The 72,089-nt window shown below is 40.7% G+C and overlaps 1 protein-coding gene across 1 annotated transcript; it reads right to left on the bottom strand.

Moving 5' to 3' along the window:
* Positions 1-2,147: 2,147 nt before the first annotated feature.
* On the bottom strand, positions 2,148-57,800 carry CCDC60 (coiled-coil domain containing 60). The gene is made up of 14 exons (XM_065646773.1): positions 57,351-57,800; positions 33,117-33,200; positions 31,962-32,053; positions 18,325-18,501; positions 16,419-16,541; positions 15,370-15,474; positions 13,719-13,809; positions 11,709-11,937; positions 7,884-7,974; positions 7,205-7,300; positions 6,662-6,784; positions 5,148-5,279; positions 3,687-3,876; positions 2,148-2,246 (listed from the first exon to the last, which is right to left on the bottom strand). Exons 1-14 carry the CDS (start codon positions 57,798-57,800, stop codon positions 2,148-2,150), a joined length of 2,082 nt encoding a protein of 693 aa, XP_065502845.1.
* Between the last annotated feature and the right edge of the window lie 14,289 nt (positions 57,801-72,089).

Consider the following 72,089-nt stretch of genomic DNA (forward strand, 5'->3'; position numbering starts at 1 on the left):
CACTGACTTGAAGATTGAGAGATGTTCAGGGAGAATATTTGGGAGAATTCAAGATACCTGCATAGGAAAAAAACCCCAAACAACGAAACCCAAAATAAACAAAAACCCCACAAACAAAACGAAAACAAAATTTAAAAGAGCCTATGTATTTTTTTTTTACCTGGGTATGGACCTGTAACCTCTGTATTGTTTCAGTCCTTTAAATTGGCAAAGACTTGAGTAGAGTTGAAGATCTTGTCTGAGGAAATTAAGTTTGTCATGAAGCAGGAAAACGGAAGCTGCTACTTCACTCCAGAGGAGCTCTTCTCCACATTAGAGTAAAAGAAACAAATTTTTTCATTAGGCTGGTGCTGGAGGAGGAGAAAAGATTATCTGCTTTCTAGAGGAGGAGTCCCTTTTGTAACTTAGTGGCAATAGGAGAAGAGCCATTGTCAAACAAAATCATACATAAGATAGTTCATAATCCCACAAAAACATTAGAGACTCCTAACATTCAGCACTGGAATCCTGGTTTGGAAGCTCAAAGAGCTGCTCAGACATTAGCTAATTACATTTGGCACAATCATCTCATCTCACGTGCAGGCAAACGCGTTAGGTCACAGGCTCAGCTGGTATGAAGTTCTGGTTTCAGCAGCACAGCTCCCGTACTCCAGCTGAGGACAAACCCCTTTGTTTCCATTTCTTATATGTAAGGAAAACTCACAACCTTGTATGTGCAGTTCCATATAGTGAGGAAGGACTAAGATGACAGTTTCACGTTTTGTAACTACAGTTCAGCCAGGAGCTCCCAAACTATTAAATTAAAATTTCTTTTTGTTTGCATGTAATTTCAGCTGTTACCACAGGGTAACACAACAGCACTGACAATGAAACTTGACTCAGATCATGGTGAAATAATCTCAAAAGAAAGGCAGAATTGGAGTTTCTCAAAACCCATGGAGGGCTGTAAGGAAGTTAAATAGGAGACAGTGGAGTTGAGGTCTCACAGGTCAGAATGAGACCTCATCCTGCTCATCTGGCAGAAGCACTACTACCAATTTCACTGGCCACTACATCAATCCTACAGAGTTTTGGAAGGAAGTTTGCCACTGGATTTTGAGATAGAAGGGGAAAAAAAAGCACAAACGGAAAAATATGGCTACACTACCTGTACAAATGCTAGCTTATCACCGCCACATACATAATGAGAAAAGCGGGAGCACAACAGAACTTTAAGAGCTTACCTTTTTCTGATGGCTGTAAAACGAAAAGAAAGCTGTGTTATTGGTTCTTTTCTTCAAAAAAGATTTCTCTCTTGATAATGAGGAAGGGTACAAAATAAGGCCATTAATCAATAACATATTACTGGTCACTGTACTCCTCTGGACCCTAAACTGGCTTTATTGTGACTGAAGGATCAACAGCATTTCTCTGCAATGGGTCCTCTGGAAGCCTTGACAGGCAGGTAAGCAGCTCATTAAGATCATCAGCTTTGAAGGTCAGTGGGTCACTGATTCCATCACCCAGCAATTGTGACCCACCATGAAATATTAATACATGGTTAAGCCCAAACAGGTTCACTAAGGTCATGTATTTATCACTGAGTTCAGGGGTGTCATTCTACCATCTTACCCAGCAGAGTAATGGCAAACACAAGCTAAGATAATGAAGGGAAAACAACATATCTTCAGGTGAAAACCTGGGAAATGCATCTAAGAGTATGTTTGATTTTTCACTACTGATTTTAATAGGGCAAGAATTAATCCGTAATCACAGCATATCTACAGAATAAACTCAATGCAAAAAAAAAAAAGTGTCTTAAAGCTTACGACTACCCTGTGCTTGGGATTTTTTTAAGGGAAAGCTAAAGTGAAGAGCAGAGACAATGCTATTTAGATGAGGAAAACAGTATATCCATACTGAGTAAATGCTTGTTTTGCAAGACATCATACAGGAAGGAACAACAGTATTTAGCTTTTATTTTCTATGGTCAACTACAGCCAGTGGAGCACTGTAGAGGGACAAATTTCAGTTGTGCAAAAGTGGTCAGTGGGACTTCCTGAAGTTCATTCCCCTTCCCCAGTATCCCTTGAGGTAAATCTCAACAGGCAGTAGTTTTCTGTTTGAGGACCATCGTAGCTGGAAAACCATTTCATCTGACCATTTGATTAAATGGTGGAAGACTGTGCACTGAGGCGGACTACTCTTGTCTGAAACCACACATTGAAATCCTCTTCTGGCATCTGCACAATACTTTCACGTACAAACTGAAACAGAAAAAAGTTCTTTCCTGAGCTTTTGATGTATGTGAGAGAGAGGGATAACACCTAGGAAAATATGACCATTGTGACAACAGAACAAATGTAATGGCTTCTGTAAACAGTTAGTATAGTGCTTTATATCACCAAAACATTTTTAATGCAACTTTCAGAACATCTGGATATGCTCTAACAGGAATGAAAGGCAAAACTCTACAATCTTCATTGCAATTTGTATCCTGAATCCTTCCAAGTCAAGTCTTTGTGTTTTAAACTTGCAGCTGTCTTCTACCTACCATTGCAGTACATGTATTAAAGCAACTTGAAGTTAAATAAGAACTTCATCTGGAATGTCTACCAGTATTAGCCAGTATTCAGTGATGATCTTCTTACTCCTAAAATGCAACAGTTTCCTTTATCTGTTCCAGTCAGAAGGAGCACCAAGATCCTCCTTCCTCTGAGGCTATTTTTGAAAGATGTATAAATAAGTAGATAGTAGATTTGGCTATACTCATGCTTTTCTCTATTACTATTGCACTACTATGAGGGATCAAAATGCAAAGGGAACATAACAGAAGCAGCAAAGAAATAAGTCTAAAAAGAACAGCAAGCCACAGAGACATACACTGAACGTTAAGGCAAGGCTGTCTCTCTGGTTAGTAGCTATGCAAATTAGAGCACAAGAAAAAAGTCTCTTTTTAAAAGATGTCAAGAAAATACAGGTAGTCTGATCTTGACATGTTGGGTGCTAAAATTTAGCCTTTGTAAGGCATGACAACACTTGATACATGCGAGATGCACAGTAACCTGCTACCTCTCAGAAATTTCTGTTAGTCTTGTGCATTAGGGGAAACAATTGCGATGAGACCAAAAAAACACAAGGTGGCATCATTGCCATTTTTTTTAAAGTTAGCTACCTGGTTAGACTATACATCAGTACTCATTCTAAATGTATTCTCTTTCATGTATCCTTCCTCTTCTGCCAATTGCTTCTAGAACTACAAGAGTTGAGCCCAACTTAAGATCTGGACAAGCAAATTTTTTTTTTTTTTTTTTAGTGTTGCTGAAGCAAACAAAGATATCTGCAGAGTGCCTGGATCAGTGATGTAATACATTACTTGAATTGCTCATGGATGTAACTAACTGGGAATGACAGGCCTTTTCTCTGCAAGTATCCTAACAGCTTATGACAGATGCCACTTTCACTGTGGCAGTAAATAAATCAATGACATAATAATAAAATGATATTGATTAATAATGCAATTCATGTCACAACATCTTCCTTCTGATGAGTTCAAAGTGCCTTGTAAAAGGTGAATAGTAACATCTTCATTTAGTGAGATCCTAAATGATTTAATCTTGCAACTTTCCACAGCATGAATTTCACCCATAGACAACAGCTCTCCCCACCCTCATCACATAGAGAATCAAGGACTGGGTTCATCTCACCTCCACAGCTGCAGCGATTTCTGGAGAACACAGCTCCCACATCTGTAGATCAGCCAGAGCCCTAAGAAAGGCATCTGGTTCGATTTTCAAGTCAGGATTCTTGCCATATTTTTCTATTTTTTTTAAGATTTTGTGTACATAGTGGTCACTCTTCACAGACTCTGGGAGTCTGGCAAGCAATTCAGGAAACCTTTAGCAGAAAGAAGAACAGCAATAAAAGAGAAGCCATGGAAACAAATGCATGTCTGATTAATAACTCTGGGTTTCCTGGCATTTCTGCTACTTCACCACCTCCATAGCTTCCACAGAAAACATTTCTCTTCAGAGAATGCAATACTCAGTGTAATTCTGAGTGAATAATGTGAAAGAGCTTTACTTTATTGGCCTTGTGCACCAATTCCCATTGCAGGGCATTGAAAGAGATGCTTCTTGATTGTTCATTTAAATTTGGATGACAAACTTGGGTATGAAAACAAATAAAACAACCCTAACAAATGTTCCCATTTTACTACAGATCTGTCCTCTTCATCTTTTCTCTATTTATTTTGTTTAGCGTCTATGGATTTTCCAGTGCAATCAGTGCCTGATCTGACACACTTTCTGATTCTCTTTACTATCCGTTTTCCTTCTGCTATCATCATTCTCCTTTATGTGTTGACATAAATCTCGCTGATTTAAGTGCAGTGTAACGCGCAGTCTTTACCATTTCACTCTGAATATAGAGATTTGGGAGCATTACACATTCCAGTAAAAATAAAACTCTTGTGAAAAGACTGCCTTTGTTTTTAATGGTCTGTGTAAATTCTGCAGTGCTGCTTTGACAGTCCCAGAGACTGATGTTCCAAACCTTTCCAGACAGTGCATGACTGGGGTGTGCTGTGGCTTCCATTGCAAAGGGCTGATGATTTGGCAGCACATCAGCAGGATGCGCTGCCTCCCTCCAGTTTGGAACACACATTACTGGGACGGCAAGAGAGTGGTAAGGAATTTTCTTCTTAAACCAGAGCAAAAATGAAACAGTCTTCACTAGGGCCAGTTCTACACTCAGGAGTACACTGCTAGTATTCTGTGATCTCTCATCTTCAAGTTACAGTGCATTTTTTCATACTTCCTGGCAGAAGAAATCTCCTCTAAAGCTGCACATAGCGAGGGCATGTGAATACAAGGACTGAGTGCTTTTTGCCTGATATCACTGGAAAGGAACTCTTCCTCATCCCCTTTCTTACCATTTTCAATTAATCTATTTGCTGAGCAGGCTGAGATCCACTCCTGTAGATCCTATCTGTATTTTTGTTGCCACCAGTTTGAAAAGCCTGCATTGCCATCAACTGATTCAATGGTTTCTAGTGATACTTTGCTTTAGGGAGAAAAAGAAAAAAAAAAAATCTTTTCGTACTAAAGACAGAACTCTAGGACCCTGACCATCTCTCATTCGAACTGAGGGTTTCTGTGCCTCCTTACCAGTTTATTCCACCTTCATCATGTTCTCTTTCGGCTCTTGGGCCCAGCTGTCTTATTCTTTCCATGTCTTTTCTAAAATCTGTCAATTGTTCCAGAGCTTGGAATTTTTCACGACATCGCTCTTCCTGACTCCTATGAAAAATGCAATAAAACAAAACACCTTAAAAGTTAAAGCTGTGTATTAAACATTTCCATGGCTCTGCATAGTTAACTGGGAAGATACCAAGGAAGGCAGAAAACAATGAATGTGAAGAACACATTGTATGTTCAGTCTGTGGACACTAATAACAATTTTTGCTTTTGCAGTGTTCTGTACACATCCATGTTTCTACAACATTAAAAAGTGTTTATGTTTTATATCAACTCTAGGCTGTGGGTAAGAAATAAACTTCAGGATCATAATGTTTAAACTGAAATTCAACCACCACTTTCTATCAGGTATCCACTGCTTAAAAGCAAACAGAATACTGCACAGTGATTTAGGGCTAAATATTATTTTAAAATACAACAGAAGAGAGGTGGAATAGAGTGACCTGAGCTAGAATTTCGACCCAGAGATTGGGCTTGTGTATGCATTCTTACAAAAAGTACTACTGTGTTATAACAAACACAAACATCTGCTTTTCTCACCAATAAGTTACTTATACTATATCCTGCCAAACTGAGGTTTCATCTCCAAATGCTTATCAAACAGAATGTGCTTGTGTGGCTGTATGGAGAATGGTAAAATAGCTGCAAGGAGGAAGTTTCCACCTGACTTGTCTTTCTATACTGCAGGATGCTGGAATGATTAGTTCCTTATGCAGTCATAGCAGTTGCTAAGGGAAGAAAACAAGGACCCAGCTCTAGATAAGGAAAGCTCTGCGGACAAAAAAAATCCAAGTACGAAATGGAACAGAAGAATAGAAAGAACAAGCAAGTGAGAAGGTGAAAGAAAACTGTGCCCTTCAGAACAGCAATGTAGAGAAGGTCTGATGCTTACTGAAACAAAAGAATTTGCACAGATGTCACAGATGAACATTTCTGGGTGAAAGAAGGACAACAGGCTTCGGCTGGTCAACAAGGGAGAAATGTCACTGATCTGGGAAAAGGCCTTGAGAGAGGACATTGCAACTGCTACTTCTAAGAAGGGTCAAAGTAACATTGTAGTGATCTCTGTGATACAGTGATCGCTGAACTGAAAACACAAGACAGCCATACAGATTACATGTAACTGAATTTCTTATTCTGTCTTTGTGGGAAAAAGACTATAATGTCCAAAGTAAATTTATCCAGTGTTTTTAGCAAAACTACTTCCAGAAAAATCATTTAGAAATATCCCAAAACACTGCTGTAAATATTTAACCTGTAATATATATTTTTGTACACAGTCATAAAACTTTGTCATCATCTCTATATTCTTATTTTAACATTGTCCATATAAATGCATCTTTAAAAGGCCTGAAGACAAGTCCTAAATCTGGTCAGAAGGTGTGTAGTGTTTTAAGAGCATACAGAAAACAGTCTTTTCCTACCTCTCAAGGTGCTCTAGAGTATCATGTAAACAAGCAGCTGCTTCTTCACGTACCGCTGCGAACTCTTGCCTCATATCGACACACAAGTTAGATTTGCTTTTAATGGAAGAGCTGATATTGCGCCTGCAAATCAAACAACACAGAAAAGTCAACATCCAGAGGTAAGCATTTTGTGGTAAGCATCTGTGTTACTCAGAATATACAGTCACGTGAGCCCATGTAGGTTTTGAGATCTCCTTAGCCTCAGTAAAAATCCAAATTTAACATTTTTTAATTCATCAGATTTATGAAAGAACTTTATGAATCAAAAAATTTAAGTGATAGCAAATTGGGATTTGTACTGTCTTTCATTCCAGTCATATCCTTCCAGGAAAGTGTCTTCACATTTTATTTAAATGTACCGCATGCTTCAAGGCTTCACTGGCCTGCCCTGGTCTCACATAATAAAATGTTCTGTGACATTTGCATGCCAAATGCTTTCCACACATAAAGCAGAGTTTATACAGTATACAACATGCTTCAAAAACAGATTTGTACCCTTACCTCTGTGTTTTGGGACTCTGCTTCCTTGATATTACACTCTCTTTGTCCTGAATGAATGGCACGTTTGCTCTGTAATTCTTCTGAGCCACTGATGAACTGTAAGACACAACGAGGTTTAAAATAGCATACAGTATGCTTTCCCCAGAATGTGAAAAATTCTACAGGTGCTGATAAAACATTCTTAATATTACAAGACTTGCTGGAGCTACCCAGGTAAAAAAATTATTTTTACTCAAAGGAAAAAAAATGCTTCAGCAAAGTCTAATTGTAAGAATGGTTTGTCAGCTTGATCAGCTGTGGAAACCACCACAGAACTGAGTAATGAGGGAACACACCTAATAGCTTAACTGGAAATGTTATAGGGAGACTACTGAAAAACGCAATGGTAGAAAAGGAAACAACTCTACAGGAATACGATAGAACATCGCTTTTTCTACAAAGCTGCTGGAGCATAAGGTCTCTTCTGTTTGCAAAGGCAAGGTTCATGGTGTATTTTCCAGAAAACACAGGCTGCTTGCACAGCAGTAAAATGGGCTATTCTGCCACCCATGCCAAAACCTCTAAATGTCAACTGAATTCACTGATTCAAGTCGTTTGGGGGTCGGGGCGGGGGAAGCATAAGCTCTGTCCTGATAAGTTGCTTCTCCTAATCATTCAGAAACTCTTATAGGTAACGTACCGCTGCAGTCCCAGCTTCTCAGCCATATTGTCTTGTTTACGGAAATCTTTTTGCGAATGTTCACGTATTACATGCATGACTCTCTGTAGGGCTGATAAAAAACAGAATCTGTAAAAGCATACCAACTCAATAGTGCATTCCTCTCTTCTTTGCAGAAAGGATACCATCTATGCTGGCCTGAATGAGACATCCTAAATAAACCTGCTATTTAGTATTTCTAAAAACTAAAGTTTCTTCCAAAACCCCAGCTTTTTCAAGATGTTTCAAGTACCCAAATATGAACATACCCAATTAATTAATCACTTTTGAAAACATAAGCTAAAACTTAAGATATGTCCTCAGGTAGACCTTCAGTGGCTACAGTTGCCAGGTTATCCACTTTAGAGCAGATCTCTCTACTAATAACACTACTCTCTTCCGGCCTTCCACTCTAATGTCAATGCTTACGTGCTCCTCTCCCTTGAATATCTGGAAAGGCAATTTAGCTCACTGTTTTCCTTCAAACTGACATCTGTTTTCCTTCCCACTGCCATTTCATTCCTGCTTTGACGCCAAACCCCTGGAGAGACACTGAGACAGCCACCTTCTCTGTGTTATTCCCTCCAATCACTCATGCAGTAAAACAACTGTCACGCTTGTTATTAAAAATCCCAGTGTTAGCTGTCAAATTCTAAGTCATCCTCTGAGGTGCTCAATATGTCCTACATGGTAATAAGTGATATTTTTACTGAGAACTCAACACCCTGAAATTGTAATCCCCAAATTCAAAATGTCATTTTCCTACATTTTTGTGAAGCACCACATAAAATAGAAAATGACCGCTGATCGTTGACTGCGTTAAATAGCAGCACAAACTATTTCTACTTGTTAAAAGTACAGATCTAAGTATTACACTGTGAATTTATAAATGTGAGACATGGCTGGAACAAATTGCTGGCACCAGCTAATAGCCTAAAACGTTAAGAACCATGCTTATAATGAAGATCCCCTATTAGGTGTGGCCAGGTGAGTTTTAAGAGTGCCAAGGTCCCAGCCAGAAACTCCTGCATTCTAGCACTGTTTTGAATGATGGCTCCACTGTGACCCTCGCTAGTCTCCAAGTGTAAGCCTGTGAGAGAATGTAGTAATTTCGCCTGACTTTGATTTCTATGCCTTAATCATCTGTGAAATGGGGTACTAATATTTACCTGTTTTGCAGGGAGCTAACAATGATAAATCGATTGAAAAGATATTGATCAGTCCCAAAGAAAAGGCCAAAATTCAGATATAAGTTCTATAATGATGATCCTTTGCACAAATATAAATATCTCCTTTTTTAAAAGTATGTTTTTGACTGAGAATTCAAAGCTAAACTGCTGGCCAGAAAGCTTTGGGTATAAAATCCAGTTAATGCTTAATCGCTCAGATACAGGTCTCATTTTTACCTATCAGTGTGAAGAAAATTTATGTCATTTAAACTGATCTGCATACACATATACTGCATTACACAGTAACCATGAAAAATTAAGTTTACATTTAGATCACATAGTCTCCATCTGCACAAAAGGATATATTTTGTGTTAAATGTGGTGATGGAAGCAAGCTTAGAACACTAATCTGCTTTGTAAAGCCTTTTGAACTGATCAGATGTGGTCTGAGTGATAAATGAGGCTACCTCAGCAGTGCCCTGTTGTTATACCACCGCTGCAAGGACCACATTTACCTTTGTCAACATGATGTAACATTCACACTTTTGGACCAGTACAGGTCCTCACTCAGCCAACAGCACTGAAAAATCAAATTTGTATAAACAGACATTCTACAACAACAGTCTCCAAACAACAGCGTCTAAATTACAGTTGGACAAAAGGCTTTATATTAAGTTATGAATTATTTCCTTGAAAGAAGTCTTTCTGTAAGAGTCACACTCTACTGCATCTACTGATTAGCTGCCTACTGCAGAATCTCTTTCCCACTATTGATATATAGATATATATGTATATACATATGCATATGTGCGAATTAAGAGCTGTGTGTGCTCTCAAAATTATGTCTGTGTGAGTTACATGAGGCTTTGTGAATTTGGGTTATGAGGCTACAGGGCAGCTGTACTTGTTGTCCATTTCTAGTTTGTCCATGAAGCATCCTATAATCAGAATCCTGGATTAAATATGACTCTAGCAGCTTTAGAAATTATTACATAATCCAACCTTTGCTACAGAGCTGCCCTGCAGAAACTAACTGCCCAGATTTCTACAGCTAGGAACATAATTCTTGAAAGGACCAGACCAGTAACTCAGGCCAGTCCCCTGAAGTCAAAGGCCATCATGTGATAGATGTTGTTCTAAAGGGTACACTGAATATCCCGTACACAACACATACTGCAAGATAATTCTTTATGTCCCGCAGCAAATGGAGGCTCCCAGCTGTTACAGCTCTCAAGATTATTTTCAAATTTCATCTCACATACAAACCAGTCTTTCACCTACATCTGTAAACAAACTGCTTGAAATCATAGCTTTGAATTCTCCACTACTCCAGTTTTGTGCAAGGAAGGCTACTGATGTGTGCCCAGTGCCACGGACAGCAGCAGCTTTGTAGGTAGTATATGACATTAGCAAAAACTTCTGATATACCCACCCAGCTTCTGGCAGTCTGAACCTAAAGGTCTTTCAGACCCAGAGAATATGCCCATTCCTTTACATTTAAGAGCAATTAATTATTTTTCCTTCTACTAATTTAATTGGTTTTGGACTTGAATATACTTCCAGCAATATATTGTAGCAATGAATGCCTAAGTTTAAGCATGCATTACATGAAAACACTTCCCATTGTTTTAAATTTTCTGTCAGACAATTTAATTTGGTGTCCCAGAAATCTGGCATCAAGGGAACTCATGAATAACCACTCTCTAATCACTATTTTCCACGAACAACCTTGTATTCAGCCATTTCTTTTCTGCACTGAAGCACCTTAGTCTCTAATTGGCTCTCATACAGCAGCAATTCTCTCTCTCTAACATACCTCACCATTTTTTTTTTTTCCCCATCAAACTTTACTACCTCTGATACCAGCCTGTCTGAATTGGAAGGACCACAACAGAAGAGGCACTTCCAAAACATTTGTATTTTTGCATAACATATTTTCTGCTTTGTCTTCCACTTCATTCTTAGGGTTCTTTTTGCCTTTTTGGTAGCTACTGAACATTCACAGAACTATTTCAAATGACTCCAAGACCTCCTTCCTGAATGGTAATTTAGAGTCTAGCAGAGCATGATGTCAGCCTAATAATTATAATATAAATATCAATTAAGACAATTAGCAGTACACTAAAGGCTAATGTGCTTTTCTGGTCCAGCTTTACTAGAAGGAAAAGACTTACCATTACCTAGCTTTGTACTGAAACCATTGCAGAGCTAACGGAGTGTTTCGTCAGGTCTAACAAGCACAGGTTATCGCTGATGGGAGGAATACTCACTAAGAAACCCTTCAGTTCAGCAGAATCCCCTAAGTTAGACAGATACAGATTTAGTGGATCAGCTGGTTATGGCAGAGAACAGTTTCACTGTTTTCACCTCCTATTGGACATTACAGATGTGAATGACAATCTGATTATACAAGTGGTGTAACTGAATCTTAATTGAAACTCTTACTTAATATTCACGTGAGATTATATTGCCTTTAAACCAATCTGCTAACAGGGAGGGCACAGAGAGACTTGCACAAAGTTCCGTATGCCTGAAGAGAAACACACCGGTATGTCTAGCAGTGTCTTTGTCGTAGGTTCTCCCTAGTAACACTGAAAGCAAATCCATGTGATATTGGCAGTCAAGAAAAGTAACTTACAGGCAGAAAGAAGGTCTTGTTCTTTAGCTTGTGCTGACTCACTCACAATATCAGATGCAGATAGGTTAATCTTGGTATTGTCTTCAGAGCAAGGTATAGTGGAAGTTACGCTGTCACAAGGGCTTTGACCACGGGGAGATGACTGACTGCTAAGCTGAGAGATGCCTGGAGTAGATGTCCTGTTTATCTTCCTCATAAGTGGACTGCATCGTGTTTTCCAGGTGTGTTTCTGTACATAGAAGGAAAAATGAAGAGAAAGAAGCCATCCTCTATAGCAATTTGACAAAGAACTGCATTTCTGTAACTATTAGTAATTCCAACATTAGATCCTTCTGGCCCTCCTGTAACCTCACAGATTTTTCTCTAGTGACTTTAAACAAGCTAGTGATTTCTTGGGTAGGGCCTCCTTCATTTTGTTATCTTTCTTCAGTACTCCTCTGTCATAGCATTAATGCCACCAGATTAAGCTAATTTGTCAATGAGTTACACTGCAGCTGCACAGAGCAGCCTTCTCATGTACAGGGAAGAACAGGTCAAAGTGGTTCGGTAAATGTTCAGGTCTCCTCCCAACACCCAATATCCTGGCAAATGAATTTCCTGTGTCAGGAATGTAAAGCTGAAGTCTGAAAGCAGACTGAATTCTGCAGGCTCGATAATCAGAACAATATGTATACACAAGTGCCCCTGTAGGAACTCAATATTTCCACCTGAAGTTTCACATCAAATATGAAAAGTAGTGTTCAAGTAATAGTAACGTGAATGACAGAAAGGAAATTGTCATTAATTCAGGGAGGAAAAAAAGTCTCAGCAATCTAAGTGCTAAAAGACAAATGCACTTTGATTTCTTCTGGTCCTGTTCATTTGAATCTGATGCTAGAGAACTGGTAAAACTGTATGGAAAAATCAGAAAGCCTCCTATTTAGAAACAACTCTGTTATTGATGCGACTTGCTGACTTCCCTCTTTGTTTGCCAACAGCAGGAAGTATATTTGCACAAAACCACAATATTTGTCTTTTAAAAAGTTTCACAACTTTTGTTGCTTGTTCTCCAACAGAAATTGTAATCTCCTATTGAATCATTTTAATTATGTTATGAAGGTACGAGCTGCAGGTGTTGAAAAATAACAAGAGCAAATAACCTGCATGTAACAACAGCTCATATTTCCAAGAGTGCCTCACCTGGGGTTCTAAAAGCACTTCACAAAACTTGTTTAATTTAGCCTTATAGGGGGCAAAGCAAGGAACTAAAAGCTTAAGCAAACTGCCAAAGATCAAAATGTAAGATGTGCTACAGAGTGAGAAACCCACTGGTCCTTTATTGAGTTCTTAGTTATACTCCTAAGCACTCACTCCCTCTTAATTTTCCTCCAGTCACTTCAGCAGTTTGAAAAAGCAAGTCTTTCTGTGGTGTCAGAAAGGCAGTAAAACAGTTACCAAGTGTTACGGATCACTTTCTAGTCTTTTACTTCTTCTCGGGTATTATCTTTATTTTTCTTTTAAAAGGCTTTCATCTGAAATTCTTGTTTTCTCCTTTCCTTGGCCTTGCTTTGAAGGTGGCAAGTGAATCCTGTTTTCTTTAAAGGCCTCAATATTTGGCATTTGTTTCTGAATTTAGCTTTAAGTTCTGGGCAAAAAGGCAACCAAACAACTCATGACTAGAACTTAATGGAATAAGGCCTTCAGGATTCCAGTCTGAAATCCCCATTTGACTGGAAAAGACCTATTTATGTGAACAAGTACTGCTACATGACTCTGGGTCATAAAAAAGGGGGCAAATGCAAGTAAGAGGCTGGTTATGTTTTAGCTGAATATTCTTCCCACATGAGTACTTAACACCAAGACCAAGTCACAGTTTCAATCAGCTACATACTGCTCTATTACCTACTATCAAGTTGTTATTCTTCAAAACCTAGAGAGACGAGTATTCTGCAGTCACTAGATCCAAAACAACAAAACAAATGCTTGAACAGTTGGATTAGGTCCCAAGGAAGAAATTAACAATGAAGTTACCTTTGTGCATGAAATAAAGAGCTCCCACATGTATCTTGCTATCTTTTCCTCTTGGATTTCTTTTACTGTTTTTTTACAACCACCAGGGTCCCTAAGTGAAAACAATTAAATTAGTTTTCCATTTCAAGAGTCTTGCTTTTATTATATAATACATTTATTTTAAGAAATGCAATAGAGTAAATGGTCGCTGACCATTACTCTGATGTATATCTTTGCTTTTAAGAAATGGAAAGAGAACGCAAGGTGCATGAGCCATGAGTAAGTTATAGTCACAAGTGAGGAAAGATCTGAAGAAAGAACAGTCATTCTATGAACTATCATGCATGTACTGGGCCAGATTACGCTTTCACCTTTCTCCATGCAAGTACTGAAGAATTTCGTCCAGTATAGCAAGATTTCATGGATAGAAGTGACAGCAGGCTCATTCAAATTTGATTTTTCAGTGCTGTTGGCTGAGTGAGGACCTGTACTGGTCCAAAAGTGTAAATGTTACATCATGTTGACAAAGGTAAATGTGGTCCTTGCAGCGGGGCACTGCTGAGGTAGCCTCATTTATCACTCAGTCACCAGCTAATCAAAGGTTTTACAATGCAGATTAGTGTTCTCAGCTTCCTTCTACCAGCACATTAGAAAAAACAGAGACAAAAAAATCCCAACCCAACCAACCAACACCACACACATATGAAAAAACAACAACAAAAAACACAACCCCTTTTTGTGCACTACTTCAGAACCCGGAAATGAATCCAGAGCCTTCTGTATTTATACTCTGCTGTCAGCCTGTATATGTGAGACTTGCTGACAAACTGTTTCTTTTATCCCAGTCTATTGGTTGGTCCCCATATGTAAAGGGGTGAAAAAAATCCATCCACAATACATACTAGACTGATCCTCCCCTCCAATTAATCAGGCTAATTTTATATAATGCTACCGTGCCACCTCTGTCATATGTAGGCACAGTTTGTCTTGACTGAGAACGTACAGAGAAAACGGAACAGCTTTGAAGAGCTCTGCCCTGCAAATCAGAGCATAAACAGTTCACTGTTTTACCAAACGCTCATGAATAATTTAAACACATTACGTCAACATGATTATATTGAGTAAAAATGTTGGGAACTTAATATTTACTTTTAACAGTATAAGTTCAGAAGCAATGCATCTTTTACGAGTATCCACCACTGTCATGCATAATTGATAGAATAAAACCAGCTACTAAATATCACTTAATAGCTGGCTTTGTTCTGTAATTATAATGTATACGACATTTCTGTCATGTTCATTGGGATAAGCCTCCAAGGGAAGGTCATGGGAATATACATACATCTATTAGTCCATGTATTTAATTTGCATAATTATTAACCAAAAGAGAGAAAGGAAAGAAAACACAACTAAATTTGGCTGGGATAGCTCAGTATTTTCTCCTAGTTCTGCAACTTGCAATAACAGAGGACCATGCTGTGCTACTGATTGCACCATACAACTCCCTGCTGACTACAGGGGGGAAAAGTCGATGCAAAATTTGTTTATGTTGCACAGCACAGAATTAATAACGTTTCACTCAAATGGTTATTACTTGAAAGAGAAATAACATATAAGGGAGAAAAGAGCCTAAACTCCTCATTCCATCTACTGTCATGCACTGCATACATACATTGGATTCCAACAGGTTAATATGGAATGCATCGAACTGTTGGATTCAAGAGTCGAAGCCTCCAGAAGCCAGTGTATGGCACACAGCTGTCGGAAGAGAAGTTCACTGCAAAGAAGAGACACAGAAGTGTTATACTATAGAGTCAAGGAAACGGGCAAACCAGCACCATGTTGGCTGAAGTAGACACATTCACCTTTTCTGAAGCAGATTATTTTTTCCATTATCCCAGTGAATTCTAGACACCTTTCAGCATTTTTGTCGTGTTGATACATAACTCTCAATCCTGAAAGCATGGTTTCAGATGTGAAGTTTCCAATGGACTTATCTTGGTGATGTGCTCGGTGCTTTCATACCTACAAGGATTCCAGCATTTATCCCTTTATGGTATGGATTCTTATGTTTTCTGGATTCTACAGGAGCTTTTAAGTTTTGCATTTAAGAAAAAGCAGCATGTGAGTTTAAAAATGTTGAACTCATCTTTTTCTGAACTAACATTATCTTCGGCATTTTAGTTTATTCCACATGCAAATGTAAATATATAAAGACACTTTTGGTGAGCAATTGGATCAATGAACTTAGAATAGAACAGATAGTGTGTATTAGTGACTAATAAAATATATAGAAGTGTACATGGTACAAGTACTGTCCTCTCCCTCTTTCGTAGGCCTACTTTTTTAACGAGGCAAATTAAATTTGCATTTTGACAGCCTTTCCTTAAAATGAGCCTAATCTTGAAAGCTATACCGCATAAGCAAATTTTATGCAACTTAGAACTTGTTGAGTCAAGATCAGCAAGGCAAACGATGTGTGTTTGCGTACACACGCACATATGAGATTTCCAGTAACCCATTAGTATTCAACCATTTAAAGTTAGAATTTAAGAGTTGCTATTAGTAAAGACAGACTATTTCACTATAAACTCCTGAAACTCTCAGGATACGTGTTCACACCTGAGCAGCAGCTCTAGGTATATATGTTATGCGTCTGTGTTGCTGTGAATTTTGCTTATGTCATACTAAAGAGGGCAGGACATAATTCTTAAAATATACCTTTTTGCTCCAGGGGAGTTTGGAATCAAGACACTGGTATAAACAGGAGAGAAAGACCGTAAGGTCATCTTTTTTTTCATATTCCCCAACTTCATCAGGTTGTAGCCATCTGTCAGAGAGCAACTGTGGGAAAGGATAAAGGCTGAAGTTAAAAAAGGAGTATGTGAAATGAAGACAGAGCCAATAAAACTTACGTTCACATCACCACACTCACTCTTCTCCTCACATTTAAAAAAGTAATTAGGTGTATTTCTAAATTCTTAATTACTGCATTTATTATGATTTATTAATATTACAAACCTGACATTAATGTTTACCAGGATACATAATTATTATTTACTTTATAAACTACAAATATGGTATTATTTGTATTTACATATTTATACTACTGCATATTATTAGCAATTAAGCATTTATGTGAAATCAAGTTTGTGGGCATACAAAATAATGTGACTGATTTGTTTCAGAACAGATGCCAAGATACTGCTTAAATTCCATTATATTTGATATCTGTTGGTGTCATGCCGATATGGGATTATATACACGAGGCCAAAGTTTGAAGATACACCTGTAAAGTTTGGTTCAATTTTCCCCAGATTTTTTGTGCACGCAAGATGTTAAAAGATTAAGTTGAAAAGATCCACCCCAATGAAAAAAAGTTGCATGCTGGTCAAACCAATGTAACAGAAAACTGAGCTCTTTATAGGCTGTGGGCACTGTTTCTTCACTGCCATAATCCTGTGTGGCCATTTACACCTGTGCAAAGCATTTATAAAATGCTACCAAGCAAGAAAATGAAATGTTTACAGCTGTTTTTCCCAAATGTAAATAACAACCTGCACCTGCTGTTAGACAATGGAGATTCATGCTTAATAAGCACAATGTGGTATTGTATATACAGTATACTGACTGTATATACTGTATATACAGTATACTGACTGTATCAAAATAGCTGAGAAAAATATTCAAAGATATCGGGTTTACACTAGAATCTTTTGCTAGTGTAGATTTTTAGGTTAGTTGTAAGAATGTATTAAAAAAAAAGTTACAACTGGAAAAAGCCCTGGTGCAGATGGAAGATTAAAGTGGCTTTGTCAGCATTCACCCACAAACCTGGTATACTCTGCACCAGTAGACGCTTTTCCACTGCTCGGAGAAGCCATACCTAAATGAAGATAAGTTAGGCAATGCAGGTATTCCATAAAGGGAAAAGGAATGTAAATCTTTTTAGCTCAGCCTTGCTGAAGAAAGAAGCCTTTGATGCAATAAGGCTCCAAAGGTGTGTAACCTCTAGAAGAACTACTCTGTCCTGCTGAGCAAGTATTTAATCATCTCATCACCTAGTGAGGGTTGACAAATGGAAGACAACCAGAGCATTACAACAGGCATTAAAGGTGCAAAGAGACCAGTGTGAGCCCGAAGGACTGAAGACTATCTGATGATCAAACGGACAGAAAATCTGAAGAAGGTAGTATTGTAAGTAATAAGTCTGAACTAGAGAAGAAACCCACTCTGCAAGCTAAGCTACTTATTCTGCCGAATGTAATTCTTTTTTATTCTTAATGCTGTGGTCCCATTGTGGGAACAAAAGCATGGCACAAACTCACCGGCCTCGTCCTTTTCTCCTCAGAGAACCAGTTCTCAGTTGGCTGTAAAATCTTTCCTGGGCTCATTAACCTTCTGCCTTTAAAATTTCCTCCTTTTTATGCAGCATCTTAAGCACTTTTTCCCCCCATGCTTCCTAAGTTTACAGCTCCTCATCTACCTAGATTTTAAGCATTTTCTCTTTCTAGCTCACACAGTAATAATAATCTGCCTCAATACCAAGTAATGACAGGAACTGGAAACTCTGACCTTTTAAAACCACCACCCTCAGACCACCCAAAGCTCTCTTCACTTGACTTACTTGTTTATTTCTTCCTCCGACTTTTCTGTGTCAGAGGAGTATATGGATGGTTGGAATTCAGTTCTCCATATCGTGCCCTCATCCTGCTGGGTTGATTCCAGTGCGCTCCTCTCCAGCGATTCTTGGTGAAGTATATGAAAGTAGTCTCTACCTCGCTTCACAGAATTGATGTGACGCCTGCCAAAATTCATCACAAGTTGGTCAGTGTACTAAAGACAGACTACCAAATTGATTAGTTTCTCTGTTTCCCACCAACTTCATTTTTAAAGAGATCACATTCTTCTATAGTCAAGAGTTCAACATTAGTATTTCCTCCTGCAATATGATAACAAAGGACAATAGTTCCCCAGTATGAACTGGGAGATCTTTCCCTTAACTCTTTCAACACTGCACAGGTTAATTATCGAATGTCTTGAACTCAGCATCATCTTGTCCACTCCTTGATTTAAAAACCCCCTGCCTAATTCTAATTTATAGCAGCCAATTGACTGCCGGGCTCCTCACTGTCTTAACTCAGTTGTCAGAGCCTGACACACACTGCCCTGAAGCCACCTGTTAGCTGCTACATTTCACTTGCTGTCAAAAGGCTGCATTGTCAGGAACGGGGAAGCTGCCGGTGAAGCCTGTGAGTGAGCTGAAGACAACAGGCAGGGTATTACTGCAAGGGAAGAAAACAAAGAAGCAGCCATAATGTACTCCCTGTAGGATGACAACAGAGGTTGAGGGGGGAGAGGTGGGGGGGAAAGGTGATCTAGGGCAGGGAAAGGGGTACGGCACACAATTACTCTATAACCTTTGATTAAAATGTTAGCGAGAACATAGCAGCTGATCCAAGCCAGACAAGCATGCTATGCAGGAGTAGGACGCTTCCCTTTAAGTTAATGCGTTGCTGAATTTTGAATGGAGTGTCATCAGGCCATATTGATTCTTTCCAACACAATCTAGGCTTGAAAGTCAGGCCTTGTTGTTTTCCTGAGAAAACCTTCCTTTTCTTACCAGATGGATTAAAGCACCTGAAGGTCAGATAGGGTGCAAATTTCAGGCACTGGAGTCACTGGTTCTCAAGGGGAGCAGTTCACTCCCTCCTTGTTTCCCTTGATGAAAAACCACTTGCACAATTTAATATAGATATAAGCCTGAAAACATTTCCAGTTCAGATAGATAATGAACTGTCTGCTAGATATTTCTATACTAACTTTGGAAATAGGAAAAAAAAAAAGAAAATAAGATGTCTCTGGTAAGAAATGCTGCATCCTTTAGAAAAACAAAGATTTCAGAGTCGTGTCGGACTGGCTTAACGTTTTTCATAGAAACCTAGTATTTTGCATAACAGAATTCTCTTGGAATACTAGAAAATGTTTAATGGCCTTGAATTCTTGTTTTATGTCCTTTTCCAGTAGTTTCCTCTCTCTCCTGTCTGCCAGCTATCAAGATATTTGTATATAAAAATATTTTTCCCTTGTGTAGTGCTTTTTCTTACATTTCTGCACACACTACTGTAAGTATCCCTTCTTAAAGATCAAACCCCTGCTGTACCTGTGTATTATAATGCCACAAATAGTGAACGATGAGGTTATTACATGAATCAAAGGCAGAGAAAGATAAACAAGAAAATTCTTTTATACTAACAGCCATAACCAGTATTATTGTAGAAAGATGCATAAATGGCAAGTAAAATTGGTACATTTTTAAAGGCTTATCTAACAGAGAAGGCTTTAATATGCCTGTACTAAAAAAATTGATCACTCTCATATACCCATAGCAAAGGTTATGCACACTTACTGGTGAACATTTTTAATCTATGACTTCATTGATGTTACAGGTATTACAAAAAGTAGCTCTACAGTCTCCGAGTATGGAAAAATAAATAAAATTGAATTAACAGAAATGTAGCATATAGAAAAGTTGTAATAACTACCCAATTTAAACAAAAAAAAAGTCCTCTCATAATTCCATAGAATTATTTCTGGGATAGTTATGAATTACCCAAAAGGCTCACGGACTCTTGTCAGGAAAACAGTAAAATAAATCCAAACTTGAAATACAGAGGTAACCAATGTACTTTTCCACACTGTAGATTTACAATATACTGCTAGAATAGGAAATCAAATATTTCTCCTTTTAAATTCTGGCATAACAATACCCTGTTTATACAATAACTTAATAAATTTAGGAGGGCTACTTATTTGACAAGTACATGAGAATCGTTCATTAAAATGCAAATATAATCGAGATGAAATTTGGAATACATTTATTCAAGTAACTGAGGTTCAGTCAACTGTAGTCACAACACAGATTTTCAACTGCTTTTCAGACAAAAGGATTTGTCTTATTTTTCTAAGTTAATATCTTTATCAGGATGAAAATTAAGAGTTTCCTGAGCAGTAATAATCTATCATAGAATACTTCAAGTTCTCTCTACACCAACATAATATTATACAGAAGGGTCAATGACATGCACAAAGGAGTGACCCAGTAGCACGCTACATATACAGAAAACTGGTTGCAAGCATATTTTTAGTGCTTCATGTAACTATATACTTATTAAATTACTCTTTAAATCCTTTAGAGACTCAAGGTCATCAGTTAATTGTAAAGCAAGGCCATGAAAGTATTGGGGAATCTAACTTTTACTGCTAAGACTTGGGATTCTTGCTGCCTGCCTTTGAGTAAGAAAGGACTGAGAACAATAAAAGGAAGTCATAAGTTTGTCTTAATCATAATTTAGGTGCTAGAACAACATTGAGAACCTATAATAATGCCAGAAACCTTTGCATCAGGGTAAAGACAAGCTAGATATTCATCAGTTTTTTAAAATCTTCTTTTAAAATATACCTTATGTAAGTACACTCTGTCACCTTCACTAAATTCAAAGGACTCCTATTAAGGATGTATTTGTCCCAGAAGATCAAATTTTACAGTTAATAACCTCACATCTACTTTGTGCATGAACTCAGTTGGAGATGGTTTCCTAAAGGAATGTCACCCACTCCTGAACATGATGCCAAATCCTTGCTCAGGGAAGCTGGTATGATCATGGTGAATAAGTATTGTGAGCTGCAATAATCACATAAGAATCAAACAATTTAACTACATACAGATTTTTCTGGTCATGGAAATAGTTCGCCTCTGTTTCATAACATGGCTTATTCAATTTTCTTATCTTAATGGATACAGCCTTTATATCAAAAAGCTAATGACAAAACATCTCCTGCTCCAGACACTATACAAAAAGAATATTGCCTTCTCCAGAGGCTTACAGCCAATTGTAAATACAAATGAAACCAATGTGGCATTGTTCTGAAAGCCACTGAGAGCACAGGCTAAGTGCCATTTCCTGTATTTTCACAAAAGCACTTCAGGCTGCATCTGCAACACTCCCTCCCAGAGCAGCGAAAGCTCCTCTGGGCACAGGGCCAGACCCTGCAGAGGGGGTTGCAAGGTGAATATCAGCTGGACGCTGCCTGACTTGTTGCACTAGTGACAAACTGGATATTGAGCTAAGGCTTCCCACGTGAAAAGAAAGTGCAGTTTTACACACACCGCTATTTAAAAGCATTCTGACTAACTACTTTCTATAGCAGAAAAAGTAACAACAACAATCAATTTCTGTCTAAAACAAAGCACAGGAGGCAATAAATTTGAAACTACAGTAAATAAAACTAAACTGTATTCTGAACATTACAGACTAAAACTGTGGATTTAAAAAAACCAACCAAACAAAAAACAGACAAACCAACCAAACCAAACATCATTAAGTCTTCTAAATGAACACTTCACATTATTTGCAGCCATGCGATCATGAGCTGTGATCCCATCACGAATCTCAAACGAGGCTGATGAGTATTTGGATCCTGAAGAATCCAAAGAAATACCCCCCAAAGGAAGTGGTGAGAGCAGGATGCTTGTTTCATTTGGACTGAACTTGAAATCTACACCCTTACCTAGTTTCAGGGTGCACCACAGTACTGGAAGGTCTGTCTTTTTGAATATATAATAAAATGGAAGTTCTGAGAACCTGAAGTTATGAAGGATCCTATGGTAATCTCTGCAGGAGCATAAGCGTCAATACCTGCATTCTCATCAGATTTCAGGTGATTAAGTGTTACTGTCATTGCTGTTTCAGTTGGAATAGGACACTTAAAATCATTCCAGTCCCCCAAAATACTATATTGTATGTGCATTAATAACAGACTCCATCTGAGCTGTTGCCACATTCTAATACCTAAAGCAATACTTGTATGTCCCTTAACTTTCTGACAAGGTGCTGTAACACCTAAAGAGCTAATAATTGTGAAACAGCAGGAAACGCCAAGATAAAAGAAAATCCATATGCACACAGTGCTTTTCTTGTTTACAAAGCACACACAGAACAACAGGAGAACAAGCTCTGCATTTCCTGTAAATTGTCAACAGTGATACTGATTTATACCAGTGGAGAATATGTTCCATTCTCTTATCAGTACATACCGGACCTGCTGACCATTTCACTCAGTTGTTTAGTGCTTTACATTCAGCATTGTAATGCGTATCTATGCTAGTATGTCCCAAATTTATTCACATTCAGACGGCTTCACACCTTTCCCAGGTGATGTAAGGCAGCCTCATTGTGAGAACTAGTCCATTGCTCACAACAATACCCCGTGAGTTATTACAGGGTGCATACACTACCCACCTTTGAAGATACCAAAAGCCACGGAATTAAGTTTACATGGTGGTGAGCCTGAGCTAGCAAGTCCTACTGCTGAGCTTTGCATACAGGTCTTATCCTGAAAGTTTAGCATGTGGACAGAAAATATACAACTATTCACAATTAATATGTAGATACTAACATAAATTAACTACAAATTCTGGTTTGGTAGTGTTTATAGCCAAGTTAGAGATGCATATGTATACATATGGCAATGGAGAATTAGGAACTGGTTAGTACTTCTATTTAACAGTAATTACACAATAAGAAGTAAGTGGGTAAACATTCATACATCTACTTAAATTCAGTGAAGACCAGGTGATAATGACGTTAAAATATACTAAATGTAGTTAATAACCCATAGAAACTCAGACACATGTGATTATTTACCACACTGAACCATTAACCATTCTGGCAAGGAACAAAAGTACTACCGTATCAACAGCTGTCTTGAGTAGCTGAAGACACACAAACAATCTGGAATACCCACATTATTTCAGATGTAGATTCCCACTTTATTCTCGTGCAGATGAGTGCAATATTCTGTAGGGAAATGTCTCTGTTTAAAAACCAAAACCAGGATATTTGGCTAACTGGAGGTACAAAAAACAACATACAAAAAAAAAAAAAGGATTATTTTTAGTTGGAAACATGTTGTTCTCAATCTAGAAAGAACAAAGGGCAGCAATGTATCTTTTAAGAAGTCCCAGAAAACAAAAACACGTGCACACACACACCCCAACTTGTGCCATGCCGTAACTCCTGTTCCTCTTGATCTTCATATAAAGGTTTTATTTTTGGGTAGGCACATTTAGGCTTCCAGCTCTTGGTGTCTCTGGAGATGTACGTGAATGAAGGTGAGAGGGGAAAGTACTTCCAGAGCAGCAGAGGAGACAGCTTTTACTGATAAAGGGCAGAAAAAAAAAAAATCTGAGATTTCAAGGCTTTCCTTTAAATATTTCTCTAAAAAGCAGTGGGGGAACCACTACTAAAACTTCAAAAGAAAAAAAAAATCTGGACATTGCTGGGCTTTCCAGTGTCTTGCTATGAGTATGTACAATAATAACTTTATGTTCCTATCACCAATAAAAACCTTGCTGCTTGTTAAGTGGAACTTCATTGAGGTCCCTGATCCTTCACACTGCTGGTTCAAGATTTTCCTGTGAACGCAGAAACAACTCATGATCTAGCATCTTAACCTTACTACATAAAGGTATTTATAGAGCCATGACATTTTACTACTAAATAATGGAAAACCCATTTTAAGTGTTAGCTTTGTTCGAACATTCAGTGACATGTCATTTTGTATCATAATAAGTGGGATTAGAATCTTGTGTTTAGATAGATAGTAAAATCTAATCAGCAATGAACTGTTCCCACTTATTAAATTTCAAACATAAACAAACATTTTTGTACAAAAGGAAAGGAGACCAAGACTTAAACGAACAGCCTGGAAAGGCAGAATGGTTGTTGGAAATAGCAGCCTCTCCGGTGATTGATGATAGAGATAATGATTCATACATCCGTACACTCAAATGCTTGTCTTTGCCATGACTGCTGTCTAATTAATGTGAACCATCATTCATGTAAAAGAAAATTTTTGCTTCTGGATGAAAAAAACACACTGCAAACTGCCAGCAGTAACAGTGCTAGAAACATGCCAATTAGAGTGATTTCTGCCAAGCAGCAAAAGGGCACAAAACACTGGTTTCCAAGCAACAGACATTATGAGATATTAAATACATTGTAAACTAATATTGGCAGATAAACATTTCACCTTCTCTGTTAGTACTGCCTCAGTCTCTTCTTTGCTTTTTAACTCTCCATTGCCTCTTCTCCCTGCTTTTACAGACTCCACTGTATCTTCCAGTAAACCACATGCATTAAGGAATGCCAACTTATCATAACCTCTGAACACTAACATCTTTTTTGTCTGCATAGATTAGAATAGGATTGGTATAGATTCACAGGTAAGGATAGACAAGGTCATAGCCAAAACTCCCAAAATAACCCATTTCTTGCCATTTTAAATGTTTTGGTAGCAGCCACCATTGCAATCACAAAATTTAAATAGTTTTGTATTAAATTCAGCTACACAGCCACTAGCACAAGAAGAAGCAGGAGAAACTGCTCTTTGGGTAACAGCCAAGCTGTTGGTGCAGGCATGAAGAGTACATTAGCAGAGGCTGGGCTTTCTGAAGGCAGAGTGACTTTTAGAGATCTGCCTTCAGGACACCTGAACCGTTTTAAACAGCCATCCAGTTTCTAATTGAAAACAGAAAAAGCAGCCAGTTGAACACTGTTAAACTGCCAGCAGTTTGACATTTAGTTTTATTTAACTAGCACAGCAAAACAGATGCATGGGAGCCATTTCTTCAAACTATGGGAAATGCAATGCAGAGGTTTAGCGTGGCCTTCTTGCAAGTAAAGGCTTGACTGGCTCACAGAACGGCACGGACACTTTCCCTCCAAGCCTGCAGCTCAAAGCTGTCAATTCCTAGATATCATTTTTATATGGGCACGTGCTTAGATGAGTGTCACCGCACAGTGTTTTCCAGTTTCTAGCACCTTTCCTACCTCCTTTTTACACAAAGAAGTATTTTCAGCTAGTCTCATCTGAAGGAATGTGCTTATTTTTAAGCACTATTTTTTGTGGCAACGTTTAACAAGAGTATTTCCAGTAGACTTGCATGGTCTTGGTAGCTGAGTTAGTCTACAGAGTGATTCGGGGCAATCTGCTTTTACTAGGGATTAACAACTACGAGCTTCCAATGCTTTGGTAATCCCTTTTGCTGTGTAACTGTTCCTACATCTTTCTAATTTATTATTAGTTGCAAAGACTTCTACTTTTTTGGTTCTCACAGAATATATCGTTGTGCAAGTGTGGATTACTTAACATTATTTCTGGATCCCATTTACAGATGTCACTGGAACAAAGCAGTAAGAAAGGATCTGCAGCAGAGCCGAATGTCTTTTCAAAGGGGCTGTACTTCTTGTTTGGTTAGTTTTAGCATGAATAGCAACAAAAGATTTCCTACTGCAGAAGTTAAAACATAATTCTTAGCTCAAAGCTAAAGGTATCTGAATGCTCAAGGACTAAGGTGCCGTCTTTTCTGCCACACTGTATTCCACCCACTGAATCTAACATTGGGAAGTACTTAGTCAACGAAGTCAGAGCTACTTTGTGTCTACTCGGGCAATCTCCACTGGAAGTAAGATGTATTGACCTGCAAAGGAAGAGGAGTGATCATCCATAGATTTCCCAAATATTTTTTCATTATATGCTGCACAAAGATAAGCAAATTCCTTCCTACATTTCAACACTGTGTTTAGGTAAAATTATATTAATATCTGAGAGCTGACAGGTGCCCTAAAGTGACTGGGTACAACTCATCAGTAGGAAAGCATTGGTACTACTTTCTAATTGGGACCAGTGACTGATAGTTTTGAAAGATGAGTAGTTTGAACAACCTTGTGTTCTGTCATCATCCTCTTTTATATCACCATGAGGACTCAAGAAAGTATAAGAGAATATTACTGAGAGGAGGTATGAGGTCATAATTATAAGGTTTATCTTTAGTTTAATTATGCTTTTAATGTGTAAGGTAGAATAATAAAGCTTTATGAATGCAGCTAAGTCTGTTCTGGTCATGACTCTTCAAACATTTTTGAGATAATTTTAAAATTCATACTACTGTGCTATGTCACTGTGATCATTAAAAAACTTCCTCACAGTTTGTTTCATTATACTGTTTCATACAAACAAGCTGCAAGATCACAGACACTACTTCCTGTGAATATGTATCAATTAACGTCCAATTAAGACAACTGCTGGGTGTTCCTTTTCAATCAGCAGGAGGAAAAGCAGCAAAATCCAAATCCACAAAGGTCATTTGTATTCACCGACTCCCTGTAGTATGTATTCGCATGCTACTCTGCTAGCCTGACTGCTTTAATTGAAATTAAAAGTTGCTGCCCTGGAGAAGAAAACTCCAGTTTTCTTTCTTTCTTGTGTTTTCCACTCTGCTTTTTTCTAAAATAGCTCCTTTTCTATATTCTGAAATTGTTACTAAGAAGTATTGCTGACATATCCTTTGGTCCAAACCATCAGTGCAGTCACTCTCACTTGAAGTTTTATTTTCCCACAATTTCATATCTCGATATTTGGCTAAAAAGTCCATGGGTTTGATTTCTTTGCTCTTCTTACTGGTATTTTTTCATACATGCAGATTTAGTCAAAGTAACATTGTGCACACTCAAGAAGAATGGCTAGCACACTTCCATTGTTAAGTAGTAATACAATAACACTCAAGAAGTTTCCAGGCTCACACAATGTAATAACACAAGCCCAAAACCATACAGTTAATGCACACCTTTGATTTCCAGATATTAAGTCTGTTGGATATTCTTCTGCATACTGGGTTATTTGGCTACTGTACATTTCAGAAAGCATTAGAGAAACTGAGTTCATATTTCAAAAAAATCTGTTTCCCTGACTTTTCTCAAGCAAATTTCTCCATGACCATTATAGCTTATATCCTACTTCACTTCTTAAATAATATATGTCAATATATAAGTCATTACTTAATTGCCACAGTAAATAGAATAAATTATAGTAGGTGTGTTACAGGATCACTACTGGGATTCCAATGTAAAGAATGCGTGGTATTACACAATAAGAAAGGCAAACTTCATTTGAGCATTTGTTCAGCCAACAGTGCTTTCCAGAAACTAGTATTAAAGTGGCCATTGCCTACACAAAAGAAAAAGGCATATTTCTCCTTAAGTGTACTAAGCAGCTTTGACTAGGCCCTGACCATGCTAAACTTCCGATCTTCAAAAACCAAATGTGTGTAAATATATCATTTACAGTTCAGTAAACATACATTTATTTGTGCAGTAGCACAAAATTAAGTCTTCCCTTTCTTCATCTTCTGTTTTAATTGTCATGGAAAACTTTCCACCCAGGCATTTTCAATCACATGATTCTGGCTTTGAATGCAGTTGTGAATTAAATTTATGGTATTAGAAGAGGACGGCAGAGTCAAAGATGCTTTAACAGGTAGGCATTTTCCTACTTACAGCACCTCAAACTCTGCTTGGGATATTAAAATGAAGTTGGATGCTTTCCACTTTCTGCATCAGCAGTAAAAAGGATTCCTGCAAGCCAAGTTAGATATTTAAGAACAATTGCACAACATCGCTGTCCTCTGTGGGTGTGATGCAGGTACAACTGATCAAGACTTGACAATTCTGCTGATAATGTACATAAAGAAATATAACCTTGTTTGTCCCTTTAGCTGTATTGGTTTCTAGAGGTGAGAAGGGATGAAAAACTAAAATGTAGGGTTTTAATCACTCAGAGAAAAGACACAACATCAAAACACATTAGTATCAAATCTATTCACATAATTAAAAATCTAGATTTAACATAATTTTGTAGACTGCATTACCATTAAAAATTCAGTGGAAGGCATTATCTGCATTTATCATAATGTGGTGCAGGAAAAAAAACCATCTTCAGTTAAAAAGTCAGCTAGACTAAACACTTCATCTGTTCTAGGAAACAACTGCACTCACCCAGAGTAATGGGCTGGATCGCTTAAGTAGTCTTTCCCTGGAACTTCTAATTTGGCAGGCCAATTTTGAAAATTAAAAAAAAATTAAAAAAAAAAAAAAATCAGAGAAACAGAGGCATCACTGAAGTCTAAAAGAATAAGTAAAGCATTTACTTATCTGAGACACTTGAGTTCCAATTGTAGCTATTCCAGTGATAATTCATCTTACACCCCCAATTTGACTTTCATGATTTACCTATGAGAGCAATAATATTTATCCACCTAATACCTAGCAGTGCTGTAGAGATGAATAAGACAATGCTTGCGTGTACTTAAGTGTTAGGAATTGTAAGATTTATCAAACTAACATCCCTAAAAGCATAAGATAGTGGTAATAAGATCAAATTTTTTTTCAAAAAAATTTAATGAAAATGGTAAGAAAAAGTGAGCTATTTGTAAAAAAAAAAAAAAAAAAATTGCTTTCAGTAACAAAAGCAATCCTCATTCACACCCTGTCATCCATGCCGTTTTAAAAGCCATATATTTATGCAGTGACTTTAGTTCAGATACATTGCCCAGTTTCCAACCCCAATTTACAAGTTACTTGGCAGAGCTGCAGAGGGGTCAAGTGATTTGCTCAAAGGTACGTAAAGTGAACTGCTCAGCTAAGAGTTAGGATCAATATCTTGACACCCCCCTCCCCACACCACCTGCACCATTTCTGACCTCCCCATACGGCACTCAACACAATGTTGTAACACTCAGAAAACAGGTGCAGAAGAAACAGATTGTATAGGGAGGCATTCTACATATTTCCCTGCTTTTGGTATGGACAAATCATGTCCAGCTTCAGTTTGTACCACTGTTATCCTACATGGTGCTTCTTTAGCACGTGAAAAAGTTAACTTTGAAAAGCATGGCTTTTCATGCCACTGAATCCTTCAGATTTAGTCTGTCACACAAATGACTCCAAACACCACCACCTTGAAAAGCAGTACTGTATCATGTTACTCACTGTAATCTCAAAGACGATACAGATTTTTATAAAATCAAGTTTAATTTCATGGGTTTCTACAATTACAGGATTAGAAACTCCCTCTTAATCTACTGAATTGCAGAGAATTTCAATGCTATCGAAAAGCTCAGCTGATGCTAAACATCTCTAGGTTGGCCAAGGTACACAAAAATGCCATGTAGCTCCTAATGGTATTTCAAAAGCACATTCTCCAATAAGTATCAAATCAAGATGTCCTCATGTTAACCTCCTAACAAAATGACACTTCACTTATTCAAACTGTAAATGCTAATGAAATGAGTGGTCCAACTTACTTTATCCAGACATCTACAAATACATTTATTAATATTAGAAAAAAAATAGTCAAGCCTTTTAGTACCAATGGTGATGGTAATTTTCATCCTACAGAACACCTGCAAGTATTTTTTTGTCCTACTCATTTGGAAATGAAGAATGTAAAGCAACGAAAAGCAAGCTCCAATCACCTGCAATTCATGTATTGAGAAGTAAACTGATCTTTGGCAGGTTATCAAAAAAAACCTGACCTCAAGGAGACAATCCCACTGAAACTTAGCCATGAACAATGAACACAGGCAGTCAAACACAGCTAACAGTGCATTTGTGGCAAAAACAAGTCATGCTTTACTAAAATGCCTTATCCAGCCTTCAAAGTACATAGTGTTTATTATTTTGTTTATGGTTTATTATTTCAGCTAAGTTTATCAAGTGAAAATTCACTAAAAGTGAATTAACAGAGTAAGTGAATAATAAAAATAATTGAGGAAAGAGAAGAATGTGAAATTTAATGTTATCATGAGTAACAACTATAAAATTTAGAAATTGCTCTGATGTAAAAGTCTGGGAACATTTTAAAACACTACATTATCATGAAATGTAAAATTCTGATTCCTCTACAGTAGTAGATGTAAAGAAGCTACTTTTCTCCAACTGTCTTGATTTTTATGCTGTTAATCTCAAACAATACAATAGTCTAATTTGCCTTCAACATATTACGCTAATATCATATCGTGTGTTCTCTTGACTGCCATATTTGCTTAGATTTCACTTAATAATTAAGTTTTTATATAGGTGTCTGTTTTACTGCTGCTTGCTTTAATTCAACCAGTTTTATCTATTGAATGTTCTTCAAAGACTTTGAGTCTAGGAACCTTGAAACACTTGTGTAATCTGTACCCTGCTGGGCTGGCAGTGATAATTTGTCAGTTTTATTTGCAGCAGGCTGTAACTAAACCTTGCCAGATGTAAGTAATCTTTTTGTACTACTGCTTGCTGTTTCAGTTGCAAATTAATTCATTTCTTAGCTTAACACTCACATCAAGAAAGCTAGGAGGTTCCAGGAAAATTTAGAAAACCCTAGAGTCGCCTCTTGCAAGGCTTATTATGCAGTTTAGCAACTGTCTAAGCTAATGCTGAGCAAATAGAGTTAATGGTCTCTGTAGGCAAGTTTGGAGCGCAATCAGAATGTGTGATTGCAACAGGAAAGCATGTTGAGGTGATTGAGGCTTCAATCTTGTCAACTTATCACCACCTGCAGTGACAGTGGTGAAACATGGGTGACAATACAACCTAAGTGCATTTAGGAGTATGAGCGCCTAAATGAGAGCATACGCTTTGCTAAAGCCTGTTCCCAATAGGTCTTCTTGCGTGTTTTCTTTTTTGTTTGTGTGGTGGTGTTTTTTTAAATGAGACCCTAAGAAATGCCCTGCTGGGACCTGAGTTTGTGTCTAGTGGCAACAGAAGATACTTTCTAGGAAAAGCATGTACACCCAGCTACTTTCTGTGGTCAGTCCCACCAAACAAATAATAGTTGCTGTCCAAATTCAGCTGGCTAAAAGGTATAATAGGACAGGGATTTGGGATCCTATAAAACAGCTCAGTATCCGTCAGATAAGGGGTACAGAAAATCTATTCCTTCCATGTCAGCATCTTCCTGAGAGGCAAGTTGGTATATTGCAAATGAGTCTATGCAGGTATTTCTCTAATAGGGGTAGAAATTTTCACTATGATTTTCCATCACATAATGATCATTACATGTTCTAACACTGCTCATTTTTGACTACTTTGTTGACTACTTAATTTTGGCACAACACTGTGTCATGAAAAAGACTGCAAAGAAGTAACAAGCACCTTCATAGACAATATAGTATTGACACATAGCTATAAAACAATCATCCCTCTTACCGCATTGACAACATTTTGAATATAAAGCCTATAAAAGAAGAATTGTAAACCATCTTTTCTAAGCTGTTAGTACGGTTGATGATTTTGCGTGTAATGCAACTGCTGCCACTGCAGAAGCAAAGATTTCTCTCACCTTGACCGGCCCGTTTCTGCATGCTCTGGATTCCCTTACCTTGAGTGCGCTAGAGCTTTACTAAGAGTCCTCAGCTCCTTTCCTGTTTCTCTAACTGGGGAGAGCCTCTTCACTGGTTCTGATGGATCAGACTGGAAATGATCACATTGAAAATAAGTATTACAGTATTAATTAAGAATAGCTTAGCATAGAGAAGGTATGTGCAGTCTCAGAGTTCAGTTTTAATCACGAAATGTTTTCTGAGACAGTCATCATCTGGGACAGCATTGTGTCATTTCACAAGCATGTAAACAAGCCTGATACCATACTGCTGTGCATGCCTGTGTGTACATGTGTTCCAACAGCTTTTAGCTCATCGGCTGACTTCAAGTTTGACAGAGATCTTACAGGCCGTTAAGCAGCTGTGAGCTTCACTGAACTACAAAACAGGAAGAAAAAATTGTTCAATGGCCTAGACTTGAGGATGACTGTTGTGAGTGCTTACGCATTAACAAACTACAAAAGTATGCATGGGAGAGAAATCTTTTACAATCCAAACCCAGCAAAAAATTTCCATCGGACTCAAAACAAGGAGATTTGACTGTTCTGTGCTGACCAAAAAGTGGCATTTAAGTAAAGTTTTTGCCAGGCCTTTCAGTATTTAAATTTTTAGGTTAAGGTCACACCAGGCAAAGGCTGAAACAACAGGTATAGCCAAGATCATCAACAACTGTTAAATTGTGCAGCTCTTCATAACACCCAAAGGAGCAGCCCCTTCAGGTTCAGGTTTTTGAGACCTAAGGATGTGCAAGATTAACCTATTTACTTTAATAAAAATATGAATTTCTGAAATTAAAAAAATCATTTTGAATGCATTAGCCATTTCTGTGATAAACTGTCATATACTTTAAAGGTCAGTCTTCTAGAATTGACACATGGAATAACTAACACAGCTAAAGTGAACTTTCAGAACACTACTTTTACCAAATTACAACCACCCTACATCTCACTTATGAGCAATTTTTTCTAATACCTTCAGAAAGAGTTTCACTACATAAAACCTATGAAATGTTCAGTCATCAACAAAAGGCTGGTTCCTTATGTACAGTAAGGCTTTAAACCTTGAATTCAAACAGATACCTATATAAATAATTAAAACATGTTTGTCGCCGCCTTTAACTCCATCTTAAATCAAGCTTTCATCAGTAGTCTCACCTCCGGATTGAGAGGGTACTTGTTAGCAGTAACTTCAGCCACTTCTTTGGGTGGTTTTTCCTCCACATGTTTTTTCACTGGTTCCTAAAAAATGAACAAAACCGTGTCACCATATTTGAAATACTGCTAGTCACCTGTGCTGTAGCATAATTGTAGGTCATAATTTTCAAAATCAAGTGGTGCAAATAAGTTTTTCTACAGAGATACAAACTAAAGCAAAAATAATGACTAGTCTATTGTAGAAAAAAGTAAAACATCACTAAATAACTTTGATGCACAAATCCAATTCTCCTATGAAGTAACTGCTGACAAGCCACTGAGCAAAATGCATACATGCTTTCTGAATTACTATGCTTAAATGCTTAGAAAAATGTAACTTTTCTCTTAGAAAATGATTATATAGAGTGCTGTGTCTAACATAAAAAGAAAATCCAATTTCCAAAACCAGGAATAGGAAATTACTTACCTGTAATTGCTCTTCCCCGAAGACACAAACTGTGGTAGACCACTATTCTTGGATCTGTGCTTTCACCCACAAGGAAGGCACAGACACATAAAAAGCCCTGAAGTCAAACACAAGCACACTTTTAGGCCTACTTCAACCATCAGTTTATTTAAGTGGAAGGAAGACATATTCCCTCCTATTAAAAAAATTACATAAGTAGATTAATAAAAGTCTTCAGATCCCTCAGTAGTGTATCATGCCCAGGCTAAACAGATATGAAAACAGCAACTCTTTCCTGCACTAGTTTTAGATCAAAGAGCTAATTTATTGATTCCAAGCAAAGCTAGAGGCTCCAGCAAGCAACATCCATGCAGTCAGAGTACTGTCAATGTACAAAAAAGGCTGAAAGACTGCACAACAGACTCAGAGCTGTGGATAAAATACTTGCCATACTGCACAACTTTTGCACAACAGACCAAGGCCTGGAAATATTCAAGTATTCAAAAAATAAATTAAGAGCAGAACATTTTGCTTGTTGGAATCTTGACTTGAGAAGGCACAAAATTCTTTCCAAATTTAGGTTCCTGTGTAACATTTCAGCAGAACAAAGGTTCAAAGTGTAAGGAGCAGTATGTTCATCCACTAGAGAACTGCAAACGCCAATGTTCTAATGCAATGACTGAGGCAGCCCACGAACAAATAGAAAACTGGGGGGAAAAAAAAATTAAAATGACACTGCTGAGAAACACAGGTCTTACAGAGGGCTACCAACGTACCTGAGAGCCCACCTTGGGACTGAGAAAAACACTCATGCACTGAACGAGAGAGGAATAATTTCACAGCCTGAGCAAACACACACACTTTACCTATAGGAAGTGCTAATCAGAGGAGGTTACTGGGGATGCTGTATGCATTCAGTACGGAGAGTCTGTTACATTGAACTTTAGGGGGAAAAAAAAAATGAAGTATTTGTCATTATGGAAATTTAATCATCAATATTTGGTATATTTTTTCCAAGATATAAGGTATGTATTTTAACCATCTGTAGAAAGCAGCAGATTCTGAATATTAAGCATATTTATCTGTGAAAACCGGCTTTCAAAAGTAGACTGGATTTTAGAAATAAGTTGCCAAACAAAAACCTTTAAAAAAAAAAATCATTTCCAGCATAGGAAGTCTGAAATATTTCTAACTACATTCTTGTATATTCATGAACACAAATGATCTACACAGGGCATAAACAATGCTAAAAGACAAATAATTATTTCCTCTGATTTACCCTTCTAAATTTCAGAGTACTCTTAAAGGTAGAAAGGTGCCAGATGGATGGAACAGAGGACTTTGTAGGTAAAAACACCTTCAGAGAAGCTGCTTCAGAAGCAGTTTGGTTATAGAATTGGAAAAGTTCTCATATTTTGGGCAATATTTGATTTGCATCAGGGCACACATTTTTTCTTGAGAATATAACGAAAAAAAAAAGAAGTTACAAGTATTTGGACATCCTTCAATCTTCTTTTTCCTTTTCAGTTACTATTTTCATACAGCTATTTCCCTGCATTGCATGTCTATTTGTAATCTGTAATGCTAACCACCACAGTATCATCCCATAGCACAATAAACAACAAAACCAAAACCCAGAAGCTTGTGTCAGTTTTCTTATTTTCTCTGCTACAGGATTTTTTTTTTTTAATTGCACATATTATCTGTATTTAAAGCTAGAATAAACCTGATTTGGACTTGGAGCAGAATCATCTACACTCCAGAATTTCCAGTCTTTGTCCTGATACTTTTGTTTGTTTGTTGTTTTTTTTTCAGAAGCAGCAAAACATTGTCAATGCCCAGGTACCATTGCTTTTACAGCTGGTTATACCTCGAATAACATGATTAAAGCCAATGGAGAGTCTCTCAGAATAACTTTCTACTCAAGGGAAGGAAGTGTGGTGGAACATAGCCCTAACGTTTCAATGTCTCGAAGGCACTGACCGCTAATACAGGGTCTGAAGCCATTTATCTATATCCATTTCAAGGGTCTAAATGCCACAGAGTACTGACAAGTTTGCTCAGGTGCAACATTTCCCTGCATCCCACCTCTGGCCAGCCAGCTCTGCCAGTTCACAAAGAAGAGAATAAAAAGAGCTCTGGACCCACTCAACCTTTGCACAGTTGCTCAGGGAAGGAGGTGTTGCACACATCAGCCCCTCCACTAAGGCACTGATAATGTGATTCAATCAGCCTTATCATAGAAAACAGAAGGAAATAGCTTCCTTTTCTACAACATTATCTTTCATTATCATGGCATGTATTGAAAAGGTGCAAACTGAGCCTAAAACGGTAATAGTACATAATTATAGAACAGTAGAACACTATCTTTTTAATTTGCAGTGTAGATATAAAAACAGAGAGAACAATATTGGCATGTCTAATTTGTTAAACTCAACAATATATTATCATGACAATCTGAACAACCTTTGGAGTTCGGGTGTTTGTTTTGTTGGGTTTTTTTTTAGTGTTCCCAACTTACGAAGATTTTCATCATAGTTCATCTAATTTGCTTTTAAGTCATCAAAGGGCCTGTTTCTGTGATCGTTTCCTGCTTTCATTATGGTGAAGTAACAAAATCTCATACCACTCCATATGTAACGAACAATAATTATAAACGCAAACAAACAAAAATCAAAGTAATATATGAAACATCATCTTAAAGGGAGATTACATGAGGAAATGACCAAAAAGTTTTCTGTTAAGATGATTACAGACATTTTTCTTGAGATCGTATCCAGCAGCTCTAGGTGAAACGAAGTACAGAAACATTGCAGCAGGTGGAGCTCGATGCCACCCGATTGTCTATAGCTCTGCTCCTGGGGACCTGGAGGTGACCCCTTTCCGAGCTGCGCCAGGGGAGCCCCGGCATTCCTACCTTCCACAGCTCCTCTGCCTGTGTCCTCCTCCGCTTTAGAAAGAAAACTGAAGTATTTTTGTATGAACAAATTCTTTTTTGTTTCAGTCAAAACCCACCTCCTGCAGACACCCTAGATTTTATCCTAACAATTCTCAAATACTACCACTTTCTCTTCTAAATAATTCTGGAGATTAAAAATTGTTCAACTCTGACAAATCCTTCCTCTTATTAAACATTCTCTCCATTTCATACACCTGTCATCTTTGCAGATGTTGTTCTGTATGTTTTGAACTTCCAACTTTCTTCTTATTGTGGAAATAGCCTGTGCAGGTGCTATGTTTGCCATCTGCAGATGCAGAGTTGAAGTATAATCAACATACTTTTAGGCTGTACATTTTCAAATTTTTTGTTTAAGCTGGTGAAAGAACTCATTTCCTTGGCAACTCCTCAAGATTTTTCCTTCTGGCTAACTCATTACACTTATATGTTATTGTCAAAAATAGCAGATTGACACACCTATTGCACTCTTCTTCCTTCTAATATATCACTTGAACAGAAGCATTATGATTACATTTGCAGCCTCTGAATGTGTTTTGATGAAAATAAATCAGCACAGCCTCATCACAAAACAACATTTAGTCATCCAAATGCAAGAATGATCTAGTGAAATATATTTTTTAATTTTACAAAAATGTTTAGAATGCTTTTGTGAAGCACTTCATATAGAGATGACTACTGCTGTTCTGCAGGTACGATAATAAATGTTGAATTTTAAAGGTAGTATTCTAGCCAAGTACCCAGGATTTTTTTCCTATTCCTTCTTTTACTGCTGCTGCTCAATACTGACCCTTTCTGCCCTTTCATTAGAATGTGGGAACATGGAACAGGCATCGGGACCAAAAGAGAATTTTCAATTAAACACAAGAGGCTCTGAGGCAAAGGACTTGACCAAGAATATATTACAGAAAATTAAAATTGTTTTAGGAGTAATGCTGTTTTAGTGCTTCAGCTTAAAAAAATGCCACAACTAAATCTGCAGATGTAAATATGTATCGGCAAAGAGAAGATACCTGATTTGTTAAGGCTGTGCTATAGCATATCAATAATGCAAAGCACTTTGCAGTTGAGAATCTCTGTTGCCAAGGGGAGCACTTGATAAGAGCTATTGCAGCAGCTTCCATGCTTGGTCCCAATATCGACAGAAAGGGGCACTCATCCCACTGTTTCACCACAGGTACTTTGAATGAGCGAGGGAGTTCCAGCCCTGTTAAGTCTCCTTCTGCACTCCAGTGAACACATGACTGTCAATATAGACATATCAGGAAAATGGAAGGAGACAGCTGAAAAGTGAGAGAAAGGTTGTCTGCTAGTGAAGGCATGAGAATGAAATTTGGAATAAGTAGATTCAATTCCACCTCTGTCAGAAATTTCCGCTGACATCCTAAATAAACCATTTAGCACCTTATCCCACCTAGCAGAAGGCTTTTTTTTTCTTTTACTACAATGAATTTTAGTACAAACTCCGCAGTTCATTGTGGAGTCTGAAATGGGAATAAAAAACAACACTTTTCTTTCATTAACATCTATGAAGCATTCAGATATTATAGTGATGGAAAGCCTATGTATAGAAAAACTGTTTTCACAATAAAACCAGCTCGAATAGTTTGGTATTGTTTATGCCATTGATTTCCCTCTGCGTCTCGTATTCCTCGGGGAAATCCATTTTTATTTTCTTGTCTCCAGATAATATTTACTTCATTCTGATAAGTTTGGTAAGTTTTGTAAAATAATTGGATCAAATTAATCTCAGTTATAATACCATCATTGTCAGTGCATTTACTCTACAGTTACTTTTAACCCCTTAAGCAACTACATTATTTGAGCTGCCATCTTTATAGTCTCTATAAACTCTTTTCATTAAGATGATTTGAAAATTTTGGAACTTGTCCTTGGAAGTCAATGCAAATAAGCAAGCAAAAAAAAAATTACCGCTTCTGTATGATGTCCCTCTATGCTAATATTTCTGTCTTCTGTTTGTCATTTAAATGGTCTCCAGGCAACATGCCAGTAATTTAGGTATATGCAACGCTCCCAACACCTTTTATTCACATTTTTGGTTGCATATTGGTCATGATAATATTACTCACCCTTAGCTAATGTTTTCTAGATATTTTGCCCTATTGAAGTCAGAATTACAAATGTTCTCACCAATCTTCTTCCAGAAGACCAAATGTCCCAATGACATTTCGGATCTCCAAAAACTCATTCTGCTAGAAATGAATGTAATCAATGCTAAACTGGAAAAAAAAAAAAAAGCAACCCTTTTGCACCACAATAGCAGTTTCTTACTTCTGCTAGTCTAACACAGGATTTCTTATTGGAATGCTATGCTAAAAACATGAAAGTTCATGACCAAGGCAGGAGTACCTAATAAAATTATCAGATCGATATCTGCTGCAGCAGAGTCTCTATTCAATCCAAATGCAACAAACAAAAAAAGAACATGCTATTCTGCTTTTTTTCATAGTGAGAACAAAGTTAATTTGAGAAGGAGCTGGGGAAAGACACAGCTGGAGAGCAGAGTTACCAGCCTCAGGAAATTCACACAAATGTAATTGAGAACAAATTATCTCTTTAATTACTTTTGACCAAATCAATAAAAACCATGGAATAAAAAGCATGATGACTGCCACCTGGTAGAGGACAAAGAACACCAAAGTTGAAAACTACCACAAAACTAAAACACAGCCATATTAAGAACAATCAAAGCACTTCTCTTACAAAAGGAAAAGGAAAAAAAAAAAAAAAAAAAAGAGTGCAGGATAGTAGTTCAAGAAACACAAGCAGTGCATGCAGAAGTTAATGGTTGTTTTTGGCCACTGCTTACTGTTCTCAGCTGTGAAGATTGTTAACTCTTTACTGTGTTGTTTGAATTTCAACTTGTCCATCACTCAGGAATCATTAAAAACAAACAAAAATACACAACAAAAAACACCACAAGACTTCCTGTTTCCTTCTGAACTTCCATGGTTTCTCCCATGCTGGCTTTTATTTACTAAACATCGATGCAGGAATTATTTAAGTTTAAGGAACAGCACTTATTTTTGGCAGTGTGTTGGTAAAACAGAGCAAGATCTTACTTCTCCTTTGGCTTTGTTCCCAAATATAAGCAGTAGTACTCACACCTGGAGGTCACAAATGTGTAGCTAAGCATGGCTGGTTCTGAGTGTGATAGATGGGACCAAGTCTTCTGGCTTGGCAGAGATGGAAGGACTACAGGGGCTACAACAGCATCCAGTAGCACTGAGGACTCCCAAGCCTCTCTATCTATAATACTTACATGCTCCCCACTATTATAGCAGTTTAGCAGTTTACTACTTTTAGACATTAATCCTCACAACATTCTTGTCAAGTGTGGTATTATCCTTTTTGTATACATGAAGAATGAAGGTAGAATAAGATAAGTGACTTGTCCCTGGTCACATAAACTTACACAGGAAGGGCAGGGTAGTGAAAGCAGGTCTGCGAAGCCAAAAGCTTGCATGTGAGCCTGGAAGTCCCAATCCCCTCACATAGTCTGAATCTTACAGCATTTGTCACTGTCACTGAATAACATCAAAGGAAGCAAATTTCTGAACAGCCTCCCTTCTCCTCAGCCATGTTTTAGTTTAATATTCCACAACCATTTTTCATGTGGATGCTAAGCACTGAAGTTAAAGTGGATTTCAGATGTGCTGTTGACACCTTGCCCTCTGCCTTTTTCTCTGTCTTATCTCAACTCCTTATGGACCTTAAGATCTTCAGAGTTTCAAACAGTTCCTTTAAAATTCTTGGCATTTATATGTGAGCAGGGCAATCTGTTTATTTTATGGGCTGACTAAAGGAAATTTCACTCTGATGTGACCTTTGCTTGGATTTGTTCTTAGAGGGAAGCAGAGTAGCCATTTCCTACCTCCAGAATTCTGCATCTAGATTCATAGGAAATATGCCGAGATGGCTGGCTCAATTGACCCATTAGTGAACTCTTCACAAGGTGTCTGACAGTGATCATCTGCTTTATCCTGCTCCACAGTAGATCTGGTTTAGCTTGAGATGAAATTCTATTATCTAGTAGAAACTAAATTTCACAGCACCAAGGAAGTAGCATCAAGGTGGCCTGCGGCCAAGCACTAATTTTTTCTAGGACATTCTTCTGCTTCTTTCTCACAGGTCCTTATAGTCAGGAGTTACTTCAGCTGTCAACAGCCAGGACTGCAAAATGCTAAACTGGCTCAGAAGCCCAAGACAAAGGACTTCACTGTGTAAAAATCTTTACACTACCCTGTGCTGTCTGAATAGTTTATTTAAACCTATCACAGAAGTACTATTAGAACTAGCAAAAAGAGAAGCCTTCAAAACAAATAGACAAAAAAGGCAAAGAAATTAGACAGTTTAGGAACATCGTGATATCTCACTGGTTTTTAAATAGTGAACTTTGAGATACATTCTTCCCCTAGCAGTAACTAATTCCTTTTCCTCTCCTGCTCGGCTTATACCTGAAACTCACGCACAGACCAAGTCCTTCTTGCAGTACGTAGCATGTCGTTCCAGTTCCACCAATGCTGACTCTGTGTAACTGCTACACATCAGACAGAGAAGACAGGATGGCAACGAAGGATCAAGCCAGCAAATGAAGCGCTATCATTCTCTAAAACCACAGTCACATTAGCTAGAATTTCAAAATTATTGAAAATTAAATATTACAACACAGTTTTCCCCCCAAGAATGTGTCTTTTAGTTTTCAAATAAGTCTGATTAAAGTGCAGACATGCCTAAAAAGTTATTTACTTTTTCAACAGAACTGATCTGACTTCTACTAGAAGTACTGTCATTGGCCCGGAAAAAAACATTTCAGAAAGATAAGCTACTTCCTATTTCACTGTCAGACCTACAAAAGAAAAAAATTTCAAGTGACAACATAATGCAGACAATGCAGTGAGCTATGCTATATAGCCTGAGGTAAAAGAAACTGGCTTTGGAGTTTTTTTTTCTTGTAGGCTGCTGTAGCCCACTTACTAAGTGGATTTGGGCCCCAAAACCATCATCCTCACTGCATCCATTCCCACCAAAACACATTCTCTGAGAGGTTCTGGGAGCAAACATGCATTGCTCCTACTGGTTTTGTCGATAAATAGAAAAATCTCATTCTGCAAAGACTGTTAAGCAAGCATTTTTCGTAAGACCTAAAATAATTTTAAACCCCAGCAACAAAGAAAAACACATTAAAAAATACAATATGACAGGCTTCCTGGCACTATTTTCCTCAAACAACAGCTGGCCAAGTATGCCAGACTCACAGGAAAGAAAGAGCTGGCTGTGCTTTCTAAAAGAATTTATTTCAAACAAACTAGAACTTGGAACTCCCTTGATCTTAAGAAAGAAAAAAAAAAGTCTTTTCAGTTGGCATAGGGTCAGGAAAACTATTGGTAGAATTAACAATTATGGTTAAATTCACCTCTGGAAGGAACCGGGGATGCATAAGCAAACCCAGCTTTGCCTTGTAAATGGAACGCACAATGGATCAGTCCCAAGAACTTCTATCTCAAGCTCTGAGATAGTTACTTCCATAACTCATTTTAGAAAACCTCTTTCATGCAAGACAGTCCAAAATTATCAGCTTTATGTGGGTGATTTTGCTTTACTCATGTCTCAGAACACCTGACAGCTTATATTAGTAAGGTTTATTAGAATTCATTGCATCCACCTGTATTTGAGTTTAAAAAACAAAACACACAAACCAAGGAAGGGCTTAGAGAATTTTCCTCGTACTTAGAGTCATATTACTGGGTGTTAAGTTGCTAATTACATGAGCTAGCTTTGTGCCTATCCAGCACATATTTCTAGAATGTCTCACTCCGATACTTATTGTATTTTAATACTTGCAGGACACGACAATAAGACAATAATCTTAATCTCTATCCTAGGCTTTGCTTTGGCATAGTTAAAAAAAAATACTGAATCAATTTCACAGTAAAATTTTAAAAGGTCTCTTAGTAATGAAGTTCCTTCCTATGCTGAAGACCGAGGGTGTCCCATTCAGGATTCTGCAGAAGAGATCCATCTTGGACTTCCCCAGTTATAGGTCATTTGGTTTACTCAGAACTAAGCTACAAAGCGTTCAGTCACATCGACACACATACTTACCAACACCTTGTTGCAGTAGGCAATTTATTTGGTCCACATACCTAGTTTGGTAAGAAGCTACAAAGTCCAGCGTTGTCTTAATATGGAAGACTGTACTTATATTATTTAAGGGTCTGATAAGTCTTAGAGATGTGTCAAGAATCTAATTTCTGGACAATCCATATGGATAGTCTAGCATTAGCTGTGGGACGCATTCTAGTGAAATAGCAGTGTTTTGGGCTTAGCATAAATGCTTAAGCTAATGTGTTCTGTTTCATAGCTCTATTTTTGGTGAGTAATACCCAAACCTCATGTAACAGCAGTCTGAAGGTGTTGGAAAGGCCAGACAATATTGTGATCAGAGAAGAAAATGCCGAATGCATAGGGAAAGATTAAGCCTGAACTTCTTAGAGCCATTATTTCACTTGTATCTTCCCAGCTCACTGGTAGCACTCTTAAGTGTTGTTATTCTGGGATCACAGTGACTCATGTTTCTGCGGAAGAAAATAATGGAAAGCCAACAGTAACAGAAAGCTCAGCTGATTAAACATCACTTCCTCCCATCTATGGCTTTCCTAAGAAAATTTGTGCGGAGGAGAGCTGTGCTAACAGACTGCTTTCCAAGCAAGAAATCTAAGTGAATTATTACTCAGGCCAAATAGTTGTCAAAACTAACCACTTTTTTCCAAAGTAGTAGCTGTTATCTGTAATCTTGAGCTTTTTGCAAACAAACATTACATCCAGTTCAGGAAGTGAGGTGGAAGGGAAGAAGTTTTTGTTTTGTTTTGGAGTGTGGGGTTTGTTTGTGGTTGGGTTGGTTTTTTTTTGGGGGGGGTGGGGTGGGGAAGGGTTTGTGGTTTTTGTTTTGTTTATTTTTATTTGGTTTCCAAAGACAGCTAAGACTCAGTGATTAGGAAAAATAAGTTTCTGCAAAGAACTGTTAGAGAAGTTTAACAACAGTAATTCTTTTCCATCATCACAGCACTTTAAAGCATTTTTAAAAGGATACAGTCGCTAGCCACAAGATAAATAATATCCTAATGCACACATTAATGCTACAGATTCTCTCCTTTAAGAATGCAGACAGATTAATCAGAATCTCTAAGTAGATTGGCAGATAGAAATTTTTTGTTTGTTGTTACTCTGCAGGCAGTGATATTCCTAAAGTCAGAATGTAACCTTCCATATGGAGTAGCCAGACAATGAGAATAACACAGTAGGATCATTATGGAATTTATCATTTTCTCAAATTATGTTTTGTTTTTCAAAATTTAAAATTCTACATTTATCTTGCACACTATTTTTCATATTCTAAATCATATTTTAAAAACTCAGATGATTGAGTTTGTATAATGAGAAATGTAATGACCTGTAAAATGAACAGAGTGCATCTGCCAGCCCTAACAAAAAGAGTCATCTTTTCACCACATGCACATCACAATATGGGGCTGACAGTTCCATTGTTGTTTTTCCAGGCAGCCACTCCTGTTGCTTCCCTAAAACAAACGTTCATTTTTAGATGCAAGCTGAAGACTAAGATGATTTAAAAGCTTATAAATTTCTTAAAGTATTTTCCCAGTGACACTTTATATAGAATAAACAAAGCATATACAATGGGTTGCTATATAAATGGATGTTCTCTAAGTAAACTGAAAATATGAAGTTGACAAACAAAAAGGCAACCAAGTTCTCAACCACTGTTTAATTTCACTCAAGCATATTTTCGTCAAAGGGTCAAGTTCTCTGTTTGAATACAGATCCTAAGTGAATCCATATTTTGACAGGAATGAATATGGTCCATACTGCACCAGCAGAATGAGTCTGTATCCACAGACTGGCTGGCACCAACTTCATCCATGATAAATATGAGACAGATGAACATGTCAAGAAAAGGATCTTAGCAGCTATGTTTCATGCAAGATTGCAGAGTATCCTTTAATCCCAATACTAATCCAAAACACTCTTTAAATATATACACCAAGGTCCTAGCAACAGCTCTACATGGGTTTTAGATGTAACATACTGAAGTAAAAATGCCCTCTCTTTATTAGCAATTTGCAATTTATAATAGAACTTAAACATGCACACACACACATATCCCCCTCATTTGTACCTAGTGTGGGTTGGATCATCACATTAAGTGAGCTAGCACTCTGGAACAGATTTGACAAGGTTATCTGCAAATAAAGCCTTATATCGTTTTATCTGTGACTTCAAAAAAAAGTATTAATATTTAGGAACTACTCTACACTTCTTGTAAAAGAAGTTCAGTCCAAACTGCTAATATCTGACACAGAAATAAAGGAATAAGCCATGGCTAAACCACCAAAACTTGACTTTCTGAAGGACAGCTATTTTCAGAAGCATTTTGTGATAGCTGTGCCAGCTGCACACACAGACTGCATTACATCTGTGGCCCATTCTCCTTAAGCACTATCTTTGTTTTGATTTCCTATTTCATATTCCATTAGTTTTAAGGCTGTATGTCATACAGCCATCAAATCACAGTTTTCAAGCAATAGTGTCGTCCAGCTGACCCTCTGAGCAAAACAGCACTAAGCCTTACATTCACAGAATTTGCTGTCACAAGCAATAGGTACTGGCAAACCTTACTCCAAAGCCTCTATCTTACATAGTGAACTTGCTCTGACTCACAATTATTGCCACACACCAATTCAGATCTCACATAGATTATATAAGATCATATTATTTTAGGAGAACAGCTGAAAGTAAAATACCTGAAGGGAAAAAATTACATACACAATATTTTACTGACATCAGCTTTCTTAAGAGGGAAGGATTTCACAGAATGTCAGGGATTGGAAGGGACCTCAAAAGATCATCTAGTCCAATCCTCCTGCTGGAGCAGGAACACCTAGGTGAGGTTACACAAGAACATTTCTGATGAGCTAATGGAAATAGCAAAGTGACTTTTTGGAAAAGATTTGGTGTGGTGTGTGGTGGTTTGGGCTTTTTTTGTTTGTTTGTTTTTAAATCTCTTTATTTGCTTTCACTACAAGATGAAGTGAGCTCACTGTCAGCAAGAGTGATTTCTGACTGTCAGACAACAAAGTTGAATGGATTCTGTGCTGCTGAGCTTTTAGAAAAAGTCAGTAAAAAAAATAAAGCTTTCATCTGATGATCCTGGATAGGGATCGCTAGGATCTTGCCAAGGTTTAATTTCTGATTTTTCATGGATTAACATCACTGTTTATAGTTCAGGCTGTTGCACAGTGACACAATCTCTAAACGGGGTGACAAGAAGCAAACCCAACCAAACAAAAATAACAATTCCAAGACATAGCAATGCCTCTGATGTGAGTTTAAAATGAGCTTATTTTACAGAAATCCACCTATGAGCTTCACCAACAATGGCAGCATTCGTTGAGGCAGAGCTTGCGGGTGAAGTGCCCGAAAACCCTCCAGTGACAGTACAGCTGTCTGCATAGAGAATTCAGCTCCCTGAACTGTAATGAGCAATTTGTCTCACAGTTCCGATCCAGCGTCACTTTATCTCACACTGACTCTGGGAATTAATTTCTAACATTTCAGGGTAACCTAATAAAAAAAAATTGAAGCAGCGTGTGGTAGATATCTGTAGATAACCTAGCACCTGCTGCAGGTGTTAACAGAAAAGTTAAATGTGTTTCTGTTATAGTAAAGACTCACTTTCTTCAACGCATAAACACATAAACCTAAGACAGTATCAACAATGTAAAGCAGCATAAAGGACAGAATATTTTAACCATATGCTCTAAGCTAATACTGTGTTGGTCCTATGTCGTTGAGATGCTTCCTTAGAGAAAAGGCTTCTTTGTACATCTGACCACTTTGGAAGACAGGCTCGGAACTAGAGAGAGATCTGTTTCCGGTTTTTAAAATGATGGAATTTGACTAGAATATTTTTGACAAGATAATTGTTATAGATTTTCAATTATTTTGTCAACATAATAAATGCACTGTATGAAATTCATAAATACTTCTAGTTCTGGCAGAACTAATGAACCCTAAATAGAGCAGTAAATACCAGCTTTGAAAAACATTTAGGAATGGAATATAAACCCTCTTTAAACTCAGTCCTACTGTTATGTGGTCATTATGGTGCAGATGAATCACAGTCCATCTATTTCAGTCTGTTCTGGGCCAAAAATCTTTATCAGCAGCAAGCTGCCAGCTTGCTGTGGCTTACAGTTGTCACACTTGACCACTGTGAACTGATGGCAGTCACACCATTCTTCACCAGCCAGCCAACAAACCTGCCAATATCATGACACCTGCAAGAAAGTACTAGTCCTAAAAGTCGCCAATGACCAGACTTTCAGACCTTTACTATTTCCTACTCCCTGTATTCAGGCATGTTTTTGGCAGTAGGTTATGTGACAGAGAGGAACGCTGCTGCTGGGCTCTCATGTGTGATTTTTTAGGGAGGAATAATTTTAGAGAGGAATGCTTTCCATGTAGGGTGCACAAGGTAACAGTACCTGCAGCATCGTGTCACAACCTCTCCAACATAACCAACACAGCCAGCTGGCAGATCAAGATGATCAGTAGCACCTGGCAGTTGAGGTGAGACAGTACCACAAATACACAAGGTATCAGCCTAGTCATGAGGCAATTCAAGGCATGAACCATACTTGTGAGACTTATTCTAAAACTGTCAGACATGACAGGTTTGATTTTCTGCCATTAACTCTCCAGTGAATGAGATCATGCTTGTCCTTTATTTTTAGGCCATAGTTATGACATAGCTTCATTTATTCTTAAAATAAATAGCTCTCCAAACAGCATGGCAAACAATTAGCTATGGGGATTCATTTGATATCTAATAAAGCTGTAAGTATTCCTCTGTCTGAACTGGGAGCTAACTGATTCAAGGGGTACAAGAATGACTTTGAGGGGAGAGGGAGGAATCAACCAGGGTTCAAAACCACAGGGTTTCTGAAGCACTGAGAGGGAAATGCTGACACAGAGAGGGACCAAATGATGCCATTTCAGAAGCCTGGACAGATCAGAATCCTCAGTATGGAAGAGAAATGAAGCTATCTGATCACTGGGAACCATTGGTTGTACCTGCAGGAGCAAAATGAAGCACAAAGGCCAAAACAATTGAAGTAAAGACATTTCTAACTAAAGTAGTGCAGTCCAAGGACTGCTGTAACAGATGAGGAATGACATGATTCACCCTCTCAGAAGTGCCATAGGCATTAGCTCAAGGCCAAAGACACAGAGTGCACTCACAGCGACTAGGATCTGCCAGAGGGTTCAGTGGGTTCTGTAATTTACTGCAACTTTTTTTTTACAAATAGCCCTAACAACTTTGCAGTCTCTTTATTTCAAACATATGGATTATTTTCCTGGAGCTCAAGGAAGTACAGCTTGAATTTGTTGTTTGTGAGTAAGGAAACTTACTAAAAAGTCAAAGTTATTCTTAAAAAGTGAAGATTTGTAATGGATGCAGTGTATGAAAGAGTGATTATGAATTTAAATATATCACAACAGGTTTATGAAGCACCTTTTGACCCTCAAGTAAAATTGTACAGGTGGGTATGAAATTAAATGCTTGCAGACCAAGATCCACCAGTGTTTCACTTGAACTGTGCCCTACTCCATGATTCATCCACTGTGGTTGATAGACAGGCATACGAAAAAAAAAAAAATCACAGTGTTTCACACCAATAAGGACTGTGGAATCTGTCTTTCGTACCTGTTAGATTAGCAGAGAGGATGCTTAAACCTTTTAGTGGCAAGCCATTGTAGAATTACGTTAAAACCTCCCTCTTAATACACCAGAAAAACAGGTTCCGGGCTACAATACCCCAAACAATGTCACAGCCTAGTGTTCACAAATAACAAAGTAATTCCTTTTTCAAAATGAACAGAATCCGAAGTAACTTTATACCTCCATTCCCCATACCCTGCTTTTGAGCTCTGAATGTAAAGAGTGACAGTAATATAGCTGCCTGATTAACTTTACTATTGTCCCCTACAAAATACTCCCTATCTTAGCTCTCCTTCCGTGCAAATAGCATAAAGTTAATTTAATGGGAAGGTCATATTACACTACAAGGAATGTTGTGACATTCTATTATGTCCTTCTCTTCCTGCTTACAGTCCTCCCCCCATTGCTGTTTTGCATTCAACACTTTTTCTATGGGCACGAATAAGGAGAAGCTACTCTCGCCATGGGAAATGCTGCCTTCCACTACTCGTAATTTAAGACACATCATTCTACTGTCTCAAGGAAAGCGAAACACCAATAATCTGATTTTACACAAATGGGTTTTCCTCTGCAAGCTAAACTCGAGCTTTAATTATTACCTTTTTTCCCCCCTTGCCGCTGAATGCCTTCATTCACTTTGCCTGCACGGGGAAACATTCCAATTTAAGAACAGGTTTCAAAGTTCTTGCATTCAGATCAACTTACCCTGAAACTTATTTTCTTTACGAGAAAGATGGTTCCTCTCCTATGCCATGCAGTGTTTGGGGGGAATTAGCAAGGTGTCCTGACTAAAATTCAACTTGCTCAAACTGCTGTCTGCTCACTTAAGTTCATCTCTCCTTTTTCATCTGGGCACATTATTCTTCATCACTTTCTATCCTGAACTCTCAGGTAGCATTGCTCTGCTCTGCTGACCCCAGTTAACCAGGTATGGCTGATATAATCTCTACATGATGCCAAAAGCACTTTGCAGGCTCAATTTGGAGTAAATTTCATCTATAAATATATTATCCTTCCTAGAAATGAGCACAACGCAACCTAATTACAAATCTGGTCCTGCATTTCTACATCAGTTCTGATTTTTTTTTCCCCTCATGTGAATATAAAATTCTCCACATTGTTCACATTCCCCTACCCGTAATTAAATACCTGCTACTTCCTATTAGCGATCAGATACACAGAGAGGTTTCTAAGTTCCACATATGCAAAAAAGCTCTGCTTTCCCACCTGAAACATTTTCTTAAATTTCTGGTACATATACATTCATTCCTGGTATGACTCCACTGAACTTGACATTATAGAAATCCACCAGTGTCTGACAAGATCAGCATTAACATTCCTTTGTGCTATCAGTGACACAAAGGAACCAGCAACTCATCCATGAATTACAAAGTGTTAACCTTACAGTTCAGTGCAAGCTCTAAACTGATCATACCCATAAAAGGTAACGAACATTTATTTCTTCCATAGCACTTCTAGTCAAATCTCAATTCCCCCTCACCCTCCCTTCTGTCCCAAAAGTAACCACCTGATGAAGTGTTTCCAGTTATCAAAAGTCACTTTTAACTGCCACACTGTAGCCAGGGGAACACCAGGTTCTTCAAATACAAGAAGTTGTATATTTCTTTCATTATGTAACCCACAAAGTATTTGTATGCACTATTTAAGAGCAGCAGACATTAAACCTGTTAAAAATCTGGTTTGAATATTCACTGTAAAGTGTAACCTTTGTAATGCATTTCTCTCCTGCTCCAGGCATAATATTGCAGATTGATTCCCAAATCTAGGTGAGCAACACAATTCGCTACAATGACAACTCAAGCTGTAATCACAGAAGTGTAATGCACCATGACTGTACCAGCAGCCTGACATTTGGCAAGTTTACTAAAACCTTAATAACAATGCATTATTACATTTTATATGCTTCCCTTAATTCATTACGGAACAGAAATTGAACTTTTGAAATGGATTAGACTGTTTTGAACTTAATAGCATGGAGATTGTGTGGACCTTACCAGTTAGCTGCTGTTCTGGAGATACGTCAAACTAATTTAGTGATCATAAAGCCTTTACTTTTATAGAACATAACATTTACATGTAGTTAGGCTCAGGTCAGGAGTACCACCTAACATTTAATATTAATGTTAGAAAGTAAAACTACCACTCAACCAAATTAAAAAAAAAAAAGTCTGACCTTAAAGATATAGTTCTGGAAGCGTATACCCTGTCTCTATTCTCATTTATATCACCATTTGTTTCACATTCTAAAAGACAAAGCAAAAACACCTGCAGGAAAAAACATGAGCTTAGGGTCAGAAAATTCTTCACTATAACACCAGGTTTATATTTTTCACATGCAATTATCTGAGATAATTCACTTTTCTAAGTCACTGTCTCCAAAGGTACAAGAGGTGACAACTGTCAGTCTCACAAGGCCACGAAGAAAAACATTTCAAAAAAACCTCAGTACATGAGTGCTTAAATGTTATGATTAACAATAATAAAACCAACTACTTCAGCACTAAAGGACTGCTGGTCTTCTAAAATAGCCAAGAATTTCTAACAGATACGTGACTACAGTGGCAGAGTAAATCACAGGTAAGAATAAGAAGTGAAATTCAGAAATTCTGCATCAAGAACAGCTTCACTATGCCTGCTAAATAACCTCAGATACTTGACTGGCAATGTTGTTATCCTCTTGTTAGAATTACTGCAATAGGATTTCTCCATGTTGCCCATGGACATGTACAAATAGGAATTTTAGTTCCTCAGAAATTGTATGACTGACATTTTTCAACTTTTAGTAAAGGCTCATAAATTAAAGCCAATTTAAAATAAATATATTTATGGTTCAGGCTAGCAAGGTGGAATGAACTTAATTAATAAAACGAACAGTAGCCAATGTACAGTCTAACAGCCTAATCTGATGCAACATGTGTTGATGGAAGAAGAAAAATATCTGCTATTGCAATTTAGGCATACATCCAAATTTGATACAATATGTCTAAAATTGAACTTCCATTCTTATTTCATTTGCTCTGTTCTGGTTCTTTCTATGACGACACTATTATCACTTCAGTTTCTGGTTATCTTTCATTCCACTCCTCCTTTTAGTACTGCTCTCACATAACCAAACCGCTCCAGACCACTAGTTCAGCCATCTAAAGCCATACCCTTTCCTGTTATTCTATAGTCAAATTATCCACAGTCTGCTTATTCACCACTTTCTAATATGCCCTCAAACCTTATGCATTGAGGCTTACTAACATTTAATAACGTGCACATAAAAGCAGCAAGATAACAGTGTGTTATCATTGTGTTGTGAATGTCTGGTGGGTCAATACCTCCTTGGATGGGTGACAAGAAAGTCATACATGAGAGAGAAAGATGCATGCCATTAGGCTGTTCATTTCCAAACATCCTCCAATGTTTGTCTTCTGCAACAAGAAATGCATCTGTTACTATTTTTAAAAAGGAAAAGTAGTGTACTGTATTGTTATTCTTGCTAACCTAGTTATGAGGCTACAGAAGACAGTTAAAAAAAAAATTTAAGCAACTCACTCTATTTACTGGAAATCAGCATTATCCATAAAACATGTACAACCTGAGTTTCACTTTTTTGTTGCTAGCAGTGACCCAGGTGAAAGCTGGAAGTGTAATCAGCTTTCATCATGAGAAGTGAAGACATTCATGAATTCTGTCCTGCCTGATGATTACCATGCTGAGAGCTTGCATGCAGAACTTATTGATAGAGGTTACGAAGCTTGTAGGAAAAGTCATTGGTATTATACCCAGTTAGTTCCCCCCACACACACTTGAGCAGAACAGCTATGTCCCTGTATGTTCACTCCAGAAAGAAGAAAAACCCACAAAACCAAACACCTCAACTTGTATCTGCTTAACACACACACACAAAAAACCCACCCAAAACCAACCAACAAACAAACCCCAAAAAACCAAAACTCAAACAAACAAAACCCAAAACCAAAAACCACACACCACCACCAACCCTTTTACCTATTGAAGACAAGAAAAAGAAACTAGAGAAGGCTAGCCAAAGAAAAACTATCTGCAAAATCCACCTATGTTAATTAGCTACAAGAAATCTCCATGGAAACCTAAGTCAGGCATACCTGTACACCCATGTATGGTAGGCTTTCAATGCAAGCATTGCACACGGGTGACGAAGTCTCTCAGACATTCCTGAACGTACATTCAGCCAGGTCTCTCAGAGGCAGAAAACAAACACTTTTGTTTCCTTAAAAAGCAGCAGACTCTTCTTTACAATACGACACTAAGAATATTGAAATTGTAATCACATGCTTGCACTTGTTTTTATTTTTGTTTTACATGCTCTAGACTTTACGTCACTAATATGTTTTGGTCATAGCAAGGTGATAAACTCTAGTCAACTGAGAAAGGGCAGTTTTCCAAATACTGACTTTTCTTGCACACCTTCTTTCTTTCTCTTCTGTCCTAGGCTTACAGCCAGCTGCAAACTGTTGTGACTTCAGAAAGCAAGAAAGAAGGAAAAAAAAAAGTAATTTCTTGAAAATTAGAAATTCCCCATATTATATTTCCTGAGTGTACCACAGTTATATTGTTCATGATCTGCAACAGATAACCAAGATTATGCAAGCCATTACACTATCTACATAGGTATTGCAATGGAAGGGTAAAGACAAACCTGGTTTTGCAGATGCTTTTAGTTTTCACACTGATTTTCATATGGGGGGCGTGCACTGCATCCCTAGCTTAAAAAAAAAAAAAAATGGGGCCTAATTTTTTGTTTCCCATCTTCATTCTCAATTTTTAATCAGAAATGCACAAGGACAAACATGATAAATTTGGACCTCTGGGGAAGCTGAAAGCATGACTCTCACTGCTACGACCTCTCATGTACTCTCCCTTGCTTGTTTCCCTTGCTCTGTCCAAAAGGCCAGCCCTTAGAAACATTGTAATTCCTGAGCTAACAGACTGTGGTATCTTGATGAGCCTGGCAAAGAAGTACAAGCAGAAAAAAAAAATAACCCAACCTTAAACCAAATATTAATTAACTTTTGCAAATAAAGCATATCTCAAAATTCTGACTTTCATGCGGCCAATATGCATTTTGTAACATTTAGAAATACTCAAAGGTTTACCGAAGACTTCGAGACCACCTCTAGCAAGATTTGTAAGGATCCAATTTTACCAGTCAACAACCTACCAAAATACCCCAAAAGATACCTTAATCTGAACATCTCTATCAATGGTTTGACACTTCTGAAAAACAGCCATGCCAGTGATAATTCACCCATATATTCTACCTCGTATATCTAATATGGAAAAAATACTCTCGAAAAGTGTTAGTATTTTGTAGCTTTCCACTTTCAAAGCCGGTTTAGTTAACAGAAAGAAATATTGTGCTATCCATTTCCTCACTAGTGTTTTGTTGAAATTTCACATTCTTCAATATGAAGTTTCAAGGTATATCTTAAGCTTCTTCTAAATCTATAATAAAGTTGTTTGTTTGTTTTTAAAGTAACTCTGGTATAGCACATTTTAGGTGCAGGTGTGAGACCAAGGCTGATCGATGACCACACTCAATTTGGAAAGCATTGGGAATGTCACCACATCAGGGTACTCTGGCCTGACCTGTTTCTTCATTTTGGAGATACGAAGAAAACGCACCACTAATGCTTCCTGCTTTTCCCAGAGTGATAAGGAATTATGACTGATCCTCACATCAGAGAGCTGGCAGGAAAAAGGTTCTTTGCATTACAAGTTCTGCCTTGAAATAACATGCTTTTAGTCTTCTGGAAAGCAAGGTTTTAAATTGGAAACCCTGACAGATCTTTAACTGCAGCAATAACAAATAACATCAGTGTAATTTCTCTTGAAAGAAATTGCTCCGTTTTCTTCTCTAGTTCCCAGCTTAAAACCTTTCATTGCAGATGCTGTTATCAATCTTATCTAGTGACCTATTTACCTAAAGCACAGAATTACAGAACAGAATTTTATGACAAGTACAGAGCAAGCTTTGACACTAATAATACTCAAGATTTTGTGGACTCGGATTGTTTTTAGGGCTTGGTCAGAAAGGCCAATTTTCTTTCATGTAAAAAGCCAACAAGCCACCTCAGAGGTTTTGCAAATTGATTTGTCATAGCAGTTAAGGGAAAGAAGATATATAAACATTATAAAAGGTGACTAACATCACCATGCACCGTTCCATTAAGGAATAAGAAAGAGATCTTTAACACATTGCTCTGAACACTTAGGAAATTAAAAATACTGTCTGGATAGCTACATTCTTTGACTTTCAATGAATCAGTGCTGTCTGCAATTTGCACCTGACCTTTGAGAGAGAGAAGGAAAAAAACTCAAACCAAGTGAAGTAATTTCCAATTATTTGTAATGGAAGTTGGAAGGGCTCTATCTCACAGTATGGGTGTGGAGTGACATTAATGCAACGCAGAACCAGGCAGCCCCACAGAGTCCTTTCCCACCCCCAACAAGTTTTAAAAAGGCAAAACCCGAAACCCATTGGGAAGATGCTTGGTACAGCTGCTCTGGTTAAAATATATGGCCCACTCAACTTCTCAGGATTCCTCTAGTAAAGACAATGGAGGGAACAGACAGTACCTGTGGAAAGCCACCAGATATAAAGCACATCTGAAAACACCGAGACATTGTAGTGATAGAAGTTGGGATAACTGGTAATCTAAAACCATAGAGGTCACAAAATCCACATAATTGTGAAAGTTGGCCACTCAATTACTCTTGGATAATACTGTACAGGACGGGTAAAAGAAGCCTCCTTGTTGTGGGTTTTAGAGCTTTTTTGCAGGGTTTAGTTGTCTGGTTGTCTTTTTAAACACAAATGCTACACTTCTGAGCTTCCCCTGTCCCTCTCTGGGATTGCTAGTAGTTTAGAAGGTGTTTATTTTGTTCCAGTGGGATGCAGTTCTTCCACTTCATCAACTCAGCTTTACTACCACATTTTTGTGTGACTACGGAACAGCAGAGTTTACAATGCAACTCCTAGAAAAGTCAAGTATCAGCTCTACATTTTCAGATATAAAATTTACTTAAAGATACAAAAAGCATCCATGAACAAACAGCTTTTCTGAACACATTTGTTGCTATCAAGTATACAAAAAGCATCCTAGATGTGCAATTATTACATATAATATCCTATGCCCCTATCATTTTGTATAACCATCCTGCATACATACTCAAATGATTTTAGCTCTTAAAATTAATTTTTTAAATAATATCAGTTTTAAAAGTAGCATTTGCCAGCAGATAATAGCATACTCAATTCCTGTTGAATTCACAGGGCTTTTATCATCATCTTGTTGTTTATAAATTTTACTGTCAGTCATCATTGCAAGTCATCAGCTGTACTTGTGGCTGAAGAAAATGCTAACTCAGAAGGCAGAGATCAGTATGAAAGCATTAACCAGAGATCATGATTTTTACTACCAGCAATGTTATGCTCTCAGACACCTATAATTAGACATATCTGGTACCTACAATCTACAGGTTAAGTAGCCAAATTCCAATTGGGTTTCAGAGCACCCTTACAGATCAAAGCTTGCAAGCATTTTTCAACACCAAAACAGCAACAACAAATGAACATTTTCTGGATTACCAGAATTTTAAAGAGTATATCTGCAGCTGAAAAAAAATCCTTATAGAAACTTCCAATATGCAGAAGGAAATATGTTTTAGAAGTTAAGGGTTAAAACAAGAACACTTAGTCAACATCCAGCAAGTGTTGCCACTGACAGAAACAAGCCTTTGAATGAAGACAGACAGCAAGATGCTGCTTTAGGGAGTACATAAAAATAAAGTGAATATCACCCATTGTATATTTAGAGCTTAAAACACTTGACTTAAAACTTCAAGCTCTGAACGCAACACATACAATCAGAGCAGAAAATTAAGTAGTGGGTGGACAGAATCTTTTCTGCCTACCCTGAATAACAACTACGCTGCTCCTGCCGCAGCTGTCAGAGATTATCCCTTGGGCACTCCATCAGAAAGCACAAAGCAAAGCGTAGGCTCAAAGTCACAGAGACTGATGTTACAGATAGGCCAGAGAGACTTCACTCTGTTTCCACAAGGAAAATTGCTTTCCACACAAAACCACACAGAAAACTCCAAGAGCTTCAGATCTCCTTCCATGAACCAACAGCGTTAATGAGAACAAAGCAAACACACTGCAAACTCATCGCAAGCATCAGCAACTGAGTTCTTGTCCCTTTGGTTTATTCAAGCTTGGCTTAAAAGCAACTTGAGACAGTACAAGACCCACAAAGTTGGTGGCTTTACAGCACTAAGGACACCTGGAGATAACAACCAGTCTAACAACCAAACTATCACAGCCACTCCTGGCTAATCCCCTTATACCTTCCTGAAATTCAAATACACATGCAAGTAAAGTACAAAATAATAATTCACTACCTTCAAAGTCATCCCTACCTATGTAAGTTGTATTACAAAGACTTTTTTATACCATTCTCACACTCAAATTTTGAGCTTTTTACCCACCTTCAACTGCCACTATTTATCATTCCTGCTTTTTGACCCATCCTTTACCCTCATGCCCTCAGTGTGATTCCTGTTCTTCCATTTTCAAGGCTCATTACCTTTCCCTGAGTATTTTCCCTTAAGTACACTCTCAATATGCCATGTTTTTCCTTTCATTCATTAGCCTGCTATTGTCTCTCCTTCATATTAAGTGCTCTCATTAAGAACTTTAAAGGTCAGCTTCAAAAGCCAGTTCGAAAATCACAATGTAGACATCAAAGCAGTCCCACTTTATTTACAAATGCTCTGTAAATGCATCATAAAATATTGGACCAGATTCCAATTATCCACATGCAGGCATGCAGTATGGTTTCAAACTCCTCTTTAAGCAGAAATAACAACTCCTTTCCCTGGAAACACAGGCTTGCAGCTTACTTAGAAGCTGCCCTGCGTTTCTTTTTAAAGCAGAACTAGAAAAGCCAGGCCTACCTGTGGCAGCTGCCCCAAGGAGTAGAGGGTGAGTTTCTTCGGGTCTATGTAGACAATATCTCCAATCTCCCGATAAGGCTTCCCAAAGGGAGTGAAGAGTCCCTGAGTGAATTGCTTTTGCCTCCTCTGGTGGTTTTCCCAGAACACTTGTTCTCTTGAAGGTTCACTGCTCCTGTAAATTGTTCTGCTCCTGGCCAAGACCTTCCCTTCCTTCCGAGCTAAGCCAGGCAAAGCCTGGATGCGCACAAAGTCTTGAGGATTTAGCACTTTAGTGGCCACCTGCACCTTGGCTCTGTTGTTCCTGTGTGGATCTGACACCGCAGGTGCTTTGAATTTGCTGTTCTTACGCGGGTCTGGTGCCACAGGTGCCTTCAATATGCTGCTCCTCCCTGTGTTTGCTCCCACAGGTGCCTCACCTGGGCAGTTTTTAGTTGCATCTGGTACTGGCATTGTTCCAGAATGGGAACCTTGGTGGTTTTAATCCCTAAATTATTAAAAACTCTAAGTTTTGCAGTCAGGAGAACACATACTTGCTGCCCAAAACCTGAAGCAAGTACGTTTTCTAAAGCGTAGACCTACAGAAGAACCTTCTGCTAACTAACACCACCTGAGGTCTCATTCCGCTCAGCAGCCCCTCAAATAGAAATAAATCCTGAGGGGCCAAGACACCTCACACCTAAACACTCTCCTCAGGAACACTCAAGAGCACCTCTCTCTGAAGGGTTTTGTTATAAATAAAACTTCGTTTAAGCCTATTTTTAACAACGGCACAACCTACCCTGCCCACAGACCTCACACCAAGAGTCTCCCACCTCCTAAACTCTGGAGAGGTGCCTAAACCCCCCCAGCTCCTTCCCCAGGGCAAGAGGGGGACAGGGCCGACCCCGCTCCTCAGCCGCCTCACAGGACGACACTTAACGGCTGCGTCACGCGGTTGCCCGGGAAACCCCGGCGGCGCCGCGCGCCTGCGCGGGTGCACCGGGGAGCGTGCAATGGGGTGTGCACGTGGGGCTGTGCACAGCGGGCTGAGCAACGGCCCTTGCACGGGGCTGTGTGCACTCAGCCTTGCATAGGGCTGTATACACTGAGCCATGCACAGGGCTGTGCACAGGGGCCTGAGCAACCGCCCTTGCACGGGGCTGTGTGCGCTGAGCCATGCACAAGGCTGTGCACAGGGGCCTGAGCAACAGCCCTTGCACGGGGCTGTGTGCACTGAACCTTGCATAGGGCTGTGTACACTGAGCCATGCACGGGGCTGCGCACAGGGGCCTGAGCAACGGCCCGCTGTGCACAGGGGCCTGAGCAACGGCCCTTGCACGGGGCTGTGTGCGCTGAGCCTTGCATAGGGCTGTATACACTGAGCCATGCACAGGGCTGTGCACAGGGGCCTGAGCAATGACCCTTGCACGGGGCTGCGCACAGGGGCCTGAGCAACGACCCTTGCACGGGGCTGTGTACATGGTGCTGAGCACTGAGCCTTGCACAGGGCTGTGCACAGGGGCCTGAGCAACGACCCTTGCATGTGATATACGTGTTTTAATTAAAATAATTGTTATAAGTTCTGTAATCACATTATAATTGCCTATATGGCCGATTTTACGGTATCGCACGGGGCTGTGTACAGGGTGCTGAGCGCTGAGCCTTGCACAAGGCTGTGCACAAGAGCGTGAGCTAGGACCCTTGCACAGGGGTCTGAGCAAGGACCCTTGCACGGGTCTGTGTACAAGGTGCTGAGCACTGAGCCTTGCAGTGCAACAGGGGCCTGAGCTAGGGACCTCGCACAGAGCTGTGTACAGAGTGCTGAGCACCAAACCTTGCACACGGCTGTGCAACAAGGGCCTGAGCTATGGACTTTGCACAAGGCTGCATACAGGGTGCTGAGCACTGAGCCTTGCACAGGACTGTGCACAAGGGGCCGAGCAGTGAGGACTTTGGGCTGCTGAGGCGCGAGCCTTGCCCCACGGGCTGTGCATGGGGTGTCCTGTGCCCCACATGGCTCCTTGCTCACCCTTAAGGATGAGACTGCGCTGTGTGGCCGTGCCACAGGAGCATTGCTTCAGCCCTGAGGGGCCAGAGGGGTGAGAGTTGCAAGGGGTTCCACTTGCAAAATCAACACTGGGGGTCACCAGGAGGCAGCAACTAGTTTAGGATTTCTCCGAGCATGAGGTTGCCTGTGGAGCTGGATTTTTTTTCACCTTTCAGTTGAGGGACAAGCTAAGGTGTCTCCCCCGAGCTTAGGGACACCAGAGCTTGTGGCCAAGGGCAGACAGGGCTGTAAATAAACATTTTGCCTTTAGGTAAACGAAACTTTTTCAGTTCCCAAAATTGTTAGAAGACTCAGTGGTTATACACTGGGAAGTGGGAGACCTGAATGTCATAACAGTAAAGGTCATATTCATCAGTATTTCAATTAATTAAATAAAATCCTTGGCTTCTCTGCGGGGCAGCAACATGGGGCATGTGGCAGAGCACTCCCAGATCCCCCACACCCGGTCCAGGAGCTGCAGGCAGATGCTGTTCGGCCCTTGAGAAAACCCATCAAATCTCACTCCTCCTACGATCATTTTCAGTAAAAGCCTTTCAAACTTCAGTCAAACCTTGTCAAACAAGCAGTAACTGGCGGCAAATGAGAAGTCGAGATGAATTTAATATCTATCTATTCAGCCCTAAAATACACAGACGATCAGCAGCAATAGCACATCATTTGAGATGTATGATTTCCAGCAGATTGGGGTTTTAGCCTGTCAAGATCACTCCAACTATTTGAATCCTGTGAGCTCTCCAACGGGATGGGGTGTCTAGAAACACCTCCTCCCTCCTTCCCATCTTTCCTCTCAACCCTGAAAAAAACCCCCACCCTTGCTATTATTTCCCTGCATTTTAATCTGTGATGCTTTAATAATACAGTGATGCTTTTGCATTGAAAATAGTGCTTGATTTGTTTTGCCGATTGGTTTGCATTTGAAGAAGCCTCAGCCCAGCCTTTGGCTGCAGCAGGTTGAGACCTGCCAGGGGCTTCGGGTCCCAGAGCAGGAGGACCCCAGCTGAGACATGTCACCCCCAGCACCTCTGCTTGTTTAGCTTGAGTCAATCCAGATGCTGTAAGTGCTGCTGATGGCCGGGTTGGGCACACAAGAGCCGTCCTGCACCCACACCCTGCAGCCTTTGATGCTCCAGTGCTTTGGAGTTGTGCCCAAAGCACACTCTGCTTCTCCGGCTGGTCCATTTTTTAAGGGCATTAAAATAACCAAAACACCATTTGGCTTCATCAAGATGCTCAGGGGCCCGGAGGGGACACATGCAGGGCAGTGTCCTGCTGGTGCTGGAGACACCCCCTCTCTCCAGGTGCCCCATCCTGCTGGCGTGGGCGCCCCACGAGCAGCTTGGGGCAAGGCTCTTGCAGAGATCTTTTCACCCTGGCTGGTTTCTGCAAGGCCATCACACCTTTCTCTAGGCTGTTTGCCATTTGTTTCCTCCACAGTTTGTTATTGGGAGCCCACCCTGCAAACTCCTTCCTGGCAAGAAGTTCCCTGTGGAGCTGCGGTGAATAACAAGCCACCAGCTCAGAGATGTGCAAGCTGCACGTGCCTGGTTCCTCACTGCCATTTCCATAGAAATAGGCTCCCTCCAAGATAGAGGAGGATGTACCATTCAGAAAAAAAACCCCAAAAATATGGATCTAGGGGTTTGTATTTTTGGGGACAGACAAAAACATTTTCCTCCTGCAGCCCACTGGGTAAAGCTCTTGTTGCCCGGCAGAGCCGGGTGGGTTCTCCCAGCTCGTCCCTTCCTCAGCTCCATTTCTCCTCCACCTTGTTCATCGTCTAGTCCCCTTTTTGAAGAAATACTCCAGGAATGACAGGTATGCATTTGTTTCTTTTTTTCCTTCTGTGTCATTTTTCCATCCAGCTTACATTTTTGATGGCAATTTAACAGCTTTTACAAATTACATTCCTATCTTCTTCTCAGTTACTGTTACAGAGGAGAAAGTCCCATTTTTCACTGTGATCCTTAGGTTTCTGCTGTCACTGTATTTAAGACTTTTTTTTCTTCGTCCTTAGCTTTTATTTTCTTATCCTTCAAGGGCAGCCTTGGAAATTCAAAGCTGTTGCTTGACTATCAGCAGATCTGGTATTCTCTTTTGGCAGTTCTGCAGCGACCGTCTTCCTTCCATCCTTCCACCTAAATGACACTCTTTTCTCAATAAATTACCCTTTGTCTTTCAAAGCGACATTTCCATTTGTGACAGTTTGGATGTGTAATAGTTGCATCCCAGCGGATACCTTCAGGAGCATCAACTAACAGGCCAATACAGACTCACCGGTGCAGAAAATAGAGATTTACGTATCTTGGTCTTTGTTTCACCCCCAACAATTGGGCTGCACTCTGAATTTTCAAAGTTTGGGTTTAAAGGCATCGTTTCTTGTCACCACAAAAACCTCTCCTGGAACAGAGAGATGGCTGAACTGATGGCAAGATTCCCTTTTTTCAACATAATATCTCTCTGGGTCCCTGGAAGATGTCCTGGGGCAGACAAGCCCACCAAACCATGCCCCCCAGCATAGAGCATCATGTCCCCAGTGTGCTGACTGCAATGCATAAAGCACTAAAACCTACTGAAAGCACAAATCCTGCACCGCCAGCAGCGCACGCCCAATTCCTCTGCCCCGTTTTGGGCATTTAGCAACGTTCACGCACCACCGGCACGGAGTAGTAGGTACAGGGGGAAGGCAAATGGAAATTTCACCTGTGGTAACACCCGTGGGCATCTTGCTGGTCCCTAAACACATCCAAGTGGCCTGGGAAGGTTTCCCCGCACCGTGCGGCAGCAGATGCCAACACATGCTGGGTTGCTTTGAGTGTTTGCAGAGCCTCGCACAGCGAGAAGGCGGCTGCACCGCCAGGAATGAGGAAATCTGTTGCATTGTACTTTGCAGTTATTCAGCGTTTTCCGCTCTTTATGGCAGAAACATGCCTGCAAAACAGCTGAAAATTGAAAAGCCCCAATTGCTTATGCTACAGAGGAAACATTGATTTTGCAAACATTTCCTCGCAATAACGACAGTGATTGATTATTGCTGTTGCTCATGAGCTCACTAATGGAGGCTAAATGTGCAGCATGGCTGGTGCAGTGGCTCTGGGGTGTCCCCTGGGTCCCCGTGCCCACAGGGACATGCACTAAACCCAGTGCTGCTGGAGGGGGGATGCAGCAAATAAAGCTTGAGAAGGTCAAATGCTCACACTCCACTCCCATCACATTCCGTGTGTGTGGCCCCGTCCCCAGGGATGAGGATGAAGATGTCCAAGCCCAGGACAAGACCACCCCCACCCAGCTCCTGCAAGTTCCCCAAAAGCAAGAGATAAGACATTTTTGTAGAAGCTGTCAAGATCCAGACCCTGGTTTTAGCAGCTTGGGACTTTTCTCTCGCAGCCCTGCACCTTCTGTTTCCTTTCCAAACACTAGACAAGCCAAACATTATTTTACAATCCTGACATTTGGCACGCAGCTCTGGGCAAGCCTCTCAGCCTGTCACTGGTAAGATAAATGAGCCCGTTTCAGTGGCCGACTTCATAAAAGTATATGAAAAGTAGTTAACAAAAGGGTATTTCACAAAGCTGGGAATGCAAATGCAACCTCCGAGATAACTAATTAACTGAAGCAGCCATAAAAAGGGGAAGCAGCTTCCCATCTGTGAAAATAGATGTCATTTTATAGAGGCTTTAATTAGTTATGGCCAGTCCTGTAGGTGTTTAGTCAGCGGTGCACACAAGCTGCCTCCTGCTCTGCAGCTCCCGGGGCTTTCGAGGTAAAGAGGAGGATAACAAAGCTGGGGTGAAAAGCTACTTCATCTTGCAAAAGTCCCCTATGACGGTCGTGTTTTCAGCTGGTACCCAAGCAGCAAAGCCAGGGTGGTTTTGCAGAGGTGCCTGGCACCACTGTGCAGAGCCGTCCTGTGCAGAGCAGCAGCAGCACTTGGCACCGGCTGCATGGCAGGGTTGGTCCCAGCAACAGTCATGTCCCGGCCCTGGGGAGATCTGCAATAATCCATCTCCTCTGGGCCTGGAGGAGCTCATGGAGAAGGTTTGCTCAGCAGCAGGGTCCCGGGAGGATAAGGGTTCTCCCCAGCATTGCTGCTGCACCCTGGGGGATTTTGCATGGTGTAGGTGCCTGGGAGGCGTGCTTGCAGGGGATAATTGTTTAGCAGAGCTCTGAGTTTGCCAGCTTTTATGTGGTGGGAGGCAGCATGTTTACAAATATAGATATACAGTCACCCTGTTTGAATCTTCGGAGCTGCCACTGCCTCCTTGACAGGGAACCCCCGAGCTGGGGCAAAATCCCCTCTGAGCTCATCCATGGAGAGGGATTTTCTCCGCTTGTCTAACTTTTCCAGTAACTTTTGGGCAGAAGCTTTAGGTTTTGATACACCCCGTGCCTGTACCCTCACTTTGGACCGAGAGCACAGGTCACACCAAACGTCCCCGCTGGCACCCGCTGGAGGGCTCTGGGGTTTGTCCCACCAGCACAGCCTGTGCCTGCCCCTTTCCACCTCTTGTCCTGCAACCTTCAGCTTTTTCTTTGCTCCTCCACCTGCAAGGATCCCCACAAACCCCGCAGCCTGCAGTGAGCTCAGCAGGATCAACACTGGAACAGGCTGTACCATGGGAATTAGTCACTGCCAGGACCTCAGTCAAGTGTTTTATTTAATGCCCTTTTCCAAAGACATTTGCACTCGAAAAAATGAAGAATTACGAGCTCTCTGCTAGCAGCATGACTCAGAGATGCTGTGGGCACATACCATTTAAGTGAGAATTGTCTTAACAGCGCTGCTACAATGTGGGTGAGGAGGGGAGAGGCTGGTGCCGCTCACCAAAACAGCCGAAACCTGCCTGCTGCCTGCTTTGCTCCCCCCACAGCAGGGCTTCACCCTCTGCCATGGGAAAATGTGCTGCTGAGAAGAGAAAATGCTTTTTGCCAGAAAAAAACCAACCAACCAACCAACCAAAAAACCAGAACAAAATGGCTTACACTTGCACTGCCAACAGCGTCGCTACAGAGGGAACGGCTCCCACTGCCGATGGGGAGAAGCCATCACCAAAACTGCAGCCGCCAGCCTGGCCACAGTCTCACCTGCTGGGTTACAGCAACCAGAGCTGCTCCAGACCAAAAGCAGCTCTTGCATTTAGTGCACCAAGCAAATCTGTGCCCAAAACACGGAGCAAAGGCCGCATTGCCCCTCACCGTGCCATCCCGCCTCTGGGGCTGCCAGGAACTTGCTCAGCAAGAGGTTTGTGGGACATTGCCCACCGCCCTGGACCTGGCTTCAAAGACAAAGTGCCTTTGCCAGACATTACCTGTAAACTGCTCCAGTGCACAGGCCCGTGCATGGAGCACCGAAGGCACAAATATTTGCAGAAGCCACTTGGGGGTTGCCTGAGTCCCTGTGCCAACGCCACAGCACTCAGTTTGTCATTAGTCCCAGGCAGGGCACAGCACAGGCATCGTGGGGCCAGGAAGGTTACAGGGAAAAAAATAACGAGAATTTATCCAGCTTTTCTCAACACATCATCTCCCATCTGCACCCAGCATCAGCCTCACTGGGAATTAACAGATTGGACATCAGCAGCAGCTGGGAGATGCTGCAAAGGGGGAGGATGACCAACAATGCAATTTGTAGGGGCACAAGCCCTGAATTTTGGACTGATGTCCAGCACATTAGCGGGACAGGGGGGATTAGCTGCCAAGTAGATTTGTAAATCCTCCCAGCTCTGTCTCAAGGAGGAGGAGGAAGCTTTACCCATGCTGATACAAGATACTCCCAGCCCCATAAGGCCCCCAAGGGAGCAGCTGGGAGGGGGGACTTGTGTGTCCTTGCTGCACTGCTCAGGATGGGGACGGTGACTTTGCACGATGCTGCGTCTCGGTGACTCGGCACGCTGCTCGGCCCTGGCAGCTGGCAGAGGCTCACCGAGAGCGGGTTGCAGCCCAGGTATTATCAGACACGATGGGTTTATTTCTGGGGGCAGCACTGCAGCCAAAGTTCAGCTGGTGCAGTTTGAGCTCCAACACCGCGACAGGCGCTGGATGCATCTCACCCACCAGAAATGCTCCAGCCAGTCGGTACCAAGGATCAGAGGGAGCTCAGCCCAGGCAAATGTCGCTATGTCCCATGCGTGGCCCCATCCAGCCATGTGGTTTCCCACAGCAAAATATTTCATAATCCTCCTTTTGTTATCATTTGAAAAAAAGAGAAGCAATGACAATAAATGATACTCAGCCAGGGCACACGGGGCTCTGGGTTGTGTAGCACCAGCTTTGCCAGATCACATAACCCTCCTTGTTTTGCATTCCACAGGGAAATTTCCTCCCCTCTTTGCAGAGCTTAAGCTCTCAGAAATCTCTCCTTGCTGCCATCCTACTTAGAGGGGGAGAAAAAAAATAAAATAAGAGCCTGTACAACACCTGTATCAAGCTGCAGCATGTTCCTTTTCTCCTCCAGTGTCACGCAGCATCTCCCCTTGCAACTCGCCCAGCCTGGGCTTGCGGAGCAGGAGGGGGAGAGCAGGAGGGTTGGGGTTCGGCAAGGGAAACCAGCCAGGCCCCGTGGCTGGAGGGGGCAAAGCAGGTGCTGCTGTCAACCCGAGGAGGCAGGAGATCCCTCTGTGCCATCCAAGCATCTGCGGGATGGAGGTCGCTTCTCCGAGCCCCGGAGCAGTGATTCCCGGCACGCATTCCGCCTCGGAGCTTGTCAGAACTTCCTCAAGCGCGGCGCTGAGTCTGCGCTCCTGCTTGTGGTGTTGGCTCGTTACAGTAAATTGAAACGTAGAGGGAAAGTCATTAAGATGTCTTTCATTAACACCATTCCTGACAGGCCCAGAGAAGTTTTTGTCAGATCGTGTTATCACCATGGCTTCGCTGTTTCTGAACCTTGAAGAGATTCTTCCAAAAAGCACAACCGCCCCCTCGCCTGCTCCCCTTTCGCTCTTCAGCTATTTTTATTTCACTCCTTGAGATAAAAGTGTGTGGAGGAGGTATTTACACACACATAAGAAAATATAGATGCACATAAAAATAACCTGATGATTTGAGAGAGACATTTCCCTTCTACAAAGGTTTCCATTCTCCATTCCACTATAGAAAGAAAATGCTGAAGTCGTCGAGGCTTGGCAGGGAGGTTGCCGTGGCTCTCATTGCGGATGCAGCGAGCATCCTCCTGCCCCCAGCAGGCTCTGCTTCGGCAGAGAGTCTGAAGCCCCCGACGGAAGGGTCGACAGCTGGGAGAAGCAGGCACTGAGTTCGGGCTGACATTCCCCAAGAGAAAACCGAAAGAGACTTTCGTGCCCCTGGAAAGCTTATGGCTCGCTGTGGAGCAAACACACCGAAGATGAATTCCTGCAGAAACCTGGTCATACCCTTGTTACATCAGTGATACATTTGCAGACATGTAACTGCCTGTCTTCACATTGCTTTTGCATTCGAAATGTCTTTTTTAAAGGAAAGATGTGGAAAGATGAGTGCTGGGTACCACCAGCCACAAAGCCAGGCATCAGGGTGATGCAGCATCCACCTGTCCCAGGGGGCGAATGGCTGGGGGGCTCACACTCCTGCTGCTCCTCCCGCACCCTGCACGTCCCATGGGATGGATTTAGCATCCACTGAACATCATTATTTGCTGAACATCACCAGGAATTTGGGGCCCATTGGGTAAGACCGGCCTCTAAGCAGTGCATGGATTTGGGAGGGGGCTCAGGCGGCAAGGGCACGCTCAGCCCAGCTCGGGGTGAGCATCTCTGCCAGAAACAAGACAACTCGCAAACACAAGACCCAGGGCGGTGCTATTGGTGTCCCTACGAGACACAGCACACTGGGATGTCACCGCTGCCCTGCCGGCGAGCACGTCATGGGCTGCGCCAGCCAAGCCGGCATCGCTCTGTGGTACCGAACATCCTCGCCGGCTCCGATGGCACTCGCAGAGCCCCGGCAGCGACGGCGATGCGCTGGGGCTGGCTGCTGCCAGCCTTGTTTTGACTTTCTCTTTAACAGGCTGCTGCCACACACAGCATTCTTGGTGACAAGTGACAGCCTTGTTGCATTAACAGCACTCCACCAACTGGTATTACTATTATTATCTGTTTTCGCGAGTATAATAGATAACATGACTACCCCCCTCCAAAATAACCCAGCGTTTGAAGGAAAGATTCGGATTATTTGCTGAACATCTCAAGCTGTGATAACACAAGACGGTACCGTGTCAAACCAGAAAGCGTTGCTGGGCACTACATACACCATACCTGCAGGAAGATTCTCGCATTAAACCGCAGGATAGCTGTCACTGAGTCATTCCATAATTGCAGGAAGAGATAACAAGAAAAAGCAGCGCCCTGGCAAAGCCTGCCTGGCCAAGGTTGTTTAAAAACACCTAGCCCCAGCTCTCGTGGCTTTCTGCAGCGCTGCTGGGTGTCGGAAAGCCCACGCTGCTGGCGAGCAGGCGCTCCCTGCGGGCTCAGCCCATTGAAATCATTGCTGGGATCTCCCCAGGATCTCTTCTCCCAAAACTCAAGGCAGATCCCAGCCGGGAAGTGCTCTGCTACGCTGGAAAATACACGGCAACGCACTCCACCAGCAGCCTCCTTTTTGTGTTGAGCACAAAGACATCTCGGCACCCATCGGGAGCGTCACCCTGCCTGCGGGATGGACCCATCTGCTGTAAGGAATCTGACTACTGGATGTGATTTTTCAAAGTATATGTAAAAAAAGCTTGCCCAGAGGTGGGCTGAAGGGGCAGCTGCCCCACGTGGACCAGGCTTGGACAGGGCTTGAAGCAGCAGTTTGTGACCCAGCGGAGGGTCAGAGGACCTTGGGAGGGAGGTACAGAACAGGGAAAGGCTCTGGGAGCCCTGATGCTGGTCTCCTGTCATCCCCTGCACATTCTCCTGGGAAGCAACACAATCACGGCTTGCAGATTCGCTGCTGTTACTCACGGTCTCCCCTGAGCACCCCAGCCCACCCCAGGGAAGCAAGACCCAGCAGAGGAGACAAACCAGCCTGCACACGTTTCTTTTGCCATGACTAACAGCTTAAGTCCATGACCCGGTAAACAAGCTAATTATACTTTCAAAACAAAACCAAAAAGCCACAAAGCCCCGTTCTTCTTCCTTGAGTAAAGGTGGGGGTGTAATTATTGTCATTTGTCCTCTCGGTGCTTTTGCGAGTTGCCAGCGTTTTAAAACCTGGCAGCCGCTACAAGGCAAAGTGACATATTTAGCTCAGGAGTGAAAACACTCCTCGCTTGTGAATGCCAAGGAGGGAGAAAAAGGAAAAAAAATACCCTGTGAGAGAAGCACCTGCAGCCCCACAGAGCGATGCTGGGGAGGCTCCGCAGCATCATCTGGAAGCCAGGGGGATGGAGCCCACCCCTGAGGCGGCACGGCTCCAGGGACGGCTGGAATTGGGGCGATTTATAGCCAAGTGCTCCATTCTTACATTTGGGGGTCTATGCATCCTGTGGCAGGTGGCTTCCAAAGAGAAATATGGCTCCAGCCATCACATCGTGCTCGCGCTGCAGACGCCGAGGCTGAGCCCTGACACCTGGGGTTTGCCTACAGCTCCTCATCTGCACTTGGAAATAGGTTTGGGCAAACTCCCCTGAGAAATCCGAGCCCTGAAAACCACCTTCCCAGGGAGCAAATGGGAGGTTTGTTAGCACAAAGTTTCCCTGCAGCGACCTGGGCTATGATTTTATGGTGAGGGTCACCCTAGGGCTGGCTCCGAGGGGCAGCACCTCACCAGCACCCCCAGAGCTGTCGCTCCACAGGGTCCAACAGCCTCTCCCCGTCGCTCCGGGCTCCAGTAAAGGCTCCAAGGAACCCAAATCCTGCACATGCATCCCAGCCTTTGCAGAGGAGCGAGCAAGGAGCCCTGACCCTGCCAGATTTGGGATCGATTGGTGTTAATTGCCATCAGATGCAGGATTGAGATGAGACCATTTCCTAAGCGGTGCGCCATTAGGATCTCACTTGCTCTGTTTGATGACTCCTTTTGTGGCATTTCAGCAGCAGGTGGTGGAAGGAGGCGGGGGAAAAAAACCCTATAAAATGTTTTAACATCCCTTTAGCTTCAATTTATCTGAAGAGAATTCGAACAGCACAATATCTCCCTGCCATCTGGGTGCCACTTTAAAAGACATTTTCTCATATCAGTGCAATTTCAGAAAATCTTGTTGTATTGCTATGGAAATGCAAGATGCTTCCCCTAAATTGTGCATCAGTGTGAAGCTTTTCAAACCTCAACTGCAGCTTATAAGATATGTTGACAGCTCACAGACAGCTCCGAAGAGACTTTCCCAGTTCCGACACCACCTGTGCAGGGCAGCCCAGTGTTGGGCAAAACTGGAGCTGACACCAAGCGCAGAAGAGCAAAGATTTTATCATCAAACACCCCAGACTCTGGAGGGGTCTGGCAGCTCGCAGTCTAAACTCGGGTTCAGTAAACCCAGGACTGGGTCTACACCTGGCAAATTGGGTCAGGATGAGGCCGATCCATGACATTACTGCCATGTAGGATCTTAAAACAAGAAGCCCAATCTTGAGAAATTCCTGCTGGGTGCAATTCAGGGAAGTTGAGGGCATTTCCAGTGGAGAAATGGATGTTCCCGAGGGACCAAAAAAACCATCTAAGGGCTGAGGATCATGTCACTTCACAAGGGCCTCAGTTTCCCCAGGGCACGGAGCAGGACATTTTCAGCCCTTGAAATGCAGGATGCATCTTCCAGGTTTGCACTGATACCACCAGAAACCAGCCCCGGGAACTCGGGTGGATGCTGGTTCCCTGGTGTTCTTCCCAAAGTTGGCTCCTGCTGGATGGAGCCTCTCGCAGCTCGCCGGGGAGGAGTTGAAATGCCGAGCACGCTTTCCCGACGTTCGCCCTGATTTTCAGAAATTGCAGTAAATCAGTATCGCTGCAAATTGGCCTCTTTTTTTTGACTCCGGCTTGATTTAAAGAGGAAAACAAATGGAGTTTTAAAATGCAGCTAATCAAGGAGTTAAAGAGAGGTTAATCCTAATGGATTAATCAGCTTGCAGGGGCACGGGAAGGAGGAGCGGAGAAGCAGCCAAGCCCGGCTGCTCCTCCCGAGGGTGACAGCAAGTTTCAGAGGTGTCTGGAGATGGTGGCAATGCTCATTCTTCCACCCGGCCGCATCCGGCGCGGGGACCACATGGGTTTGATCTAGCAATAAGAGGTGAGGCCCAGGCTCAGGTACACCTTCCCTGAGGAAACACCAAATCTTCAACGCATTTGTTATCAACCCTTGGGAAAAATAGTGAGCGATATTTGACCTCACCACCCTCGTCTACTGCCCGTTATCTCCCTTTGGACTCCGGCTGGTGATAAAACAAAGACATGGGGTGGCCCTGGCTGGTGTTAACTCCCTGCAGAACTCAGGGGGTGGGTGGGAGAGGGGTTTTGAGCAGGGTGAAGCTGCCCTGGGTCTTTACACCACCTCCAGCAGAAAGCAGCACCCCCACAACTGCCCCAGCCACCCTGCGGGGTCCAGCCGGTGGCTCCTGCGACCAAATCCAACATCCTTCTGCCCAGTGACCCCAGACATCAGCATCTGCCTCCCAGCACAGTCAGGCATTCTTCACGGGGTAAAGCCTCTTTATAGGCAGCTAATTGGGCTCAGGCATAAGAAGGGCTTGAACATAATTAGTGACAGTGAAAGCAAGGAGGTTTAAAGAAGGTTATTAATAATATACACCACTGTATACAACAGCATAAAGGCCAAAAAAATATTAGATCCATTAAGTATCATTATCGAGGCCTGGAGCTAATAATTTAAGCTTAATGAAACTAATACATTTCTCCAGCACTGGCAGTCGTGCTCACCCCTCGGAGGGAAGCAGCAGCCAGGAAGGCTCAAAGCCATGGTGTCCCAGCAGCATCACCACTGACCCTGGCCATGGCACCACAGCTCTGCTTTCCCAGGAGCTGAAAGCACCTGGAAGTGATTCATTTCAGCAGGAAACCTTTCACTTTGGCAGCTCAAAGACCTTCTGGTCAGTTATGTCCTCCATGGGCACTGAACACTCTAAAGAAGGTTTCCCCAGCAAGCCCTGTCCTCAGCGTGGGTCAGGCTGGTGCTGCTGGTCTTTGTTCCATGGAACCTTTGGCTTGAGTGTTAATGTCATTGAGGAGGACAGCGAGATCTCCCAAACCTTCCTGAGCTGGTGCAGGAGCAGGGGTCCAAGGCGTCCCCGAGGTGTCCCCCTCCGGCACCCATCTCTGGGGCTGCCTGGGCACAGGCAGAGCACCCATCCCGCTGCCTCCCATCACACTTCCCTCGTCTCCCTTGTTTTGAGCAGCTCTTTGGAGACCGGAGGAGAAATGACACTGAGCCAAGGTGGTGGAGATGATCTCACTGCTAATTATGCAGAGAAGTCATTTAGCTGTGGCTGCGCGTGATGAAGCGATATGACAGAACGGAACAAAACCCCACAGCCACTTTGCGCGCTGCAAATTAAAGAGAAAAAAAAAAAAAAACACCTGAAGTGAGCAAACCCAAGTGCCTCGACCTGTTCCTGCCCCTCTGCGAGCTGCTGTGGGTGCTGTGCTGCCCCCAAACCTGCTGCAATTAGGAACGGGCAGCTCAGATTGGGAAACGATTAAAAATCCCATTATCTCTGCTTTCCCCTCTCCTGGGTCTGGGTCTGTTTTCCACCCCAGTCCCAGCAGCAATATCA

The sequence above is a fragment of the Caloenas nicobarica genome, chromosome 16 (assembly GCF_036013445.1).
Source record: "Caloenas nicobarica isolate bCalNic1 chromosome 16, bCalNic1.hap1, whole genome shotgun sequence".
Taxonomy (NCBI): Eukaryota; Metazoa; Chordata; class Aves; order Columbiformes; family Columbidae; genus Caloenas; species Caloenas nicobarica.

What these genes read in the sequence shown, in the direction of transcription:
- CCDC60 (XM_065646773.1), bottom strand. Translation starts at nt 57,800, where the DNA reads ATGCCAGTACCAGATGCAACTAAAAACTGCCCAGGTGAGGCACCTGTG. An exon ending in AAAGCTCTAGCGCACTCAAG is followed by an intron (nt 18,502 to 31,961) that starts GTAAGGGAATCC and finishes GAATTTTGGCAG; the next exon opens with GCGTCACATCAATTCTGTGA. An exon ending in TCTTTATTTCATGCACAAAG is followed by an intron (nt 11,938 to 13,718) that starts GTAACTTCATTG and finishes TTCTATGTACAG; the next exon opens with AAACACACCTGGAAAACACG.